Below are 72,089 nucleotides of genomic sequence, written 5' to 3' on the forward strand. Positions count from 1 at the left end.
GAACTCGGCGAGTCCGAGCGGGATCCGGGTCGAGGAGTAAGTGACCGACTCGGCGAGTCGGCCAAGGAGACTCGACGAGTCTGGTCTGTGCAAGGAAAACCCTAATTCCGGGAATTGTATCCTATATAAAGGGTGTTATGTCCCTTCCTCAGCCTCCATATCATCCTAGAGAACCTGTAAACCCTAGATTTCGTGTGAGCTTCCATCATTTGAGAGAAATAGCTTTGGAGGAAGGAAATTTTGGAAAGGAACTTGAAGATCAAGAAGGTTGCTTCAAAGGAGAGGTGTATATCCGAGATCTACTTCAGTTTGTGTTCATCTTGGAGGTATTAAGCTGCCATTTTCCCTTCTTTGCATCTAGATCTATTTTGTTATGAGATTTGGGGGTTTTATGGTTGATTGAGACCCAATTCGAGTTAGGGGCTTAGATATGTTGTTGCCACTTCAGATCTAATGTTGGGATGGTCCAATATGTCATAAAGCATCAGGAGATGAGTAGTGGGTAAAGCCCTTTTGTCCTTAAACCAAACCCTGGTATGTTTTGAGCCTAGATCTCTTTAGTTATACGTAGAGTTTGCAACTTTACGTGGGGATTGAGCTTTGGAAGTATGGATCTATGGTTTGGAGTCCCTGCATGACTCAAAAGTCCTCTGCATGTTTGGAGATATGAATAGACTCGTCGAGTCCTTTGAGTGGACTCGGCGAGTAGCATGAAGATTTGGAGAAACTCAACGAGTGGGATGAACAGCTCGTCGAGTCAAATGATGTTGGGTAGGAACTCGGCGAGTTGGGTGAACAACTCGGCGAGTCTGTTCTTGGACTCGGCGAGTCAGGTCGCGAAACCCCAAACCCTTCGAGTTGAGACTCGAATCAGTGAGTCGAATGGAGACTCGGAGAGTTGGACAGGTCAGGACTCGGTAATCGGTAGACTCGGCGAGTCATGGACTGACTCGGCGAGTCGAGTCGCAAAGAGAAGGACTCTGGACATATGAACTCGGCGAGTCAATAGGGTGACTCGGCGAGTAGGGTTGACCTGGAAGGTTGACTTTGACCCGGACTTTGACTTTGACCAGAGTTGATTTGGTTATATTTCGGGGTTCAGTTAGACTCAGTGTTGCTTTGACATTGGTAGCTCGGGGAGCGAGTGGAGCAGGAGTTCAGAGAGTTGTCGGGTAGCAGCTAGTGGGTTCATCAGCTAGTTCAGCCAGTGTAGGTGCGTTTCCCTTTGTATGAATGGGTCTACGGCCACAATGCCGGCCCATGTAGTTATGAGTAGAAGACCCGAGGGTTAGCCCTAGGCACAGTATGCTAGTATGATATTCGGGACGAGGTCCAATGATAGAGGGCGGGTGCCCAAGGAATGGTTTATGTGATAGTTAATACTTGTTGTCTGTGTGATACTTGTATGTGCCTGGTAGGGAGGTGGGTGTGGGCGAGGTCCCGTATCTCACCAATAGCAGAGTGTGGATGGTGTTCCACATCTCAGTAGCAGCAGATCAGGGGCAAGGCCCAAGTTAGGGAAGGAGTGAGGGTGGGCTGGGCCCGTACCTCACTATCAGCTGGAGTATGGACGGGGTTCCATGACTTTTCAGTAGCAGGACAAGGGCGGGGCCAAGAGATAGGCGAGGCCTTAGGGCAAGATCCATTAGTATGTGTTTAGATTATGTGATGTGATGTGATATGTTACGTGCTATTATATGTTAGTGGGCGAGGCCCTGTGACAGGCGAGGCCTAAGTGAAACAGATCTGTATCCGAGCGGGGCTCGAAGCCAGGCGGGGCCTGGAGCGGCGGGGACGTTGTAGCAGGGGAGGCCCGAGGTAGGGGGCGAGGCCCAGGATAGCGGGCGTGGCCCAGTATGTGCAGTATGTGGTTATGTATGGTATGTGGTACGGTGGGGAACTCACTAAGATTCGTGCTTACGGTTTTCAGTTTTGGTTTCAAGTACTTTCGGTAGCGGAGGGAAGAGCTCGGGGTGATTGCATGGCATACACCATAGTTTAGACAGCCTAGGAATGTTTACTCTGATAACGAGCATGTATTTTGGAAACTAATACTCTATTCATGTTTTAAAATGATGAATTTGCTTAAAGTAATGTTTTATTAAAAGAAATTTTTTAGTCTTAAATTTTGGGACGTTACAAGTTGGTATCAGAGCCTTGGTTTGAGGGATTCGGACATGCTCTCGGGTGCGTCTGAACTCAAACCGAGGAATTGGTATAGAAGTTTTCAAAATGAAAAAAAAAATAGTTTTGAAAAAGAGAGTTTTGGGAAAGAAAACAGTTTTAGAAAAGCAAAAATAATTCAGAAAGGAAAGAACTTTGAAAAGAGAAAAAGGGTGTGGTGCATGCAATCAACCGAGCTCAAGTAAGTACCCCAAAATACCCATACAAGTTTATGTTATGATTATCAGTTGATAGAACAGCATGCTAGATTAGGACTAAGGATCTAGGGATGATGCCTTATGTGCCTATTATATGTGCTTTGAGCTGCATGATAGTGCTGATTAGACAGTAGTAGGATAGCCTGTTTAGGTTATGCCTGAGTTATGAGTTTGTGTTGCATGCTAGTTCAGATTTTTGCTATGTGTGTATGATTGCTTGAGTATGTTGTGGTTAGATTTTCCTTGTCTGAATGTTGCTTGCTTTGTGCATTGTGGGATACTGAGTAATGGGAGTTAGCCATTAGGTGGATACGGCACGTCACATGTGATCAAGGTTGGATAATCTCAGAGTGCTGGATTTGGTCCTATTGCGCAGCTCTTGTTTGAGTCCAACCGTTGTAGGGACGAGTCTTTTACTTGAAGGATTATCTGAGCCTCGTCACATGTGATGGTATCCGGGTGATGGCTAATTGGCATCACAAGGAGACTCTTAGCAGCTGAGGACTGGTTTGAGTTGAGTAAGAGGTTTCCCTAGGGTCAGCCTAGGATGAGATAGTGTTAGGAGCGGTAGTAGAGGTTAAGGGACCTGGTGGAGTCAAAGCAATTCCGGAGGAAAGTACGGATAGATGTGGAAGGTAGTATGGGCCCATACTACTGAAAGCAGAGGATTCGTACTCGATTCGGGAAAGGCCGAGACAAGACCGGGAACCTGTTATGGTGTGTTTGGTCTCGCATCAGTGATGAGTATTCTGATAGTATTTGTGGTATATTTTCAACACGGTGACATTGCGAGAGAGACCAGCGGGCGGATCAGGTGCCGGAGAGGGATCAGGCTCGGGTTCAGGGGCCGAGCAGCTCGAGGAGCGAATGAGGGAGTTGATATCCGCCGAGGTTACGCGCAGTATTTTGAATCAGACTCCTGTGATCTTTGGCACGGTCAAGGAGGGTATATTGGAGATTTTGGATGAGAGGCTGGGAGCCTTCCGTACTGAGATGATGGCTTTGATGGGAGCGCGTACCTTGACATTTCGAGAGTTCTGGGCTTGCGGGGCACCAGATTATCATGGGGCTAGGGACCCCATCGCTAGCAATAGATGGTTGGCTGATGTTGCCAACGCATTCCGTACGAGCCGGTGTCCTGCGGGGGACAAGGTCAGACTCGCTTCCTGTCTTCTGAAGGACGGAGCGAGGGATTGGTGGGAGCAGATTGGCCATGCTTTGGGGGATGATGTCGCGTTGGACGCGATGACTTGGAGCGATTTCTCGGCCAGGTTCAGGGCGGAGTTTTCGCCAATTATTGAGGTGCAGCAGTTGGCACGGGAGTTTCAGAATTTGACGCAGACCACTGAGACTGTGGCGGAGATCACCGCCAAGTTCAGGGAGAGGGCTCTTCTTGTACCACAGTATTTCGCGGATGAGGAGATGAAGAAGGCCCGATACCATGAGATGTTGAGGGATGACATCAGGGAGTTCGTGAGCAGGTCCAGCTGTAAGACGCTGGAAGATATGATTTATCGGGCTAGAGAGAGGGAAATTGATTTGGAGCAGATCTGGAAGAGGAAGCCGGATGAGGTTTAGGTAGCTTCTGGTTCGGGCAAAAGGCCCAAGGGATCGGATTCGAGGTCGAGGGATTATCAGGACCACAGCCGGTGCGGAAAGTGTGGCAGGGCGCACGGGGGCGCGTGCAAGAGTGGTAGCGGTGGTGATTCTGGCTGTTTCAAGTGCGGTCGGACTGGTCATTTCAGCAGGGATTGTACTGTTACCACCTCACAGGGATCAGACCTGTTATGTTTTCACTGCAACCAGCGGGGCCACAAGAAGGCCTAGTGCCCCAGTTTGTTTTCAGCAGGACGGGTGATGGCACCTGCCCCTGCAACTTTGAGGATCACAGACGGTCGTCAGGGCCGTGCAGAGGCGCCTGTGGTAGGAGGCAGAGCTCTTCAGATGACTACCTTAGAGGCGCGATCAGCACCAGACGTTGCAGGTATGCGATTTCTGCTTTCAGTTCTTTTTTTGTGCATGATTATATTGTTATGGTTCTGCATCATTATCGGTATGAGTTTTTTTTTTGAGCGGTTGATTGTGATCGAGTTATATGCCATCTGCATATCTTGGATATTCGAATGGTAGTGAGGGGATGTGCCCTATTGGAGAAGGTTACATAGGATGCAGTAACTGTAGCATGCTTGGGAGGGACTTAGTATGTCTCGCTAGATCGGGGTCGTATAGTGTTAGAAATGGATTGGTTAGATCCCTAGCTATGGTAAGCTTGGGTTCCTCAGCAGATCGATTATGGAATGGTAGCAAGGATTTCTTTTGAGTATTGAGCAACAAGGGGTAAGCAGGATCGAAGTGGGGGAAAATCCTCCGAGTGAGCAAAGGTAGGAGCACGCAGACCCAGAATAAGTGCGCGACCTCCGAGAAGGAAAAGAAGTGGTTCAGTGCTTGATGGATCGAGGATTTCAGGGTTGGGAGTTTGAGAAACTCCCCATCAGCTAGTTCGTGTAATGGTAATGGTCAGTACGTGGTTGGGAATGCAGGTTGTGGATCGCCCGTAGGACTCGAGGGAGTCGGAATGGGGATCTTGAGAGCTAATGGCACGTGGGTGCCTTCGCATTAGCAGTCAGTGGTAGAAAGTGATGTAAGACTATGGGGTAGCCGTAGCATTCACTAGCAGTTAGTGGTAGAAAGTGAGACTACGGGGCAGCCGTAGCATTCACTAGCAGTTAGTGGTGGAAGTGTTGTAAGACTACGGGGCAGCCGTAGCATTCACTAGCAGTCAGCAATGGATGGTGATGTAAGACTATGGGTAAGCCGTAGCATTCCTTAGTAGCTTTGTTAGCGGAGTTGGGGCGAGGCCCTTATCTCCTAGTGATCAGATAGGGATCAGGAATGGGTAGTGGATGAGAATGATAGGGAGTTTGCCTGTATAGCCCTAGAGAGGTGAGACCTTGGGAAAGGCCGCTCCAGGATATAGTTGGGTGAGACCCGTGGGCGAGGCCCGTGTGAGATTAGAAGTGTAGATGAGACCTGAGAGCAGGGTTGCTCAGTAGTATGGTTGGGTGAGACCCGTGGGCGAGGCCCGAGCGAGAGTGATTAGACTAGTGGGACTAGAAGGATAGAGGCGGGTGGGACCCGTGGGCGAGGCCCGTGAGTTTTAGCAGCGTAGGTGGGACCTGGTAGGGACCTTAGTGTCAAGTTAGGGGATCGGGAATCCCAGGTTTGAAGTGCCTGAATGGCGAGATAGATTGAGCAGTTATAGGTGGTCGAAGTTTCTTCGGAAGTCGCTGGGAGCGACTAGTGGTAGTGTTGGGACTAGCTACTGGTGAAAGCCGGTAATCCAGGCATTGATAGGTTGGTAGGGACCAGGGTGGTCTCAGTTCATCCGGAAGGCAGACAAGGAATAGCAGAATTTTTGGTCAGTAGTACTGCGGGTAAGCAGTGTATGGTGGAATTCAGTTAGTTGAATCGAGGGGTGCTCGACACCAAGTTTTGGCAGAGAGGAGTGTCAGTGATTACTGACAGTGATGACCCGTTCTGGGAATAGCGGGGGTGATGGAGTTGGTGAAGGATAGGACCTTCACAGTGTCAGAGGAAATAGTTGGATATGGAGCTTTGCCTTGGGAAGGCAAGGAATTTGCGCAAGGAAAGAAGGGGTGAACCCCTATAGGTTCAGTGCAGTACTCGGTGAGTACCAGAAGGATTGTCGGTTGAGTAAGTTGTGTTTCTAAGTTGTTCAGGGTCAGGTTTGACCCGAGGTTTATCCGCGAGGTTTATGTTAGTCAGAATGACCAGGTGGAAGACCAGCGAAGGTAGGCAACTGGTGTTGGGATAATTGGTGGGTTTTGGAAGCAGATCGCAGGCGGTGGACCATGGCAAACTTCGAGGACGAAGTTTAGTTTAAGTGGGGGAGAGTTGTAACACCCAAGTTTTTAAGGCCAAGAAAGGAAAGAAAACCCTAATTTTTAGGGGCGACTCGGCGAGTCCAAGGAGGAACTCGACGAGTCCGAGCGGGATCAGAGTCGAGGAGTAAGTGACCGACTCGGCGAGTCGGCCAAGGAGACTCGACGAGTCTGGTCTGGGCAAGGAAAACCCTAATTCCGAGAATTGTATCCTATATAAATGGTGTTATGTCCCTTCCTCAGCCTCCATATCATCCTAGAGAACCTGTAAACCCTAGATTTCGTGTGAGCTTCCATCATTTGAGAGAAATAGCTTTAGAGGAAGGAAATTTTGGAAAAGAACTTGAAGATCAAGAAGGTTGCTTCAAAGGAGAGGTGTATATCCGAGATCTACTTCAGTTTGTGTTCATCTTGGAGGTATTAAGCTGCCATTTTCCCTTCTTTGCATCTAGATCTATTTTGTTATGAGATTTGGGGGTTTTATGGTTGATTGAGACCCAATTCGAGTTAGGGGCTTAGATATGTTGTTGCCACTTCAGATCTAGTGTTGGGATGGTCCAATATGTCATAAAGCATCAGGAGATGAGTAGTGGGTAAAGCCCTTTTGTCCTTAAACCAAACCCTGGTATGTTTTGAGCCTAGATCTCTTTAGTTATACGTAAAGTTTGCAACTTTACGTGGGGATTGAGCTTTGGAAGTATGGATCTATGGTTTGGAGTCCCTGCATGACTCAAAAGTCCTCTCCATGTTTGGAGATCTGAATGGACTCGGTGAGTCCTTTGAGTAGACTCGGCGAGTAGCATGAAGATTTGGAGAAACACGACGAGTGGGATGAACAGCTCGTCGAGTCAAATGATGTTGGGCAGGAACTCGGCGAGTTGGGTGAACAACTCGGCGAGTCTGTTGAAGGTTGTCCTGGACTCGGCGAGTCAGGTCGCGAAACCCCAAACCCTTCAAGTTGAGACTCGAATCAGTGAGTCGAATGGAGACTCGGAGAGTTGGACAGGTCAGGACTCGGTAATCGGTAGACTCGGCGAGTCATGGACTGACTCAGCGAGTCGAGTCGCAAAGAGAAGGAATCTAGACATATGAACTCGGCGAGTCAATAGGGTGACTCGGCGAGTAGGGTTGACCTGGAAGGTTGACTTTGACCCGGACTTTGACTTTGACCAGAGTTGACTTGGTTGTATTTCGGGGGTCAGTTAGACTCAGTGTTGCTTTAACATTGGTAGCTCGGGGAGCAAGTGGAGCAGGAGTTCAGAGAGTTTCCGGGCAGCAGGTAGTGGGTTCATCAGCTAGTTCAGCTAGTGCAGGTGAGTTTCCCTTTGTATGAATGGGTCTACGGCCACAATGTCGGCCCATGTAGTTATGTGTAGAAGACCCGGGGGTTAGCCCTAGGCACAGTATGCTAGTATGATATTCGGGACGAGGTCCGATGATAGAGGACGGGTGCCCAAGGAATGGTTTATGTGATAGTTAATACTTGTTTTCTGTTTGATACTTGTATGTGCCTGGTAGGGAGGTGGGTGTGGGCGAGGTCCCGTATCTCACCAATAGCAGAGTGTGGATGGTGTTCCACATCTCAGTAGCAGCAGATCAGGGGTGAGGCCCAAGTTAGGGAAGGAGTGAGGGTGGGCTGGGCACGTACCTCACTATCAGCAGGAGTATGGACGGGGTTCCATGACTTTTCAGTAGCAGGAAAAGGGCGGGGCCCAGAGATAGGCGATGCCTTAGGGCAAGATCCGTTAGTATGTGTTTAGATTATGTGATGTGATGTGATATGTTACGTGCTATTATATGTTAGTGGGCGAGGCCCTATGACATGCGAGGCCTAAGTGAAACAGATCTGTATCCGAGCGGGGCTCGAAGCCAGGCGGGGCCTGGAGCGGCGGGGCCGTTGTAGCGAGCGAGACCGGAGGTAGGGGCGAGGCCTAGGATAGCGGGCGTAGCCCAGTATGTGCAGTATGTGGTTATGCATGGTATGTGGTAGGGTGGGGAACTCACTAAGCTTCGTGCTTACGGTTTTCAGTTTTGGTTTCAGGTACTTCCGTTAGCGGAGGGAAGAGCTCGGGGTGATCGCATGGCACACACCATAGTTTAGACAGCTTGGGAATGTTTACTCTGATAACGAGCATGTATTTTGGAAACTAATACTCTGTTCATGTTTTAAAATGATGAATTTGCTTAAAGTAATGTTTTATTAAAAGAAATTTTTAGTCTTAAATTTTGGGACGTTACACTTCAGATCTGGACCCATAGTGGTCTATAGAGCTTATCTCAGCTTGCTTTATGTTGAGATATGGAGGTGTTGAGCTAAGGATGTTACTTTTGGGACTAAATCATCAAGTGAAGCCTCCTAGACGTCCCATAAGTGTCAAGTTTCGAACTTTACGTGTTTATCAGGCTTGGGAAAGTCAGATCTATGGATTCAAAGAACAGATCTGACCTCAGGAGGCCATTTGAGTTTGTACATGGCATGAACTCGGCGAGTAGGGTTAGGGTTTCCCGTGAATCACTCAGTGAGTGGACTTGCCGAGTTGGGGGAATAACTCGGTGAGTCAGGGGGGATTAGAGGCTGGAGTTCAAAGCGGAACTCGCCGAGTTGATCTTGAGACTTGGCGAGTTGAGTCGGGGTGGCCCCGCGATTCATGCCAAGTGTGACTCGCCGAGCAAGGGGAGGAACTCGACGTGCCAAGCGAGACTATAGAGTTAGTGGACACGTGTAGACTCGCCGAGTCGCCTAAGTGCACTCGACGAGTCGGGTCAAAGTTTGACCGTTGACTTTTGTTGACTTTTAGGTTTTGGTCAACAATGTGGCCTTTGAGTCAAAGAGGGGTAAAATGGTCTTTTACCCTTCTGAGGGTGCCGAGAGAGGGTTGTGTCTAGTCCCGAGAGATATATTTATGAGAGTATATACTTTATGTGATTAGGCGGAGGCTAGATCGTATTTCTACCGACTCAAAGATTTACCAAGACATCTGAGGTGAGTCTTCTCACTATACTATACCTGGAAGGGTACCTATGTGTGACCGGAAGGTCTGGTATGCTATGAGATATATGTATCGTATGCTATGAGTTGCCTGTTTTGTATGCACTATGTATGTGACATGGATGCTATGCTTGATATGGGTCGGAAGGCATTATGATGTGGACCGGAAGGTCAGGGAATTATGGACCGGAAGGTCGACACGGGTAGGACCAGAAGGTTTACCGGGTTGGGATGGAAGTCCCCTAAGACACATGGACCGGAAGGTCGTGTGGAGTATGGCCTGGAAAGGCGTATGTGTCTAAGTGGTATTTTGGGGAACTCACTAGGCTTCTTGCTTACAATGTTATGTGTACTGTGTTTCAGGTACTAGTGAGGACCGTGAGAAGGCGACGGCATGACTCGTACACACACACATAGGCGGACTGGATATGTTTGATCTTGGGATTTTATATGTTTTGTATTATGACCATGTTACATTGGATTTTATGGTTTTGTCTTGAATGAAATTATATTTTAAAGAAATGGAAATTTGTTTTGAAAATTTACGTTGTTACAGTCATAGATCTCTAGGTTGCATGTGCCCATAAAATAGTTTTATGACTCCGTTACGTAGATTTACATGTTTTGATAACCTAGAAAACACATCAGTTTTATCTTCAAGTTTGTAATAGCTCCATTTTATAGATACGCCTAAATGCAAGGCATAGCAATGTACTTTCATGTATTATCTTATATTACATCCAAATTTTATTTCTTATTTTTACAGAATTGTACTTAAAAAAATAGAAAATAAATAAAATAAATCTTATTGGTATACATTATGGTAATCTCTGTGCTTCATGCATTGCTAAAATTTCCGAAAGAAACTTTTGTGGGTATATATATATATATATATATATATATATATATATATATATATATATATATATATATATATGGAAAAGTTCAATAGAGAACCATAATTTTTGGTTTTTCAAGGAACCAAATTTTTTTTTCAATTTTTAGAGCTTATTCTTTATCGAAAAAAAATCTAAAAATATCTATATTCATATATTAACATTGTGAATGTGAAAAATATTTTTCGGATTCACATTGTGAATTTTCAAAGATTCACATTGTGAATTTGACGTAAAAAAATCGAATTTGATATCACTGGAAAAATGATAAAAAGTTATGAATTTATGTATTTTTAGTTTTTTTTGATAAAAAATAAGTTCTAAAAGTTGAAAAAAAGATCGGTTCCTTGTTTTTTTGGTTAATTATGGTTCTCTATTGAACCTAACCCTATATATATATATATATATATATATATATATATATATATATATATATATATATATATATATATATATATATATATATATGTTCATTTGTAAACCAACAAGTATTGTATAAATGTATACCTAATATCTGATTAGTCACTAGTTAATTTTTTTTCTTTTTAATTAATTAGATAGGGGTAGTTTTGGTATAGAGAATTTCTCTTCCTAAATGTCACACTAATTAAATTTAAATAGTCTCTCTCTCTCTCTCTCTCTCTCTCTCTCTCTCTCTCTCTCTCGTATGTCCTCTTGATCCCTAACCAACCTCCAATTCGCCATTATGGTAACTCACTCTGATGGTCAACTCTCCACAATGGACAGACCCTTGGTGCTCACCAATACCGCTGCTGACAACCACCTATTTCATCTCCATCAGTTAAGAAGAAATGGTGTCGTCAAAAATACATCATCCTTTGGCCAATGGTGTCGTCAAAAATACATCATCCTTCGGCCACTGAGAGAACTCCATCGACAAGGTTTCTGTTCGTCGAGCAACTGTATCCGCCACATGTGCACCACCATAAACAACTGATTAATCGAGGGGAACCCCCAAGTCGTCATTCACAGCATGCTCCTCCTACACTCCTATATTCATCGCACAGCACGAAGTATCAAATATTATTTTCCTAGAATGTTGATCGATTGAAGGGGAGGGGTAAATATCGATTTATTTGGTGTGATTGATGGAAGGGAAAGAATAAGAGAGACCAAGTTTGATGATTTCCTTCTGTTCCTTTGTGCACACAGACCATAAAAATGGAGTTTTAGTAAGCAATATAAATGCAATTATATACTTCAGTTTAAAAAAATGAAATTAAAAACCGTAAATAATCGTCTTTTGCGAAGAATGCACCATGAATTCTTGGATTCTCTGCATTCGAATCACATACATATATTTCAATTGCAATACAGTGGGCATTGAACTACTAATTAATGATAATATTTTAATGTCCAATCAAGAATACTCAATTTATTTCTTTTATGATATGGTCATGGTTTTCTTTTATGATATGGTCATGGTATGATTTTTGAATTACCTTTTTGACACCCAGTTTTGATACTTTAATTTTAAAACTACATTCATAACTTGTCATCTTTGAGATGAATCAGTTGAGTTTCTTACATTAACACATTGACAATTTTGATTTAAGTCCAACTAATTCTCTTATTATTCTTTTTTCAGGTCTTGAACATGTTAGTCATTCTTTTTGCTTGTAATTCTTATGGATAACATTCTCCCTGGAATTCGTTTTTTATTTAACTTCCGGTCTACAGAATCATTGGATGAACACATGCATCTTCTTTTCCATGTCCTCATACGTTCATATAATTTTGCTGAAGAAAGATCATGTGTTCATGGACATTAGAATCGTTTTTGTATAAACTTACCCAAAAATATGATAGATTCTTAAAGAATGACTAGTAAAATCAGAAATTCATGAGCGAAGAAGCACCTGTATCGATGCATCAGTTCAAATAGTGGATTGATTCTTATTATCAACACAACCAGCCACCACCAAGATGAAGAAAATTTGTATTATTTGTAGAATAACACCATATTATTTAAAGAACATGTTTTTATGTAATTCTTGCAAAAATATATGAGTTTTAAACAATGATTTTAGATTTTAGTAGGAACTTTTTTGTTATTGATGTAATTCTTATTAGGAATATGTATGTTTTTATTTATTTATTTCCACTTGATGTTCTTTTAAGAATGTATTGCCCCCAAAAAATCATATTCTTATAATAATGAAAACATATTCTGTCAAGAATGTGTATTTTTTTTTAAAAAGGTTCTCTTTTATATATATATATATATATATATATATATATATATATATATATATATATATATATATATATATATATATATATAGCTGAGTTGTGAAAAATAAAAGTAAAAATAAAGTATGAAAACTTACAAACTGATACTCAACTCATCATTTTTTAAAACCAAAAATGCTAATTTTAAGAATCCATAAATCATATATTTTGTAAGAGTTAATGTTACGCGTGTTTCTTGTGTAAATGGAGTAAGATGTTGGCATCTAAAGAGGAATCGAATCTAGAATTTGGAAGTTTATTCGCTCTTCATAAGGTATTATAAATTGGCGTTTGAGATTTTTAAATGAAGGGTGAAATTTAGTAGGGCAACACATAGAAAATGAAGATGGTATTGAATTTAATGGTTCTCCTCTAGAAGCCAATGGTCATAAATGTTATTAGACCTATCAACAAACTTGTTTGGAACGAATCATCATTTATCCATCCAGTTAATAAATTTAAAAAACATGATCTGTTCTGCTACAATAACCCTCACTTTAAGTTGATCACATTTATTAACTTGTGTTTTCATGCAATCCTTGTTATGAATCAACTTGGTGTCTACTTGATATAACTTGTTGTTATTTATTTCCTTTATATTTCCGTAATTTAACTCTTATAACTTATTATTGTTGAGCTAAATAGATCCTTTGAGATTAACTTATTATTCCGCAACATTATCTTGTACCAACGTTTTTTCAAGTTTTTCTGTCAACACATTGATAGTTCAACGAATCTCAAAAAGTCTAGGAGTTTCATAGTGATTGAAATTTGCAAAATATATTACCTACCTAAAATAGATTCGCAATTTGATTATGGCATCCCTCTTCTTATTGCGAATTAAAAATATGAACCAAAGCACTTGGTGAAAAATTTCACAAGAAATCTAGACAAGAACGCTATGAAGTCGTCAAAGCCCTAATGGCATGCAAGCTGAAGGAAGGAGAATATGTGTGTGCTCATGTGCAAAAGATGCAAAGACACGTGGAAAGGCTTGAGAAGCTCAATGTGAATTTCGAAAAAGGAGTTAGCTATTGATATGGTTCTTAATTCTTTGTCTAGTTGTTATGACCAATTTATCTTGACTTATCATTCGAACAACACTAAAATGACATTAATGCAACTCCATAATTTGTTGCAAACTTTGGAAGCGGGAATGAAGAAGTCTCGTCCCACTAATTTTGATATTGCTCCTGTCATGGCCATTCATCAAGGCAAAGGGAAGAAAAGGAAGGTTATCGCCTAACCCAAGTGAAAAGGGAAAGCCCACACTGGAGAGTTGAGTGGCGGGTCAAATGGGGAAAGCCGACTATGAAGTTTTTCCTATCAATGATCTGAAGGAGGACATTTCTTTCACTATGGCCAAAAGGGGCATTGGAAGAAAAGATGCTTGAGATACCTATAAGAGGTGAAAGAAGGAAAAGGAAAAGTATATATGGTTCTTCATCAGGTATACATACAATCGAAATCAATAACATGCAAATTTCTAATTCTTGGTTCCTTGATACAGGATGTGGTTTTCAAATTTGTTCTAATATGCATGGACTAAGGGAAAGTGAGAAAGTCGTCCATGGAAAGTTGAACTTGATCATGGGAAATAGACGTATTGTGCCTATTACAAGGATCAAGGTTTATGAGCTTATGTTTGATAGCGGTGTTAGAGTAAATTTAGTTAATTGATGTTGTCGTATGATATGAAAAGAAACATAATTTCATTTCATATTTTATTTAGACAAGTATTTTATTATACATTTGATAATGATAATGGTGAAATTTTGGTTTATAAGAATGGTTTCTTTATTTTCAAATCTTATCCTTGTAATGGCGTGTATGAAACTATTGTATGTGTGAATAATTTGGGAAATGATGTATATAATATTGATTTTTCTAATAGTTTAGACAAAGAGTGCTTGTGGCATTGTCGTCTTGGGTATATAAACAAGAAACGCATCGCACAACTCCAAAAGGATAGAGTGTTGGAATCATTTGACTTAAGGAAAGATGAGGAATGAGAATCTTGTTTATTAAGAAAGATGATTGTTAAAACCAGGAAAATGCTCTTTGTTTAATGACTAAAAGATAATTGTGGAAGTTAGAATTTAACAACTAGTATAAAGAACAATGATGAAAGACTAGAAGTGTAAGTAAATGAACATGGTAAATGAACAAAGAACAATCATTTATTAAGATTGTCTAGCAAGATTGCTTGAAAGGGGTTAGGAGAACCACAACCTAATTACCCTTTTATAGACACATGGTGGCAAACGGGTAAACAGATTCTGACAAAAGATAATGAAATGAGTAACTGATCTAGTCATTAACCAACAAATATTAACTACCATAACTAAAATACAAAACATAAGTCAACTTCTTCTAAACTTCACATCTTCTTCAGAATCGTACACCTTCCAGATCTCTCATGCCTTTGTTTATGACACCCTTCGGTCAGCAGCTATGTATTGATCTTTGGTGGATGTTTACTTCTGGGTTCAACAATGACTAATTCACCTTTTGCAGGTACTTATGAAAGAGGTGATGGATTGTTGGACTTGATTCACACTGATGTGCGTGGACCATTCATATCTACCACAAGAGATGATAATCACTACTATGTGACTTTTACTGATGATTTTTGTAGATATGGGTATGATTATTTGATTATGCATAAATCAAAAACTTCTAATATTTTAATGTCCAATAAAGAATCATCAATTTATTTCTTTTAAGATATGGTCATGGTTTTCTTTTATGATATGGTCATGGTTTGATTTTTGAATTACCTTTTTGACACCCAATTTTGATGCTTTAATTTTAAAACTATATTCATAACTTGATCATCTTTTAGATGAATCAATTGAGTTTCTTACATTAACACATTGATGATTTTGATTTAAGACCAATTAATTCTCTTATTATTCTTTTTTCAGGTCTTGAACATGTTAGTCATTCTTTTTGCTTGTAATTCTCATGGATAACATTATTACTGGAATTCGATTTTTATTTAACTTTCGGTCTACATGATCATTGGATGAACACATGCATCTTCTTTTTCGTGTCCTCATACGTTCATATAACTTTTGTTGAAGAAATATCATATGCTCATGAACATTAGAATCGTTTTTGTATAAACTTATCCAAAAATATGATAGATTCTTGAAGAATGACTAGTAAAATCAGAAATTCATCAAGGAAGAAGCACGTGCATCGATGCATCAGTTCAGATAGTAGATTGATTCTTATAACCAACGCAACCGGCCACCACAAGATGAAGAAAATTTGTATTATTTGTAGAATAACACCATATTATTGAAAGAACATGTTTTTATGTAATTCTTTCAAAAATATATGAGTTTTAAACAATGATTTTAGATTTTAGTAGGAACTTTTTTGTTTTTGATGTAATTCTTATCATAAATATGTATGTTTTTATTTATTTATTTCCGCTTGATGTTCTTTTAAGAATGTATTGCCCCAAAAAAATTCATATTCTTATAATAATGAAAACGTATTCTATCAAGAATGTGTATTTTTTTTTAAAACGGTTCTCTTATATATATATATATATATATATATATATATATATATATATATATATATATATATATATATATATATATATATATAGGGCTTGAGTTGTCAAAATTTAATTTTTTTTTTTTTAAAAAGCATGAAAACCTACAATTCATCATTTTTCAAAACCAAAAACACCAATTTTAGAAATCCATGAATCATATGTTTTGTAAGAGTTAAATGATACTTGTGTTTCTTGTGTGAATGGAGTAAGATGTTGGCATCTAAAGAGGAATTGAATCTAAAATTTGGAAGTTTATTCGCTCTTCATAAGGTATTATAAATTGGCGTTTCGGATTTTTAAATGAAGGGTGAAATTTAGTAGGGCAACACATAGAAAATGAAGATGGTATTGAATTTAATGGTTCTCCTCTAAAAGCCAATGGCCATAAATGTTATTAGACCTATCAACAAACTTGTTTGAAACGAATCATCATTTATCCATCCAGTTAACAAATTTAAAAAACATGATCTGTTCTGCTGCAATAACCAACCCTCAGGCTTCATTCTCTTTTTTCCCATAATAAAATCATGTCATAATTATGAGGAAAAAAAAACATTGGACCAAAGGATTGGCTTCTTTCGGAATGAATTTTTTAGAAGACACGACATTTGCTCCAATGATTTACATTAGTGTTCTTTGTCCTACTTCCACCAAATTGGTGTCCATAGATTTACATGTAATAAAAAGAAAATCATGGATGAATTTGCGCCACTTCCAATGACTCGACAACTTCATTTTCATAAAAAACTCATTTAATCTCGTTTAAAGTGATGTAACGAAAAATAAAAATGAAACCCACAATTTAATCTTCATTATCGTATTACGTATCCAAACCAAAAATGGTGAGAACCCAAATAAAGTGACGTTGAATTTTTTATAAAAAGACGAAATATCAATCAAAGTATAGGGGTTTGTGGCTTAAAAAAAACACAAATTGGTTAAGTGGGAAAATCACATCACGTAATTGAGTGTCATTGTGGTTGTAGTCCAACATGCAAAGATTACTAGTACTTCACTTTGTACCATAAAACAAGGGTTAGTGGATAATACTTGACATGCATTTATCAACTATTTAAGGTTGACATTTCATAGGCGATGTAGATAAGATTTGTCGACAATAACAGCTATATGTGCATTATGCACGTGTGCAAAAAAAACACAAGTGCTTGATGCTTCTACATCATGGACTTTAAATTTACCTTTTACCTTATAATAAAAAAAAAACATTTTAAATAAGGTACAAAATCTTGATATGGTCAACAACAATGGTGGGATTTGTATTTGTGGTTAGATGTGGTAAGACTTTTGTGAGTAATGATTGTATGGTGTGTGTGAAGTGGGATTAGTATTGGTGTGTGAAGGGTGTTTTGGTAAATTGTAGATTTGGTAGGATTCATGGGTGGAATTTAAATGTTGTGATGGATCATGGATGTCAGCAATGGAGGATTCGGAAGCCCCGCCATATGGTCTTGTTCCCGTTATCTAAATGTTCACAAGAAAAATAAATTTATTGTAATTCATAGAGAAAATATGATGGAAAATGATGAAAGAAATTTGAACATATGCATAGAATTAGCAAAAGTTTTAAAAATAATATAAAGAAAAATGATTGGTAGCATATAGATGAAAAGAAGGTTTCCAAATTTCTCTAACTATTGTTATTTTTTTAATTAAAGATTTTGTTTAGATTTTGAGTGAATTATAGAAAAATCTTCCATGTTGTTAACTAAAAATTACATTCTCGGTCCCCTATGGTTTTTTTAATTTTAACGCATTTCATCTCTGGCCTATGTAAAGTGACTGATTTACCCTAATCATATGAGGACAAATTAGTCATTTTACATAGTTTTAAATAGGCGAGTAGGGGTGTAAGTGAGACAAGCCAACTCGCGAGAAACTCGAGACCGACTTGGAAAATACTCGAAATCGACTCGACCTTAATCGAGTCAAGCTCGAGCTACTCGAGTACCTTATCGAGCCGAGCTCGAGTACAAAAATACTCAGCTCGTAAGGCTCACGCGCTTAGTCGAGCTTAGTGTAATTTACATTTATGTCATTTCTTTATAATTGTTCATTTATAAGATATATGTCATTTCTTTATAATTATTCATTTATGACATATATGGTTGATGTTATATTGATATTAGGTGATTAATAGTGGTTTTTTTGGTAGTTTGGACATTTACATGTGGAATGTTTAATATTTCTTACTAAATTTAGTGATTTTGATTTTTTAAAATATTAGTCGAGCCGAGCCAAGCCGAGCTCGAGACTGTCGAGTATTTCACGAGCCCGAGCTCGAGCTTAAAATTAAGGCTCAAGTCGAGTTCAAGCCGAGTTTCGAGCTCGAGTATTTTAGTTGAGCCGAGCTTCGAGATTGGTAGTATTCGGCTCGACTCGGCTCATTTACACCCCTATAGGCGAGGGATGAAATGCATGAAAAATGTAAAGCACCGGAGATGGAGAATGTTAAAAACTAAGTACATGGACACAATCCGTAAAATCCGATAAACCATAGGGATTTATGTAATTCACTCTTAGACTTAGCATTAGGTACTATTTCTTAATTTGGAATACCTTTAGAATCTTATTTTGATTATGAATTATCTCCTTAAGTAGAGTAGATATTTTGATAATTTTGAGAAGTTAATATAAGGACAAAGAGAGACATTGGCAACTGTGGTTTATAATTCCATGAGATCCATATGAAGAGAGACAGATTACAATAAGTGTCATTGGCAACCATCATCAGACTCCACAACTCAGCAATCTCCCAGATGGAGGTTCATCATCAGCAAATCCAATTATCTTCAAAGACATGAAACTCTTCTAGTAAACCCAAAGCACGTAGCCTCATCTCCCTCTCTTAAGTTAAGTCGAACATCTACTCATCAAACATCAAAAAGACCAGTTTTATGTTATCACCACTTTAGTAAGCCTAATCTTTTTTAATGACAACATACCATCGGTTATTAATTCACTAATAATGTAATATCTTATTTGGATGTGTTTTGTCTTTACTTTGAAACACTATATCTTTGCAATATGAACTATATGTAGACAACTTCTATGGTTCAGAGAGCAACACTCTTTTGTAGGGCTTATACCCAAATCTAAAGAACCGGCAAAATTTGCATCTGCAAAACCGACAAAGATAGCATATTTGTGTAAAACATTGAGCAATCTTAGAAAAGTGCCTTTCAAGTAGCATAGCAACCACTTGACTACATCTCGATGCTCTTTTTTCAAGATTTGACATGAACCTACGAGCAACTTTCATTGCATGAGCAATATCTTGCCTCGTGCATACCATAACATACATCAAACTATGTATTATTGATGCATAAGGAACTTTACTCATCTATTCATAATCTTCATTTGTCTACGATGATTGTTTCTTTAAAAGCTTCAAACCTTTCATCTTTGAATCTTCTAACGGCATGTTTGATCTTGCTACCAACATATCACCAAAAGATATGACAATATTATAATATAAGACGGATTGAATTCTTTAGGTAACAACATATCATCAACATAAAAGGAATTGAATTTCTTTATGCAACATTCTTAACATATATCATCAACATAAAGAGACACAAAAGTGACCCATTCCGCATTTCTTATACATATTGTCCCATTCCCCTACATAAAGCTTTCAAACTTCAACTGTTGTTGCACATGTGCCTGCTTTAACCCATACACGTTTTTCATCGGTTTACACCCCAACTTTTTTTATTGCTTGTGGTGGTGGCGGCAGCCAGATGTCTTCTTAGGAGTGCATGTAGGAGTGTTGTCTTGACATTTCATTGTTCCATATACAAATCTTCCGCAACCAAAATACTCAAGGCTGATTGTGGTCATTTTCACTACCGAAGAGAAGATCTTGTTATAACCGACTCCTCTTTTCATAGCATATGTTTCCACTTTACAATTGAAAACCCTTAACCACCATTTTTGCCTTACACCTCTCGTTGTCATCTTGTTATTCTTGAACACCCCACTTTTTATAATGTTTTCGTTGTCATCTTGTTATTCTTGAACACCCCACTTTTTTATAATGTTTTTTCCCGTGAGACAAGTTCTTGGTTCTCTTCAAATAAACTCATATCTTCCTTCATAGCATATGCTTCCACCATAGAGTACCTAACTAGAGGTCTTGATTCTTTTGTGGATCTAATCTAAACGATAGCCAATAAGCACATACTTATTGGCTTTTTGGCTCGAGCTTATCCTTCCCGTCATCTTTTCAAATTTATGCTCTAAGGGAGGAGGGAGTCATTCCCTCCCAACCCACTAAACTCACTCTCACATCAGTTTTTGTCTTTTTTTTTCATCTTTCTCAACCCACAACACATGGAAATCCTATCTTTCTCAACCCACTCAATTAAAAAAAATATACAAAACAACTAAGGTACAAGTCTTAAAACACATGGTACAAGAGAAATTGAGAGAGAGAAAGAAGAGAGATGATGAAGTGGGTTAGTGAAACCAATTAAACACCCCGTTGAAAAAAGAGTGGTACCGGCGGTAACTCTATTGCTAATTAAGATTTTACCTTTATTGTTTTGTATTTTTGTTTTAATTGAATTGGTTGAGTGGGTTGAAAAAAATATGGTTTTCGTGTGTTGTTGGTTGAAAAAAATAAAAAAGAAAAACTGATGTGGCAGTGGGTTGGGAGGGAATGACTCCCTCCTCCCTAACAATGGTTCATGTACTTTTGTCCGATACACATAATCCTTAATGTGCATCTTCCATTAGCCAAAGTTATGGCCCATGCCAATGTGTATCGATGTTCTTATGTCTGGGTTCTTGGGTTCTTGCTTCTTTAACTGGGTTATGTAGTTGTCAATACGTTGCGAGGGTAGTACCCTCCGATATAATAGTATTACCTTTTTCATGTTTCCTGGGATGTTGCATAAAGATTTGTACGGGTGATTTTATTGCCATAATTTATTGTTTCCCGGTTTGCATAGTGGTTTGTATTCGATAAGGAGAGACGGCCTGGTAAGTTATGGGCTTACCGTGTTGAGTCAGACTGCTTTTAATGATGCCACATTGTCTTTATTATCCCATACATCATTACCACCAAAAGAGACCGAATCTAAACCGAGAGCGACTGATATCGATAAGGTTATCGTAGTATTAACCATTATAATCCCCTGCAAGACACTAGTATGAAGAACACTATGAATGTCGTTCTTCATTTAAAGATTCTTGAGAATTTATGTTGTGGCACCATCTCCATCATAGCCTCTTCAAGCATGTTTAGCAATGCATTTAGGGTTAAATGATCTTCGATTGCAAATAATGTTTTATCACCCATAGCTAAAAGGAAGAAAAACTTTTCCAATTATGTGGTGAGGGAGGTAAACATCACATAAAAAGCAATGAAACCCTATAAATTTAACAATTTTTGAAGATAACACTCCACCACGAAGGTGCGAACATAGCAAATCTTTCTCTGATTAAATGGATACCTTTTTCAATTTGCAGACCGCAATCGATGCACTCTCAAATGAATCTCATGTATAGAATCATAGTGTATTTAAACTCTATATGATAATTAAAAAAGGGGTGTTCGGGATTTGCTTTTTGAACTTCAAAAGTGTTTTTGGGCAAAAGTGTTTATCGACTTATTGCAGTAGGAAAAGGAATTTAAAAAAATATATATTTGGATTAGCTTTTTGGGGTGGAAAAAAGCATTATACTTGTAGAATGACAAAAAAAGGACATGGAAAGAAAGGAGAGAAGAAAAGGAGAGTGAAATTATTCATTAAGGGTAGTATTGTCATTTTCAGTTTAAAAAGCCAAAAACACTTGAAAAGTCAGGATTCTCTTACTTTTGGAGACCTCCTTTTTAAAACATGCCAAAAAGCCATTTTGAATAGTACTTATGTAATACCCAAAAAAAACCATTAAGTCAAAAAGCTATTTTGAAAAGCAATCCTAAACACCCTCTTAGTGAAGCTAAAGTTCATATAGCTACAAACTTAAAGTGGTTGACCTAACATCCACAAGACCCCATAGGTTGATGAGAATGAAATAGACACATCAAAAGGGTTGTCAAATGATTGATGTTGTGGACCTTGTGGTGGATCAACGTTTTGATTATTTCCATATGCGATTTTGACGCTCCTTGCGCTTCCATTTCGTAAAAGGTCGTTTGTCATGCATTGTCCGAGCAGTCTAATGTTAAAAGTAAATTAGAAGATATTGAAACTCCATTGGATCCATCGATACTTGAAAGTCAATAACATGTTGATCCATTGTGTGTCAAGAAGAAAGGTTTCCTATTTGCTCTAGTTTCCTTTTCTAAGATAATAAAAAATTGTTTAGATTATTAACTATGATTTATTCCTTAATTAGCAAATCATTTAGGATGTTCTTTTGGTTAGGAATTATCACCTAAAGTAGAGATATCCTTTCGGAATCAAATCAAGTATCTTTCCTATATAATATCTTTTTTTAGTTTTAGAGGTTAGTTTTAATAATTTTAACAATTAAGTTAATACAATCATTTTAAATAGTATCATTCCATTCCACTCTCACAATTATTAGTCCAACTTTATAGAAAACAAATTGAAAAGTCAAAGTACTAACCTCACTAGCATTCCCAATAGAAAAACCTCTACTGCTACTCGACATTTTCATATCCACACCACGTAAGAATCTAATGTAGAACATAGAACAAGGTATATATCAACATATAAATAAAGACAAAAAATATCAAAAGATAATGTTCTCATGAGTAGTGTCATAGTATAGTATATTACCTTTGGTAACCCTGAGGTTCATACTCATAGTCCCTTAGAGGTGAAGGGTAACCCATACGAGGGGCAACATAGTCATTAGATTCATACTCCCTAATAGGAGCCCTATATCCACCACCTTCATAATCCCTTACAAGAGCTTGATGACTATAAGTCTCATAGTCCCTATGTGGAGCCAAGTGACTATAAAGTTCATAGTCCCTTGTAGGAGGTGGATAGCTACGTGGTTCATCATACACCCTTCCACTACCCTATAACACAATAACAAAAATCACAAAAATAAAAATAAAAATAAACAAAACTCGTAATAGTTTGACTAGTTTGACTAACTGTAAAAGGTTCATAGCCAGCTAAGCGACCACCATGAGGAGATGATTCCGCTTCAGGTTTTGCATCACGAAGACATCTTTCTCGATATCTTGATGCAATCTCAGCTACCGCATCTTTAACCGTACCATAAATTCCAGACACCTGAATGGAATGGAATAAGCAAGGGAATGGAATGAGTGATTACATTCCATCATACAAACACCACCATAAAGTGAAAACAACATAATACGTCACCTTTACAAGCTCTTCGTCTTTACTAGCACACTTAGGTTTTTCTTGTTTAGAGTAAACACGAATATCTGCTTTTGTTCTCCTTCTCATTTCATTAATCACATGTCCACCTTGCCCAAGAATGCAACCGACTTTACTAGATGGCAAAAGTAATCTTGTACTAACAATTCCTTTCTCGGAATAATCACTCGCTTTCTCTTGTAAAAAAAGAATTGCATCGATCGTTCTTGACCTCGGATTCCTCAAATCCTAAATCCATTTTAACAAAATCCACACCAACATTTCACAATTATATAAATTACATTTTTGGTCCCTAATGGAATCGGTTTTACAAATTTTGTTGTTATTTTGATGTTTCATAACGATTTTGGTCCATGGTTGTTAAATCTAACTACTCACTTGTTGACTATATAAGAGTAATTTACATTTTTGGTCCCTGGTCTTTAAATCTAACTACTCACTTGTTAAATTTTTCTAAAGTAATTTACATTTTGGTCCCCAAGTTTGTTCAAAAATTTCAGTTTTGGTCCCTGGTCGTTATATCTAGCTACTCATTTTTTAACCTTTTAGAGTAATTTACATTTTGGTCCCCGAGTTTGTTCAAAATTTTCAGTTTTGATCCCTGGTCATTATATCTAGCTACTTACTTTTTAACATTTTAGAGTAATTTACATTTTGGTCCCCGATTTGTTCAAAAATTTCAATTTTGGTCCCTGGTAGTTATATCTAGCTATACTCGTAAACCTTTTAGAGTAATTCACATTTTTGGTCCCTGAATTTGTTCACAATTTTCAGTTTTGGTCCTAAATAGTTTTCTCTTGCAACTTTGGTCCCTATAGTCACCAAAACTGCAAGAGGAAACTATCAAAGATACAATTTAAAAAAAAAAAAAAAAAAAAAAAACTCGGGTAGCAGTTTGTTACAAAATTTAAAAATAGGAACCAAAACAGCAAGAGAAAACTATTTAGGACCAAAACTATAACTTTTTAAAAAAAACTTAGGAACCAAAATGTAACTTGCTCTTTTTCAAATGACCATTTTACCCTTTGACCAAAACTAAAAAGAACCATATACTACAAGAGCCAAAATGGTCTCTTTACAAAAACCACTCACCTCAAACGATGACACACAAATCACACGCTCATCTGAGTCAGCTGCCACATCATCAACATGTATATCGGTTCCAGTTTCTTGTTGAATTTGTCTGACATTTGAGCCACCTTTACCAATCACCCCTCCGATTTTTGCTGTGGAACAAAGAATTTTCATTGAAAACTCAGAAGGAGTATCACCAAATCGTGACTGGTCACTGCCATAATCCCCCCGCCACCTGGCAGGCGGGGGTAGATTTGTAATTTGAGGTCCAGGTGGATGAAATCCGTGGGGCCCGGAAGGAATGAAGTTGTCCTTGCGTGGATGATGATGTAACAAGGTAGAAATTTCATAGAGAGCCCTTTTTACAATAGCTGGTTTAGCTGATATCTGTGATTATATATTGAAACAGTATGTATATATCAAATATATTTTACATGAAAAAGTAAATATAATTATTTAATTACCAAATTAATCATTTGTTTGAATTAATTGTATGGATTTCAAAGAAACTGAGTTCTAAATTTCTGTAACAGTTTTTGTGAAGTAAATATTAATTCAATAGACAGATAAAATTAAACAAATTTGACTATAAAAAAATCCATCATTTGTGAAATTGACTATCAACAAAGTGTTTTTACCAATTAACCCTTGTCTTAACTGCTAAATAAAAATTGGTAACAAGTGTAAGAAAATATTTGCAGCTTAACCACTTATACTTAATTTTTTTTCAATCAAACCATAAAAGTTTTAGACATTTTCCAATTTTAGCATAAGAACACAAATAATTACCTGAACGAATTCATCACTACTCAAAGCACAAACAGAAAGTATTAATATAGAAAAATGTCTGAAACTTATATGGTTTGAACAAAAAAGATAAAAGTATTAATGGTTAAACCACATAAAACTCCACAAGGGTATTTTGGTAATTTTAGTATAAGAACACAAATCATTACCTGAACCAATTCATCAGTACTCAAAGCACAAACAGGAAGCTGATCTGAAGGCAAAATACGTATATTTGCACGAGTTTCACTTCTCAATCTCTGAATAACATCTCCTTTTTTTCCCAAAAGACACCCCACCATATTATTTGGAACAAGAATTCGTGTAGTGACCAATTTTTCATTATTATTTATATCTTCTTCAAGAATCTTATCATGAACTTTTAACAAAGCATCTTGTGCAGCACACTGGAGATTCATATCATTATGTGTTACTGGCTTTTTTGTTGAGGGACTGTAGATTATGACTACTCTTTCTTCTGATCCAGGGATAGAATCGTCAATTGTGATTTTAGCTTGAGTTTCTTCACGTAAGGCCTTGATTATCACTCCACCTTTTCCAATTACACTACCGATTTTTCTAGAGTGGCATAGTATTCGGTAGAGTGTTTCTGAAGAATTAGAGGTTTCTGAAAATTGATCACTAAATTTGCCTCTTTTATTGATATTATTCTCAAAAATGGGGTTATGGGGTCTTTTGAATGAGCGAATGTTATCTTCCATATTGCTTAAAATCCACTGTTGAACAAAGATGAAACAGATGAAATTCAGATGTTAACATTAAATGATTAAACAAAATAAAAATCAAATACTACCATAATCACCTACAAAAGGTTACAAGCTTAGAGCTAGATGAATAAGTGACCTATTACAGAAATAGATGAATAAGAAGTTGACTTTGTTTGATCTTGCAATGAAACTGATTACTAGAGGGTACTTTAGTCTTTTCCTTGTGTCGGTTATAGTGATATAAATAAGAGGCATTGATCTTCTAGTTCCTTAATCTAGAGTATAGCAAACTCCCATTAGTTAAAGCCAACTTCTTATTCTTTTGCTTTATGCACAAAGAAATCATAGAAATAACATCAGCTCAAAATCAAACAAATACTTCTCTTTTTCTTATTCTTCCCTCAAAATGATAAGCTCCACAAAGTATCCAATTATTTTATCTCTTGTATCAAATTGCATCTAGCTTCAAGAAAAAAAAAATACAAACTGCATATTTTGTGGTTTCCATGATCTAAATCAAGAAATCCAAATGTTCTACAAACAAACTAAAAGGCGTCGATTTATGTTTCTATTAACCAGTTCAACTTCGTATCTCTTTCAACCAACTACAATTACGTGTTTTTAGTTCTCCAAATCCTTAAGATCAGCCAATACACAACCATATATCACTAAATCCTATAATACATAATGCTATATAGTATATATCACAGTGCAAACTGCTTTATCAAGCTCAAACCCCATCATTCCTTCACTAAAACCATGATATACATAAACAAAATTCGGTAATCATAAAAAATTTCCAAAACGTACATTGAAGCTACGTCAAATTTCAAGCATTTAACTTGAACAATTCCAACAAATACTAACGTAAAACAAAACTATAATACGTACCTAAGAGAGTAAGGTGAAATTTCTCCGAAAGAGGAGAATCGACCCGGAAGATTGAGCCAACTAGGGCTTTTCCTCCATATGGTTTGGGGATAAACAGGTTTGAGTTGAGGTTCGGATTCGACTTGTTGGATTTTCCGATTGTTTTTTTTTTTTTAAATGGGCCTTTGTGGTTTTTGTTTTAAATGGGTCACTTTGGGTTTGGTTTCCTACAAATTGATTAAGTGGACCATTTCGGGTTTGTTTTAAATGGGCCACTATGGGTTTACATATTCATATTTATTAAAATGAATGTAAAAGAATTCGAAAATTACAACGATGAAAGTCGTCCCTATGGTTTGGTTAAAATTGCACGTTTGGTTCTTAATTTTTTTTGCACTCGGATCGTCCATGTGGTTTGATTTTGTTGCATTTTTCGTCTCATACATACATAAAGTTAGGGACCAAACATGCAATTTTTACCAAACCATAGGGACGAAAAACGCAACAAAATCAAACCACAAGAACGATCCGAGTGCAAGAAAAAAGTTAGGGACCAAACGTGTAATTTTGACCAAACCATAGGAACGATTTCAGTAATTTATTCTTTATATAAAAGCAAAAGTAAAATAAAATAAAGAAATAAAACTGAATATACAAGAGGACATTTGCAAAGGTGAATCTACTTTAGTGTGAAAGGTGTGCACGACGGTATCACACCTAGGGCTGTTAATCGGGTTAACCTGATCGGGTTTCGGGTTAAACGGGTCGGGTTAGTCGGGTTTTTCTAGAAAAAATATTCACCCGAAACCCGACCCTAATAAGGTACAGGTTAGTCGGGTTCGGGTTAATCGGGTTTCGGATTAGTAGGGTCGGGTTAATCGGGTTAGTCGGGTTGAGGTTGAAATGTAAGATGAGTTTATGTTGTGTCATTTTAATACATAATCCACATGTATAGGGACTTAAAATGTAAAGTTGATATACAATAATAATTTTTGGAGTTTCTTTTACCATATTAGTAATGTAAACAGTGAATAAAACTCGTAAAACTGTTACAACACAACTGTATTGTATTAAGAAGAGAGGAAAGTTATGTCATTTTATACATCTCTATACATAGTAATTTTACTATCTGGTTTGTTTAAGTAATGAATATGTATTAGTTGTAAAATCTCATGGAATCTTGAATTCATGTCACTCAACGCAGTAAAAAAAGTTTTGGTAATAAATTCTTAATCGGGTTGACCCGAAACCCGAATTGTTTTGAAATAATCAACCCTAAACCCGACCCTAATAATAATTCGGGTTAGTCGGGTGAACCCGATTAAGAGTTCTGACCCCATTAAACCCGACCCTAATTACCTTATTCGGGTTCGGTTCGGGTCGGGTTAATTGGGTTCGGGTTTTTTTGACACCCCTAAACACACCTCTAATTTTTTTACTTCTTTTTATTTGATTGGTTATTTATTTACTTAATGTAAGTTTTAATCAAAGAATTCTAAATAGTCGTTAAGAATTTATTTTTATTTTTTTTTCTTTTAAGAACAGTAGGTTAGTGGTTAAGAGTTAATATCATAAAATCGTCAACATCTAAATTAGAACTTAATACCTCCAATCTAAAAAGCAAAGCATCTACTCCCGCATCGACAATTTAATTTAAATTAGTAGATGTGTTATATATTCTTTTCAAAATATGAGAATTCATCATATGATATTTATTAGTTTTTTAATTATTTGATCTTTGATGTTAAAATTAATATTACGCTTGCATTTGAATGATAATATTGACAACCCGACCCGATAATTAAAAAAAATGACTAAGTTATATTATCATCTTATTAGAGTTGGACACATGTTACTTTGAATCTTGAATTCATCACTGGACACTGCGAAGAAATTATAAAACAAGTTGTAAAAAAAATTCTTAAAAATATTATATTAAAAGCTAAATTTTATAAAAATATGTAAAAATAAAAAGGAAAATGATACAAATGTCTTACGAACTTTCTAGGATTGGTCCATTTAGTACTTAAACTATTTATGTGGCTTTATGAGGGAACAGAATCGTGGGAAACCTGTATGTTTAGTCCCCTAGACTTGGTTTAACTGGTTTGAGTGCCACATAGATAACAACCGCGACATCAGCCATGACATAGCATTGGCATGGAACTGACGAATTGTTACACCCTTCATGAATGACATCGCATTGCATATGAATCGTAGGCTCCAAGTTTTGACCTTTCATTACCCGCCTCTGTATATATACACACATTGGTGCCCTAAAATAACAAAACTCCAAACATTGTTACTCTTTCTTCGAATAAAATTTCCTACCTTAATCGCTTTCAAGATGCCGAAAGTTCCATCCCCCGCCAACAGTTGGTCGTTCAATGACCACCGTCACATAGAAAAGAACGGTTCCAATGGAGTCCAGTCACCCCAAGTTTGAACCTTACTTGTCCTCAAGTAAGACAAGACTAAAATGAACTCGGGATGAACTATCCTAAGAAAATAAAAAGAATGGATAGAACCGCGGAACCTTATCACCGTTAGTCCACATGGTCAGAATTGATTTTGCTATTATCTCATTACTTTTTCATCCGATGACAATGGGAGCATAAATCACAGCTAGGACAACTCCTCCAGGTGAGTAAGGAGGGATGGTCAGTCGCAGCCCCAATGGAACATGCAAACAATGAAAAACATCTGTAGTAAGGAGAAAGCAAATAGACGGGCTAATGTGGAGCTCTTCTTTTTTTAAGTGCACACTCTTATCACGAAAGTTGCGTGATCTCATGTTTGTCGGCCACTCTCAAGTGTGATTGGGTTTTATCGTTCGGGCACCGTTGTAGGAATCAGCTCACTTAATGTTGACCCAAACCTCCCGTAGTATTCGACTCAACAGTCTCTCTAACATCACCAATTTGCGAAAAGAAACAACTCGATCTATATACAATAAGACAAACCTAAATAAATGAATATCAAACGCCGGGTGACCAAAATGTAGGAAAATTTGTTCAAATATTGAACTGGTCACCTATCTAAGATTATTGCAGCCTTTTTTTAATGCAATACATTAACATATTGAATTTTTGCTTTTATCAAGAAAACTTTTTGACTCAAAATTTGGTTCCCAAAATTATGTAAGTGGAACTGAGGGAGTAACGATAATAATCCGAATGGTCTAAGTGTGAAAATGACCATGTGTGGAGCGTAAATATGCAAGCTCCTTTTCAAACTTGTGATTTTTCAAAAATAAAGAAAATGCTCAAATGTAGGCTAAAAGACTCTCTAAAATCCTAAGTAAATCGCAAAAAGAATATGGTGATGTAAAGAGACCGGATATGGATTCTACTCGGGGACAAGCACCAGTGCTTCATCCTAACGGTTCAAACATGATCAAGTATGATCCTCACGGCGGTATGGGCCGCAAGGCTAAGAACATCAATTGCTATAGTATATCCTACAGTTGTTAGTATTGCATGCATAATTCTTCATGAAACTACTTGGCCATGATCACTTACCCCTTTAAGCTTCCAGCATCTGATCCCAAGTATGAAGTCCAAAACTGCAGCTAGTGGTCCCGGTTCGATGGGTGAGATAGCAACAAGATCCTGGACCAATAATGATACAATAATTGTGAACATGTTCCATGGCATCCAAATGGGGGATGAGAATAAATAAATAACAAAAATGCATGAATGCTAATGCCCTAAGCTAAATGTCATGTAAAAATAAAAAGTGAAAAAGAAGAAAATAAAATCTTTTTTTTGGAATTTTATAAAATAATAATAAAATGAATGCAAATTAAGGCTAAAATGTTATGCAACCTAACTAAAATGCATGAGAAAGCAAAAAGAAAAGGAAATACCCCCAAAAAATCACCCCAAGCTTAGAAATAAGCATTGTCCTCAATGCTTGAGCGAGGCGAAAGTACCTAAATAGGGGGATCGGGAAGAGGATATGGGTATTGAGGGTAAGGATAAGGGTAAGGTGGAGAGGGATAAGGATGAATGGGAGGAGGGTTTGGATTAATGGTTTCTTGAGGGAGAAAGAATGCATAGAGAGAGAGGGAAACAATTGACGTGCTAATGAAGAAGAAGGGTTGCATTTCACTTAAATTATTTAGTCAAAAAGTCAATGGAAGTCAAAGTTGGTCAAAGTTGGTCAATGAGTCCACGCGGACAGTTTCTGGAGTACACACAGACCATTTGCAGTACACGCGGACAAGGCATCGGGTACACGCGGACCACGTGAGAAGTTTTGTAAAGATGCTAAATTGAAAGAATGACGCGGGCGACTTTGGGGACCACACGCGGTCCGTTTTTATAACCCACGCGGACGGTTCTTCGAGTACACGCGGACTGTTTGTGAACCCGCGAAAAATCCCAAACCTTCATGCTTGACAAAAAACAAACACCGGGGCCTCAAAATTCAACACTCTTTCACTGCAAAAAGGAAGAAGAAATTAGAATTGCAAAAGTATTTTAGCTAAAACATTTATTCGGAATTAGAAAGGATGAAAACATAATGCTTTCCAAAAATGCCTTTCTTTAACGTCTTTGGCGAGGCGTCCTTCCCTCTCGATTTCAGTATATCGGGGCATCCAAATGGATGGCATCTTGGACATTTGAATCAAAACCTTCATAGAACGGCTTCAATTGATATCCATTAACCTTGAAAACTTGCCCCGTGTCGAAATTTTTTTAATTTCCACACCTCCATTAGGACTCTTTTCTTGTATTTGACTTTCTTTTTATAGGAGAACTATATCGAACTTAGACCTTTGATGATAGCAATCATCCAACTACATTTTATCTTGTACTTGTTCAATATGTTGAACAACTCTTCCCTCTTTGACATGGTGGTTGAGTAGGTGACCGGTTGGGTGTCTTCTTTCTCGAGACACGTATCATTTGAAGGGTCCAACAAATTTATCGTTTCCGGATCTTGTGGTTGCTCTACTATTGGAGTTAGTTTCTCAATGGTAGTGGGTGGCTCGATCTCTCTTTTGTTAACCCCCAACACTTCCTATATAGTTTCATTGATAACTTTCTCAATTTTTTCTTCCTCTTTGACAACTTCTTCCACTTCTACTTCTTCTTCCTCTTCTTCATATAACAATCTTAGGCCATCAAAACTTTTCTCATCTTTTAAAGGAATGACACATGTGCTATGTCGTGGCTCTCTTCATATGGTAGTTTGTCTTGAGCTTCCATTATACTTAATGTTTAAGAAATTTGTGTTATTTGTTGCTCCAAGCTTTTGAGGCTAGCTTGCGTTGTTTCCTGGAAATGTTAGGTAGAAATGGAAATGCTCTTCACAATCTCCTCTAAGGACATGCTTAGCGTTTCAGGTTGTTGAGGAGGTGGAGGATATGGATGTTGGAATTGTGGAGTTGGCTGGTATTGGTCACTTCTCCAAGCTTCGTATGGGCTTTGGTATTAGTTGTATCCCCAAGATTGGTTGTTGTCCCACCATTGATCATGTTGAGGTTGATCATAACTCCATTGGTTTGACCAGTAGTAGCTTCCTTTTTCTTATACTTCTTCCCATCTTCCTTGTAAATATGGACACATTTCGGAATGATGTCCATTTTGGGCGCAAAAGTCACAAATAAGAGGCATGGGTTGCACACTTTGGTCACTTTCAATCATCGTAACTAACTGCGCTAGCTCAGAAAGTTTATCTTCAATGCAAGGAGTATTCATTTTCGAACCACACTTTTTTTTTCAATTTTTGAGTTTTAAACTAGAGTACCTACACAATGAGATCTAGGCATAGAGAAACAAGCTGATTAAATATAAACCAATCCCCGGCAACGGCGCCAAAATTTGGTGGTTGTCGAGGCCAACAAAATTAATACCCTAAATATTACACACTAAAATAGTGTATAATAGTAAAGGGATCTTATCCACGGAGATTGGTTCAATTTAAATCTCTATGTAAATCACTTGTTCAAGTACTTGTAAAACAAAAGTAAAAGTAAAAATAGGTGGTTTAATTCTTTTTTATTGTTTGAAAAAATTAAAACTAGCTAAAATGTAAATATGATAAGTAAACAAGTAAAATATTTGATTAAATTCAATGAAGTGAAATTGGTTGATTTTGGGTAAACCACATGGATGACATGGTTGACTTATCATTAGACTAAATGGAATAACACTTGTAAATTAATTTAACTTGGCTATAGCAATCCATAAGCACAAATTACCTCAAATCTTCATTGTTATTAAAATGGCTAGAGGAGCTCTTAACATATTTCCTTAATTAAAGTCACAAAATCAATGAAGCATATAATCTTGTGAAAATCAATTAGCTTTAAGTTCTAAGAGTTACCAAGTCCTAAAGATAATCAAACGCTTACATTATCATTATGGAGGAAACATTCCCATGGTCTAAATGAAATGAAAATAAACATATAAACCATTTGTTGCTTACTAATTTGAGGGCCCATTACTTAACCAAGAAATTAGTCAACAAAAATAAGCATTTATTCATCTAAGCTCATGATCAAAGATAAATAAACACAACAAGATGTTTAACTAGAAAACATCTCCATAAACTTCAAACACAAGATGATAATAAGTCTTCAAAACAACTAATCATCCATGGATTAAACCCTAAATCAACCAAATGAAAATCTAGCCAAGCATGGCCAAAGTAAAAGAAATACAATATAGTTTAGAGATACCAAACATGATTCAAAGTGTAAGATGAAATGAAATGACACCAATCTTTAAAATCTTCCCAAGCCTTCTAGAGAGCAAAGTAGAGTTGTTCTTCAAGGTGTTGATGAGTTTACCTTCCTTCTTGCTTCAAAACTCCAGTAAAAGTGATCAAAATCGGATCTAAAAGTTGCCCAAAAGTATTCCACCAACTTTCCCCAAATAGAGGCAAAAGGCTAAAATCCGGATTCTTCACAGTGCAATCCACGCGGACCATTTGTAAATCCACGCGGACTGCGTGGATTATGCTTAATGGGCTTTTTGGCCCATTTCATTAGCACGCCAACCCAATCTTCTCATTAATGTTTCAGCCCATACGTACAAACTCCAGAGAGCCCAATTATGCCTTCCAAAGTCTTCAAAGATGCTCCAATGCTCCTTTAATCTTCCATAACTTGAGTTCTCTTCACCTCGTCATCATTCTTCATCTAAAATTAAAACCAAATTGCTTCTTTGATTATGTTGACAACAAGCCCAATCACACCACTTCAAGTCCACAAGCAAACAACAAGCCTCCAAAAGTCCTGCACTCCTTCCATACCTCAAATGACAAATAGTCTTCGGTAAATCCTGCAATTAAGCTCAAAAAACTGGAAAGCACCCGATAAAGGAGAAAAATAACAAAAAGAGAAAATATGCATGAAGATTAACTAAAATGAGATGGTTTTAACTAAAAATAAACTATGAAAAGAAGTAATAAAATGAAGCTATCATCCAGGAATAAGATATGGCTGTCACTTTACTCCAAACATAGTTGGAGATCTAATTGATTTGTAAGGAAGTTTATGTTGACTAGGTTCAGTTTCACGAGAGGGTGAGAAGAGAAATTGCCGCTCTAAACCACGAGGCAAACGATGTTAGGGATGGGAAAATCGACTTGTCCAAGATGGTTGTTAATCTAAAGAACCATTTCTACTCTCTTCAAGAAGGCTATGCGAAGATGTTGGTAAAAAAGAACGACATGAAGAAGCTAAAATGTTTGTTGGGTTTTTTGTTTGTGGTTGGGATCAGGGTTGCAACCTACAAGTTCTTCCACTGATGGTAGAACTTTAGGTTAGATGATTTCATTCTTGGGTTTGTAGTTTTGGTGATCTAAAGTGTAGTTATGTTGGTGGTTATTTTGGTCGTTGTCTTGGTGGTCCTTTTGGTGGTGGATGATGTTTGCTGATAAGATCTAGTAATGTTTTAGTTTGTATATCATATTATGTATGTAAGTTAATGGTAGTGTAAGAAACAAACCTTCAAGAAAAAGGGAATGTTTATGCTTAACTATACCATTTTTGTTATAAGCTTTTTTGTGCATGATATCTGTAAACAAACAAAAAAATTATCCATAACAAAGTCCCTACATATTTGTACTTGCAAGACGGGACCACATGCCAAAGTCAATGAAATTTTTAACTAAAAAAAGAGGGACAAAAAGGTTCAGCTAACATAATGGACAAAAAAGAACATGCAACCCCATGAATGCATGATATGGTACCACCTCAAGCCCCTTTTGTCACACCCCCGACCGAGGTGGCAGAACATGTCGGGTTGTGCGAATTAGCTCATGGATCACAGGCAAATTGAATATACATCACAAGTTACAACAATAACAACACAACAGTTATATTCCACTTTAAAGTTCGAATACATGGTTCATACAAATGATAATAAGTTCATGAATTTGCCTTAAAAAATAGGATGATATAACATAAACTAGATAAAACTAGGTTGCTCGAAATCCTTGAACATTTCTTTTGCTAAAATTTGGTTCAATGATCTCCTAAGAATACCTGTAGTTTGAGAGTCAACACAAAGATTGGTGAGAGTTACATGTTTTCTGCTAACTGCGGTAATTAGGGCTGGCAATGGAGCGGGTTTTGATCCTGATCCGATCCAAACCCTTAAGAATTATATGGGTTTGGAGCGTAGTTTTTGATTCGTTTACCCGTTAATGACCCATACCCGCTAACCCTTATATTAAATGGGTCGGGTATGGATCATCACCGATCCGCTCCGTTTATAACCCGCCCCGTATAAATTTTGAATTATTGATTTATATTGTATATTTATTAAAGTTTAATTTTAATTCCAATCGAAAGTCCAAAGGGAAAATGCCAAAGTCCAAACTATTTATACATAAGAATCGAGGATTCGACTTCTAGACTTCCAGTATTCTACTAAGAATTATGATGATATTTCATTTATATTTCATCAACCAATCATCATATTGTAAACATTAACATGTTCCAAATGTTATTACACTGTAGGTAAGAGCACATCAACCTACAGTGTTATTACACTGTGCTTCAAAGAGTCAAACGCTGCTTCATACAGTTCACGATCTCAAACCAATTACCACCATCGTCATACCGCAACTCCTACCTCTACCTGCACACCACTTGCTCGATCCGTTCTCTGCACGAGTAGCTCAATCTCTTCTCTTAATTTCTACATCTCAGGCCAATTACCACCATCGTCACATCTACCTCCACCTGCGCGCCACTTGCTGGAACTGTTCTCTGCACTGGTTGCTCTATCTCTTCTCTTTATTTCTATGACCTCATAGCTGTCAGCCACACCTCACCCATCATAAGGTATTTTCTTCTTTGACATCTTTTGAGCATCTTCAAAGATTTTTTGGGTAATTTTCCTTTCCTTCTATGTTCCCATGTCAAAATTATGTGCTCATATGACAGAAAAAAAAAACATGGGAATAAATTAGGGCTAAAGTTTCCATGCTATTCTATTGAGTCTGTATCAGAATTCTATGTTCGTATGATAGAAAACCACGAGCAGAAATTAGGGCTAAAGTTCCCATGGTATTATGTTGATTCTATAAATTAGGGCTTAAGTAAAAGTAGACCAACAATAAACAAATTTAGTAAAAAAAAAATATTGTGGCCTTCAATCACCACAATCTGTTCATCTTCATAGTTCCATTCTTGCAATCGACTTTCGACTTCAAGGGTCATAAGAGAAGCAAGCAGGACAGTGGTCTGAATGGAGCTCCCAAGACATCAAGACAAAAGTAAAAATTCCTCATTTTAGCTTATTCTTCACAGATTCATTAATCTCAGTTCCCGATTATTAATCAATTTTTCCTTTAATAAACAAAAATACCAGTTTTGTTTCTTTGCTTGCTGCCATAATGCATTTTTCCTTTGGTAAACAAAAAGAAATATTAGCATCAAAGCTTTAACAATTGTTAAATTTGATTTTTATTATGTTACATGTAAATGATTTAATGCCCATGTCTACATTCTTAGCCATTAAATGATTGTTTCAGGTTCCTTATATTGTTATCTATTGCTTTAGTACTATTTCCTACCTTTGGATTTCAAAAAGGTACCCTCTAAGCCGTGTTATGTATAATGTGTTGTTTTCATCGCTTATTTAGCTTGGCCTTTTTTCTTTACTAACTGATTTGTTTTTGCTATATCTTGATGCATCTATCTTATATTGTTATGATTTTCCATTATATTAAAAGCCAACTTATTTCTTTCACCGATTCGTTTCACAACAATATGCAACGAAAAAAGAAAAAGCTTAATCATAATGATGAACATCCACTTGAAAATTATGTTTCTTCTCCACAATCAAGCCCACATGCTTTTTCTGATAGCCCATCGAGTTCTAAATCTACAAAAAATCGTGTGTCAAAAAGGCTTATGTGTACAAAACTTTCGGTATTCAAGGACTCTCATATTTCAACACCTTATGTCCAACAACCTCATAATTCTCAATCTTTTGGTTCAGGTGATAGTCACAGTAACAGAACCAATGGTATGTCTAAAAAAATTCGTCAGCCATTCTTCTTGATGGGGTTTCTCATGTGTATACATGATATGTTCGCCACCTGCTTAAGCATGAGTCAGATGTTATTAACTATGTTGTTTGTCATGTTTTCCAGGTCCATCTACTGCATATTTGGATTTGGGTGATTGTGACCAAATCTGCGAGCATTGCTATGCATGCTTCTGGTATGCTGAACGACAAAAAGGTCTTCCCGAAAATCAAAGACCTAAATATAGTCGTTGTTGCAAAGGCGGTCGAGTAATGTTGCCGCTACCAAGGCAGCCTCCATAGATAATTAAAGAACTCTTTAAAGATAAGCACTTTATGGAAAACATCCGTGCTTATAACATGATGTTCGCCATGACTTCGTTCGGGGCAAAAGTGGATGATTTAGTTAATAATGGGTTAGGGCCTTATGTATTCAAGGTAGAAGGGCAGATTTCTCATTGGATGGGATCTTTGTGTCCACCAACTGATGGTAATCCAAGGTTCTTGCAAATGTATATCTATGATACTAATAATGAAGTTTGCAACAGACTTCGTCATTTTAGTGGCTCTGAATGTGGCGATCTAAAACCATAAATTGTCAAGGCTTTGATTGACATTTTCGACAAAATCAATGATTTAGTCAAGCTATTCAGAACAACTAGAGATATATGTCTTCACGAACAACCTCAAGAGTTCATGGTCAGGTTATATAATAGTGGAAACCAAATGCGCTATAATGCTCCTACTCTGGGTGTGCTAGGCGGAATTGTTTATGACAACGGGCCTACATGTAAAAATGATTTTGACATAATAATCCGCATGAGAGATGGGCGGCCTCGAAGAATAAATAAGTTGCATCCTTTGTATATGGCGTTGCAGTTCCCGTTACTGTTTGTTTTTGGTGAGCATGGTTGGTCGATCGAGCTTAAGCAAGTAAATGATGGATGTATAGGTGATAAGCAACTGACGATGAATATGTTTTACAGCTTTCAACTACATGATCGGTTCAACATATATGCATTGTTACCTAGAGGAGGCAGGTTGTTCCAACAGTTTTTAGTTAATGCATATATATCTATTGAGCAAAATAGATTGGATTACATTGAATCAATGCAAGATGTTTTTAGGACCGAGTACCTTCAGGGCGTTCATGATGCGTTATTGAAAGGTGATTATGATGGCCATGAAGTCGGGAAAAGGACAATATTTCCCGCGTCTTTTACTGGCGGTCCTAGATATATGTACAAGCATTATTAGGATGCCCTTGCTATATGTAGAGTACATGGAAATCCTCAATATTTTATAACATACACTTGCAATGTTAAATGGCCAAAGATTTCAAGATATCTAGCACAATATCCTGGAATGAAGGCTAAGGACAGGGCTGATATTATTGCTAGAATATTCGAGATGAAGGTTAAGGATTTTATTCACTATTTGAAAAATGAAAAACCTTTCGGACAAGTTGTAGCAGGTAATGTCATTATTAACTGGCATATTGTTCATCCATTACAATATATTGTCTCAAAATATTATATCCTTAGCTTATGTTTTTTTTCTTATGCATGCAGAGCTGTATACTATAGAATTCCAAAAAAGAGGCCTGCCCCATTGCCATACTCTCCTGTGGGTGTCACCTCCATATAAAATTCATACCCCAGAACATCTTGATCAGTTTATTTCTGCTGAAATCCTTGATCCAGTCGTTGATCCTCAACTCTACAAGATTGTCACCGAGCTTATGATGCATGGACCATGCGGTCTTGCAAAGATGAAAGCACCATGCATGTTTGTTGGGGTCTGTTTAAAGAATTTTCCAAAAAATATGAAGATGTCACACGGTTTGATAAGGATGGGTATGTTCATTATAAGAGAAGAAATGATGGGTGCTTTGCAGTGAAATATGGAATCCACCTAGATAATGGATATGTTGTCCCATACAACAAAAATCTTTCTTTGGTTTTTCAGGCTCATATCAATGTTGAATATTGTGGTTGGAGTATGATGATTAAATACTTATTCAAATACATTTCCAAAGGAGCTGACCGTATTAGAGCCAAAATTACTAAATCTCTAGGTGAGCCTTCTGATAAAGTTGATAAAAAAAACGAGCAACATCAATGAGATACAAAACTTTGTAGATGCTAGATTCATTTGCCCTCATGAGGCAGCTTGGAGGATATTCAACTTTCACATCCATCATCGAAATCCTGCCGTGCAAGTGCTTTCAGTTCATTTGGAAAACATGCAAACAATTACGTTTAAGGACAAACAACCGTTACAAGATGTTGTTGATGATCCAATGATAAAGAAAACAACTCTTACACAATGGCTAAAAAACAATCAGATTGATGACAGCGGTCATCATCTTACTTATCTTGATTATCTATCAAAATATAAATGGATTGCTCGAGGGAAGGACTGGTGTCGTAGAAAGTCAAAGAAGACGCCTCCTATTGGAAGATTAATCTATATTCATCCAACATGTGGTGAGCTCTTTTATCTAAGGATGCTTCTCAGTCACCAGGTTGGATGTCAGACATTTAATGATATCAAGACAGTAGGCGATGTCATATTTCCAACCTATCGTGTTGCATGTGAACAATTGGGGCTGCTTGGTGATGACAAAGAATGGACATATGCATTCGATGACGCTTCTAGCTGGGAAACTGCTGAAGAACTCAGATCCTTGTTTGCTCACATGCTTATATTTTGTGATGTTGCAGATCCTCTTGCTCTATGGACAAAACAATGGCGGCGAATGAGTGATGATATAGTCCAAAGAGCAGCTGCAGATTCACATGTTGTGAACTTACATGTTAATGAAGTTGACTTGCAACAGTATGTCGTATATGAGTTAGAGATCTTGCTAAATTCTAATAACAGTTATTCCTCGCTTTGTGATTATGGTTTGCCTATGCCTCCACCACACTTGCTTGCAGAATTAAAAAATAAATTGCTCATGGAAGAGAGAAATTATGATAGAGTTTCTATGAGCCAAAAAAAGGAAGTTATGGTGTCTGCGCTTAATTCCAAGCAACATATTATTTATGAGACTATTATGAAAGCTTCTTTGAAAAACCATCAACTGCTTATGTTTGTTTATGGACATGGTGGTACCGGTAAAACATTCCTTTAGACCACAATCATTTCTGCGCTCAGGTCTGGCGGGAAAATTGTTTTAGCAGTTGCATCTTCTGGTATTGCATCTCTTTTGCTGCCCTCGGGAAGAACAACACATTCTTGATTCAAGATTCCATTGGACCTTACAAATAACTCCATCTGTAGCATAAGTAAAAACACACAGCTTGCCCGTTTGCTTAGTGAAACTGCACTGATTATTTGGGACGCGGCACCAATGATAGATCGAAGATGCTTTGAGGCATTAGATAAGACACTTAAAGATATACTTAATGAGCCAACGCAGTCTTTTGGTGGAAAATCAGTGCTGCTGGGTGGGGATTTCAGACAAACTTTACCTGTAAAACCTAAAGGGAGCAAGAGAGACATCATAGAGTCATCTATAGTTGAATCGTCAGTATGGAGCCATTTCAAAGTATGTAAATTATCAAAAAATATGAGGCTTCTTCAACCTAATCTAAGTACCAAAGAAAAAGAAGAAATTGCTGCTTTTTCATCATGGTTGTTGCAGATAGGAGATGGACGTGTTGGTGTAGATGATGAAGATGATCCTACTGACACCAAATGGGTAGAGATACCAGAAAAATATCTCATACCAGATCATGAAGATGCTCTTAAGGATTTAGTTCGCTTTATATATGACGAAGACATTTTTCATAATCCAATAGCAACCATGTTCTGTGACAAAGCCATTGTTTACCCTAAAAACGAAACTGCAGATGAAATTAACAACCTCATATTGTGTAATCTGCCAGGGAAACCTATTATTTATCTAAGTTTCGACTCAATTATTCCACATACAAATGATAGAGGGGATACAAAGGTTCTTTATCCGTCTGAATATTTGAACCTGCTTAACTTCAGTGGTTTCCCTACTCACCGTCTTCAACTAAAAGTTGGTATTCCAATCATGTTACTCCGCAACATGAATCAGATGGAAGGGCTCTGCAATGGAACTAGGATGATTATCACACAGCTTCTACCAAGACTTATTCAGGCAGAAGTCATCACTGGAGTTCAGATAGGCCACAAAGTTTATATACCTCGAATCACTTTGAATCATACTGATAAAGAATTACCATTCGTTTTCAAAAGAAAGCAATTCCCAGTTAGAGTTTGTTATGCCATGACGATAAACAAGAGCCAAGGCCAGTCTTTAAACAAGATAGGAATTTATCTTCCTCATCCAATTTTCAGTCACGAGCAATTGTACGTTGCACTATCTAGGGCTACATCAGCAGCTGGTCTCAAAATACTGATTAAAAGACAAGAGGACCAGCCATCTAATTGTACAAAAAATATTGTCTTCTCAAATTTTTTAGCAAAATTAGAATCTGCACAGGTTGGTAGTTAAACACTTTTGTGATTTATTGCTTAAAATGTAAAAACTTAATGAAAAAATTTACGTAATGACCGTTGTTTGGTACTTAGTATTAGAGTTACTTCACTCAAAAATAACATGTAACCGAAATTTTCATTTTTTGGGAAAAAATTTCCTTATTTGAAGTCCTTCCTATTTTAGGCTGTAGATATGGAGCTTCTTCTTCATTGACTTAAAAAAAATCACCTTCCGCAGCAATAGCACCGATGATGTTGGTAATATTGATGTTTGAAGGTAGAGGTGGAAGGAATCAAACAGTTGCAAGGTAATTATGTTACATGATTTTGTATAATATAAGTAATAGAGAAAAAATGTAACTAAAATATCTTAATGAGTTATGTTTTGAAATTATATAAGTAAAAGGAAAATAAATGGACAGATTTATAAACCCCTCTTATTGCTTTTTTGGTTTTTTTAGTGTTAATGATGTTGCACTCTTCCACAGGTTTATATAACCAAGAGAACTTTTTTTTTCTTGGCAGTTTTTGCTTTTTTGGTGTTCTACTTTTAATGTACTACAAGAACACAAGTCAGAATTATCAAAAACAGGTAACCGATTTGTGTCATTTACTTTTTTGCCTTTTGAGTCTTTTTTGGTTTTGGTCCAAAAAATGGTCGTTTTTCCTTTTTACTGTTCGATTTAATTCACCTCATTGACGTGGATCGCACCTGCACACATGGGCTCTTTGGTCTTTTCCTTCTTTATAATAAAAAAATACCTGTGTAAGGCACATGAAAGGGGTAAATAGACCAAAAAATATTATGAAACAGTTAAATAGGGACCAAAAAAGGAAAAAAAATGGTTTCTTCTATAAATCATGTTTTTTAAAGTTGTTATGATAATAGAGCAGGGGTCTATGTTTTCTTCTGTTCTGATAAAAGATTTATCAGGCTATGAAGACTTTAGGCTTGATAACTATACAAAAAATAAAAGAAATCTTAATCACATTTTTTTTCTATCTTCAATTTTAAACCTTATTACAAAAAATTAATAACTAAATGATAAAGCTTATAACTTAAATTAGATAACAGAAAATTTAAAAATATAAATTAGATGAAAAAACAACTAAATTACGTTCAAGCCTTATCCCTAAAATCAAAAATTCAATTTATTATCCCTAAAATCAAAAATTCAATTTATAAAAAAAAGGTTTTCGCATATAGCATCAGGCCCAGTACAATGCCCAAGCTTCCCTCACTGTTTCCTCTTTCCCTAATGCAACCTTCCAGGTACGATAGAACCAGTCAGCCTTACCCCTCTTTTCCTCACGCAATCTTCTAGGTACGGTTCGCTTCGATCTCATTCAGAGATTTCGTGATTTTTCCACCAGCCACTCCTTATTACCAGATAAAACACTTCATGCGATTTCACTTTTTCCACATATCGGCTTCCTGTCTTCCAGGTTAGTTCTCTTCGTTAATTAATTTTGTTGAATCTATCTTTCCAATATATTCATGCCTAATTATCATATCAATATATTAGTCTACAAGTTTTTTTTAATTTTTTTTAGGGTCTAAGTCTCTGAATTATTAATTCTAATGTGATAATGAAATATATATCCACAACTACATAAACATTGTCTTTTTATACGTATAGGTACTTATAAAGAAAACTTTTAAAAGCTTAAACCGATTTTTTAATGCTTATTTTTGGAACTGCAAGAAATTTTAAACCAACTTTTAAACATTATCCAGGTAACATGATTTTACAGTCCAAAGTTTAAAAGTATGTTGTCAATTGTTGCTTATTTTTTAAAATTTAGTTTAAAATTTCTTGCATTTTTCTGCATTTATATTTTAACTGAATTATACAAATAATCTGAAACAAAGTTACATAAATAGTTCATGTGTAGTAGTAAAGTTACAGAAAGGTTCCATCTAATAGTGAACTTTTAGTCATTAATTATTCAACATCATTTGTGTATAAAAGAGTACCTGTAATAATAAACTTACAGAAAGGATCCCTGTAATAGAAAAAATTCCAATCTTTTATGGGGAAAAAATTAATTGTTGATTTTTCATTTTAATTTGAACTTCACAGATTCTACAAAAATGGATACAAGTATGGTAGCAAACTTAAACCCTGGTGATGGAGACAAGTCAATAGAAATAAAAGTCATTTGGAAATTGTTATCATATGGGAAAAAAGTTGAATGTTGCTACATATTCCTTGATAAAAGTGTGAGTGCATTCACCATAATATTACATGAAATTGTCAATTATAATCAATTCTATGTTAGATACTTATACATATACATATAAAACCATTCATTTTTGGCAGGGAGATGCAATAGAAGCATGTGGTTTCCTGGGAGATAAAGGCTACTTTGATTCGATAATCAGGATGGATGGTTGTTACTCTGTAAGCAACTACATGTGTGACAATGCAAATACTTTCTTTGTTACTGTTCCACACAAAACCAAAATCAAGCTAGGCAGGGCAGCAAAATTTGAAGAAATACGTGATGATGGATTTCCTGTGTACTACTTCAATTTTCTTGCATATGGTCAATTAGGTGCAAGGCTTGATAACCATAAGACACTCACATGTATGTAATACTTACATATATATATATATATATATATATATATATATATATATATATATATATATATATACATATATATATATATATATATATATATATATATATATATATTAAAATCACAAAATTGTTATATTTGTGTTAAGATTATATCGGAAGAGTTGAAAATGTGTATGAAGTAGTCAGAACTCAAGGAAATGCAATTTTGAAACTCAAACTAGAAAATTTGAGGTATTTTCTATCTCATATATCTAACAAAGACCACAACATATCATATTTAATATCTGAAATATGTATGTTTAGTGGAACAATGATTGAGACAACTTTCTTGGATGAGGCGGCTAACTTATTTGATAAAGAAGCTATCGAAACATTGCCTTCTCCTGTTATTGTTGCTATTACTTCAATGAAAGTCACACACTGTCTAGGTACATTTTTCTCATTTTATTGTATTGAAGCATTTTGCTTTCAAAGTACAATGCTTAATAATGAAAGACACTTATTTAAAAAGAAATAGAGAAATAAAGTTTAAAGTATTATGCTATATTAGAAAATCAGATTAAAGTACATTCCTATTTCTTGCATTAAGCAACATTTATAGAAACTGCCCCAACCTTATTATTTTTGCTTATTTTTCTTTTATTTTGTAATTAACAACATTGTTATGTTGGTTTCTTTAATAGGAAATTTGCAACCGACCGCAACTCCAGCCTCATATATTTACATCAACCCCACTATTCCCAAGGCTATTGTAATGGATGCTGAGTAAGTTCTTTATTCATATTTATATAACTTTGTGACATATCTTATAGTTCATTTTCTCTTTTAGGTTTGTCGAACGACATAATCAAAACCCTATACTCAAGATACAATACCAAAAAGTAAAGATGTAGAAGTCGAAAAGTAAAGAAACAGGTTTCCATTGGTAGACTTGCTATCTCAAAACCCAAATCGTTATGCAGTAAGCCATCAAACCTTCTCTTATCTTAAAATATATATACAAATTTTATAGTTTTAAATTTAATATATATAATATTACAGGGAGCTCAGTTCACTTGCAAAGCATCTCTGGTTAGCATAGATGCAAGCAAGGGTTGGTTTTATAAAGCATGTCATGAATGTCGTAAAAAACTTCAAAAAAGAGGAAACACACTTGCATGCGAAGATCATGATCAAGTTGCTAAACCAAACAATTTGTAAGTACTATGTTTTTTATGTCAACTACTTGAGTATAATCATCTTAACATACATATGTCTAATAATCGTGTCAACAGGTTTTTTATCACAGCATACATCGCAGATGAGACCGCTCAAGCAAAGATAGTATTTTTTGATGCTGCAACTAGAATGTTGTTCCAAACAGATTGCAACACACTCATTGATCATCATGGATACACTGATCCGTACACATTGCCTGCACCGCTCATCATTCTCATAGGCCAGCCAAAAATAATTCAATTCCGATTCGCAAGATTCTGTAGGCCGGGTGCTAAAGACTTTGTAGCAGATGCTGTTTTTGAAGATATAGTTTCTCCAGAAAAAGAAAGTCACACAGAAACAGACATTATCAACCAACCAACTGCCTCAGCATCATAAAAAAAAACACCCACTACATCAACTGATCCTCCATCTACTGCTTCTGTTACTCCAACAAAAGCCTTTCAAGAGTGTGACAACCCGAAATTTCCATTCTGTACAAACCATATCCATCCAATAGAAGTAGAACAGTTACAGTGAAATTCCAGACTTTGGGTATAAGTTTGAGTATTTCAGAAATTGCACTTAAGGAGATATCAGGAGAGTGGATGCACTAGGGTTTTATGCAACACTGTTATTCCAAAACTCTATGATATTAGAGTTCATTCCGAGAATAAAATATTTTCTGCCAAAAATCCCAGGACTATATATAGAAATTTGAACCATATTCATTCATTAGTTACATTTCCAACTAGAGAAAAGCCGAATTCTCTCTCACGGATCTTCGGGTTTTCATCCCAAATCATGAGTACTTCCATCTAGTTGTATTATATAGCTTAAATTGTGCTTAATAACATCAAAATCGGATCAAAACCCCAAGATTTGAGAGTTTACCGCCCAAGAACACTTGGAGAGTAAACTCTTCTTTAAGGGCCAAAGTGTGCCCAATGTCCCTCCAAAACCTTGGAAATGAACCTTGAGACTACCCATAGCTTGTTTAGACATCCAAAACATTAAGAATCACGGGTTGAAAGTGAGTTCACGGCCAAGGATGTTCTTGGGTCGTGAACTCCATTTTTAGGTGCCAAAACACCCTAAAAGCCTTCCTTAAGCCAAGAGACTAGTTTAGACATGTACCCTAATGAGTTTAGGACTAGCAAACACCCTTAGAACACCAAGAGTAAGGTGTTCATGGCCCAAGAAGTTCTAGGTCCGTGAACTCCATACAATAGTGCCAAATGGTGCTATAAACTCTTCTAAAGCCTTGTATAATAGCCTAGTTTAGTTCCTAGTTAATTTAGGGACTTGAAAACACTAAAAACATCCTCCCAAGGAGATTACGGCCGTAATCTCCAAGGGATATGGTCCTAGGGCTGTAAACTCCTAAAAGGAGCTATATTATGCCCTAAACTCTTCCAAGGACCAAGCCATTAAGTAGAAATGCTTCTTAGGACCTTATAGAGCATCAAACATCAAATGGACACATAAGTATGAGCTCACGGCTGTAAACTCATGAGTTTACAACCGTAAACTCATTTAGTAGTGTCTTTAGTGTCGTGAACTCCCCTATGGAGTTTTCCTTGAGCCCTACACACAAAATATTTCCCTACAAACACTTAGATGAAATCCTAGAGGCTAATAACACTTGATAAAGGTGTTTAGCATGTCCTAGGGTGTCTTGACTTGTTTATTAGTTGTTTATAGACTAATTTGTTACATATATGTGATATTATATGTTAACTAGGATCATAGAGTGTGTTCAAGACTTCACTTGACACCTAGCCATCCTACCTCTTCAGTTCATTCGTATCACCCACAACAGGTGAGTTCATACCTCTTAATCAATGTTTTAATTGTTTTTAAATGTTTTATGAGGGGATACAAGTAGAATCATGCTAGTTATTATATCAATCACATGTGATTAATAAACAACATTCAAATGATTTGCTACTCATTAGCCGTTTTACCAAACAGTTTCCTTCAAATGTTTTTCATAAACGTTTTATATGTTTAAAACTCCTTATTAAACTATTCATTTTACTCTGTATGTTACATTTCAAACTTATTTACAATTGTGTTTTAAACAAATGTTTCTTTATACTAAACTGTTTTATCAAACCCATGCCTTCAAACCGTTTTATAGATTGACATCAAGTCGATCTTTTCTTAGATAATAATTATGTTCACAGGTTTTACAAAACTTGCTTTATGCTTTTATATTATAAATTGCATGCCTATATATGTATAGTTATATGAGGAATGTTTAAAAGACTTAGGAAGGCTATCCACCCTATTTCCTTTTCCTCGATTTGGATGTGGTCTGGTGGGATATCGGGTACCCGTCTGAAGGTCATTAAAAATATAGTTATATATATATATATATATATATATATATATATATATATATATATATATATATATATATATATATATATATATATCATGTGTACATATATAGTCATAAAGGTCCTTCCAGTTCAGCCAATGCCCTTGGGTAGCAAGGGTATACATCCATGTTCATACATACCAATTACATTACCAGTAAGCTACCATATGGGTAGTTTAGGAAGATATTAGAACCATTACTAGAACGCGATATCATACAATGAGTCAGTTCATTCATGAGTCAATACTTGCTAGATAGAGAAAGAACACACATTACAGCTAGCACACGCAGAACATTACAGTACATTACTTTACATTTACATTGATACGTTTACATAAAGATCCTGTTATAAGCATGCCTATATATGTATAGTTATATAAGCAATGTTTAAAGGACTTTGGAAGGCTATCCACCCTATTTCCTTTTCGCGCTTGAGATGTGGTCTGGTGGGATATCGGGTACCCGTCCGAAGGTCGTTTAAACATTAGTTATATATCATGTATACATATATGGACATAATAGTTCCTTTCAGTCAGTTCAGTACCTTTGGGTAGCAAAGGCATACACTCATATACTTTTACATGATTACGCTTACATAAGTACATATACATGAATACGTTAACAAAATTGTGATCCACTGTATCGAAGCATGTCTTCAATGTCATGGCCCGAGTTGTAGCCAGAGTCTCTTGGAGGGAGAGCGTGAGTTTGCGTATAGATCTATACTGGATTGACTATCCTACACCTTGCTGCTAGCTACAGCCGGACCTGCAGGTCTGCGGGTGCCAAACGTCATACCTTTTTACGACCTACATTTGTCGTTGTTACCTAGTCGATAGTATGGTATAATTAATCACATGATACCTTAATATAAATCTGGTTTAAGGTAGTTAGTACAACAGTAGTTCCTATAATACAACACTACAATACTACATTAATTTCCCTTTACATATATTTAGTGATCATTTCACTTAAACATTAAATGTACAAACTATATTTTGTTAATGATAGTTACACTTGGGAAAATTACACACTTTTACAATAAACGAACATTTAGAACAGTTAAGTCTTGGTAGAAGACTACCTTTAGAACAGTTAGGTCTTGGTAGAAGACACCCTTATATAATAGTAGGAATCATAGGGATTTATAGGGTTTTTCAAACGTTTACAGTTGTTTTACAAACATTTTATACTTACAGTTCATATAAATTTTCAATACTTACAGTTCATATACAAACAATTTCTTACATACAAATTAAGACACTAAAATACTTATGATCTCACCAGCTTTAAAGCTGATACTCGCTTTCAAAATACTTGTATCCTCAGGTCATCAATAGACAGGTACCGATGCAAGGTTTAGAGAAGATGGAGCTCGTTCAAGACTCATCTTTCATTTTGATTATACTTTAGTGTTTATCATAATTTTTCAGAACACTTGTATTAAAATTATATTATTAATGCAATGGATGATGTTGTTGCTTGTTTACTACTTTTCATTGTTGTGATACTGTACATGACGTCCTCCGCCCCAGAACGTTTCCGCCGTTCTTGGTTTTGGGGTGTGACAAAGAGCGTCTCACAACATCACCCATCACACCCGCTTCTGCTGAAACTAAACATCACCAAATGAAATCTGTCCAGAAACAACTTTTCCAAACATCATCTGAAGGTACATAAATCTTACTAATCGTTTCTTCTAGAATCTATTTTAGGAATATATATATCATTTTTTTATTATTTGGAAAATAATATTGAAGGTTTTTGCAGATTCACTTGACCAAACAGATGGTAAGTCGGTTAAGAAGCAAAAAAATGTGTTGATGTAGCAAACGTGAACAACAAAACCTGTGTTGGTTCACGAGGAAAAGACAAGTAGTTGTGCTCCATGTCATGCAGTTTAGTAAGGTATATATGTAATATCATGGATTGTCTATCAATTATTTAGTATTTCCTATATTCAATATTTATTTATGCTTTTTGAACAATGTCACAGGAAATATGATTAACTTTTGAGGCTCTGGCATATTTTCTACAAAAACTTTGGAGAGCTGGCGTGCTATGTAAAAACGTTTGGGACAGTTGTCACTGCGATATTTTGTTACATCATGGGTTGCTACTACCGTGTATTTTGTTCAAACCTTTTGAAGAACTGCTACTTTTGCCCCTTTTGAAGAACTGCTACTGTTGTCATTACTTAAAATATGTTGAATATCAATGTCCCTTCTAAATATGTCTACAACTATGTAAAGTTGTTTATTCAGCTTTTATTTATATTATAAGTGTTATATCTTTTTGCTTAACCATTTAACAAATTTAACATACCAAAATACATAATTCATACACTTTTCATCAAAAAATTTAAATAAATTTTATTAAACAGTGTGAAACTTAAACTTCATTGCTTAAAGTACCGCCGCAACGCGCGGCCATAAAACCTCGTTTCATTCATAAATCAATAAATTCATTCATCGACTGAAAGAAAATTTGTCATTGCTATTTTTTATCACTACAATTGACAGTAAAAAATAAATCAAAAGTTACTACAATAGTGATTTTTTAATTGCAATCGGAAGTCCTCGAGTACGTAATGTGTTTTCTAAATCAACATTTGTTTTATTTAAGAAATATTATTTTTGAATTAAGTAAAATGTTTTTAATAATTCAAAAAGCCTATGGGTTACGGGGCGGGATTGGATATTCGTTGATTCGGTGGATAAGGGTATGAATTTGATTATTCAAAACCCTGCGGGTTACGGAGCGGGTTTGGATCAGATTTTGAAATTTTTTAATAGGGTTTGGATCAAGGTTGATTCGCTCCAAACCCGCCCCATTGCCAGGTCTAGCGGTAATAATACTTTTAAAAAGTCTGAAAAGTATTTCCCTTGTAGTTAAAACCATGTTTGATAAAGAGATAAATTATAAGTCCATACTTGAAATGTTTGACCAAGCGAAAAATAATAAATAATTCCCTACTTAAAATGTTTGATAAAGAGATAAATCATAAGTAAATCCGTACCTAAGATGATTAATAAAATGATAAATCATAAGTAACTCCATACTTAAAATGTATGATAAAGAGATAAATTATAAGTAAATTCATACTTAAAATGTTTGATAAAGAGAGAAATCATAAGTAAATTTATACTTAAAATGTTTGATAAATAGAGAAACTGAATCTATGGTTTCTAGATAAATGATCCAGTTAATGTTTATAATGAGTCCTATAACCGAGCTATGTGACTAGATATAACCCCCTTACGCCGCTTCATTGGACGCCGTGGATAAATGACAAAAGATAATTATCACTCGCTTCGATTGATCCGTAAAGGTTGTAGCTAGCAACCGCAGGTGGGGGTGTCAACCCATATAGATCTATACATATGTATCTCGCTCTAAGGATTAACGGTTATAGAGGTATGGGTATACTAAGTGTTTAACTTAGGTAATGAATAGTGCCTCACAATAAAAGCCCCTAACTAATGTAGTCGAATAATACCTGCGCTATTCGGGGCGTAATGATCGAAAGTGAATAACCCTAACTTATACATGGATAAGTCACTAGGCGAAATGTTGTACGATGAATAAAGTTTTACTATAAAAGTCAAGTAAGTTTTGATATATCCGTAATATATATATATATATATATATATATATATATATATATATATATATATATATATTACTTGCTAAAAAAGTAGTAAGTTTCTCTAGTGTATGAATAGATTCCAAGATATATGTGTTAATACTTATACATACATACATATATATATATATATATATATATATATATATATATATATATATATATATATATATATATATATATATATATATATATATATATATATATATATAATTACATGCATGATATAGGTTTGAGAGACAATACAGATAAACATTTGTGACACATGCATTATCACATGAAATCATAATAATCTTATAAAATTTATGACATGCTATTCGTCACATAAAATCATAATATTATATGGTAAAACGATAAGTATTGTTGTCTAGTTGTAACATGTTTAAAATCATTATAACATGTGTATGTCATGATAAAGCTAGTTTGTGATATAATATTTTGATAAAATATTAATAATCATTGGGTATAAGTTTTTTTGCATGTGTATTTCATAATCTATAAATGTGTTTCATAAGTATTCACCCCCAAAATAATAAAAACACTAAAAAGGGGGCCGTAAGCACTCACCCTTGAAGCGTGAATGTAGTTTAGACTTGTTGATGTGACCGTGTCTATTTCTAGGAAGCATCTTCGAGAAAAATATGATTTACACTTTCTTGAGCCAAAACACACCACCGGGTTTGTTTAGTAATGATTTAAACCAAAAGGGGGTTGTTTGGTAATTTAACTAACCAAAAAGTGAGTGATTTGGTTAATATAGACAAATGGAGGGGATGTTGTGTTAAAATTAAATCAAGGTTTTGAGGAGGGGACTGATTTTATTAATAAATACCAAAGGAGGGCTTGTTTTGAATAAATAGAATCAATGTTTGGGGATTGGAAGTGATTTCGTAATGTTTTATCTAAGAAGGGTTGATTTTGATTAATTTAAATCGAAGTTTGAGTTCCCCTTGACTTTTGGACTCATCAAAATAGAAACAAGAATGTAAAAAGAAACGATGTTGTAGTGGTGGATCGGAGAAACATCGTCGGTGCTTAGCTTGGCCAGAGAAGGGAAAAGATCGAAGGCAGAGAAAGAAACATGAGGGTAGCGATCTCTAGTGGGCCTTCATCTTCGATTGGTTCGTCTTCTTCGTCGGATCAGGAAGGGAAAAAATTGAAGCGATCAAAAGAGGTGGCATGGTTGTTATTTGTTGGAAGTTAATCCAAAGTTGCAGCTAAGACTTGGTCATTTTATCTTTCCTGTTTTCTTGGATCTATTTGAATGTGTTTTCAGTATTTTTAGGAGTCAAAATAAGTAGTGGTTAGTTGCTACAAAGTGGTAGATAATGGTCCTAGCTTTATGGTGTTTTTTAGTATTTTATTTGCTCTTGTATTCTGTTTTTTCAAGTCAAGAAATACAGCAAAAAATTTGGCCCAAAGTATCCTTGCAGCTGATCCCTGTTGTACTTTATTCCAATTTTTCTTCTTCACAAAAATCACAGCACATGGTTTGCTTTCACGTGGTATCAGAGCTAACCAGGTTGCTCTCCAGTTTGAATCTGGTATATGACAAAATACATGCCTCGTAATACCCCTATGGATGGAAAGAAGCAAGATGGTCAAATTAATCTTCATTACCCGATGTTAGCCAAGAACAACTATACCGCATGGGCCATAAAAATGAAGGTCTTCATGCAATCCCAATGAGTTTGGGACGAGATAGAGGCCTTAGATCCAAAAGCGGCTTTGGGGGAGAGGAAGGATGAGATGGCAACGACTGCCATTTATCAAGGTATCTCGGAAGAGATGTTGTTATCATTGACGGAAAAGCAATCGGAAAAGGAGACATGGGAGACATTGAGAACTATGTACTTGGGTGCTGACCGTGTGAAGAATGCTAAGATTCATACATTGAAGGAAAAATTCAAGTGTCTAATGATGAAGGAGACAGAGTGTATTGATGATTTTGCAATGAAGTTTAACAACATTTTAAACAACATTAGAGCCTTCGGAGAAACAATAAAAGAGTCATATGTGGTTAAGAAATTCCTAAGAGCAATCCCTGTGAAGTTCTTACACATAGCTTCTACTATTGAGCAATTTGGTGATCTCGACACGATGTTGGTCGAAGAGGTTGTAGGAAGACTTAAAGCTCATGAGTAGTGTGTTCGCGGGCAAGTTAATAACGTCTCTACCCAACTACTCCTGACTCAAGAGGAATGGAAATCAAGAAGTAAGAAAATGGAAGAAGGAGAGTCGTCTTCGGGTGGTAAATCCTACCATCAACAACAAAATAGGAACTTTAACAGAGGACGAGGTAGGGGCCGATGAAGAACAAGTAGCGGAAGAGGTGGCCGACATAACGGTTCACATCAGCAAAATCGTGAACATAACAGTTCACATCAACAGAATTGTGAACAAGGATGAGGTGCTGGTGGGAGTCGTGACCGTAGCACACTTAGATGCTACAACTGTGATGATATTGGGCATTTCGCATCAGAGTGTCCTAAGCCTCGGTGTGAGAGAAAGATATAGGAAGCACTTTTGGCACATATTCATGAAGATGAACCCTCTCTTATCATTGCAACTTTCATGGAAGAGGTTTCTGATGTAGTTTTGCTACATGAAAAGTATGTGAACCCAAAGCTCCGACCACAAGAAGATAAATATGTCAAATCTAATTTGTGGTGCTTGGATAATGGCGCTAGCAATCACATGACGGGTCAAAGATAAAAGTTTAGAGATCTGGATACAAGCATCAAGGGTCGAGTGACGTTTGGTGATGATTCTGTGGTTCGTATCGAGGGCAAGCGTTCAATTATATTCCAATGTAAAAATGGCGAACAAAGGTTGTTGCGAGATGTGTATTTCATACCAAACTTATGCAATAACATCATAAGTTTGGGTCAACTTGTAGAAGGCGACAATAAGGTTTTGATGGATGGGGAAATATTTTGGGTATTTAATAGGCATTGGAAGCTTCTAATAAAGACATGTCAATCCCCGAACAAGTTATACAAAGTGACTCTAGAAGAATGTGAGCCTGTGTGTTTAATGGCCAAGATGGATGAGGCTGCATGGTTATGGCATGCTCGTCTTGGTCACATGAATTTTGGAGCTCTCGAGTCAATGGCAATAAAGAATATGGTGCATGGCCTTCCTATGATACATCACCCAACTCAACTATGCGAAGGGGCTTGGCAAAAAAACAAACAAGAAATCCTGATAATGTGTGATGCGAGCGACTTTGCTTTAGGAACCGTGCTTGGCCAAAGGGTTGATAAGCACTTTCGACCCATATATTATGCAAGCAAGACATTAAATCCCACCCAAGAAAATTACACCACAACCAAAAAGGAATTATTAGATGTGGTGTATGCTTTTGATAAATTTCGCCTTTATCTTATTTTATCAAAAACTATTGTTTTCACTGACCACTCTGCTATTAAGTACTTGTTTGCCAAGCAGGATGCAAAACCGAGATTGATCCGATGGGTACTCTTACTACAATAATTTTACATCGAGATCAAGGATAAAAAGGGAATGGAGAATGTAGCTATTGACCACCTTTCTAGGTTACAAAACCCAGAAAGGGAGGAGTTAGATAATATGGGAATTGAAGATAGCTTCCCAGAAGAATACTTGATGTTGGTCATGGATGAAGAACCATGGTACGCATACATTGCAAATTATTTGGCTAGCGGCTACCTTCGAAAAGTCCTTACTCATCAACAAAAGAAGAAGCTCTTTTCAGAAATTAAATATTATTTTGGGATGATCCATATCTTTTTAGGAGTTGTGCAGATGGAATCATCAGAAGATGCGTGTTTGGCAAGGAAAGTTGGGACATCTTGGAGCATTGTCATAATGGACCAGCAGGAGGACATCATGGGGTGCAATACACTGCTAAAAAAGTATTTGATGTGGGGTTCTATTGGTCTACTATCTTTCGAGATGTTGCTACCTACATAAGGGAATGTGATGCTTGCTAGAGAACGGGTAATATATCGGCAAGGAATGAAATGCCCCAAATAAATATTCAAGTCTGCAAAATCTTTGATGTGTGGGGTGTAGATTTCATGGGGTCATTTCCTTCATCCAAAGGCAACAAATACATACTAGTGGCGGTGGATTATGTGTCAAAATGGGCAGAAGCACAAACATTACCAACCAATGATGCAAGGGTTATGGTCAAATTTTTAAAGAAGATATTCTTAAGATTTGGAGTACATAAGGTGATAATTAGTAATAGGGGAACCCATTTTGCTAATGATCAACTAGCAAGAATGTTGCAAAAATATGGGGTACGCCATAGATTTTCAACACCCTACCATCCACAATCAAATGGGCAAGCTGAAATTACAAATAGGGAACTTAAACGAATATTAGAGAAATCGGTGGGGAATAATAGAAAAGATTGGACGGATAAATTGGATGATGCGCTTTGGGCATTTAGGACCGCATTCAAGACACCCATTGGAACCACACCCTATAGGCTATTATATGGTAAGAATTGTCATTTACTCATGGAACTTGAACACAAAGCTTATTGGGCTTTGAAGACATGTAATTTTGAGCCAAATGAGATGCGTACACATCGATTTTTGCAAATGAATGCGTTGGAAGAATCGAGGAATGAGTCTTATACTAACTCATTGATTTATAAGGACAAGACCAAAAAATGGCATGATGCAAGGTTGAAGGGTAATAAGGAGTTTGAGGAAGGGCAAAAAGTTCTATTGTATAATTCATGACTAAAGCTCTTTCCGGTAAAATTACGCACTCGGTGGACCGGGCCTTTTACGATAAAACATGTCTATCCTTATGGAGTAGTTGAGCTATGGGGCAAAGACGGGTCAAGCTTTAAATTGAATGGGCATAAGGTGAAGAGATAAGAAGAAGGAATGCCGAGAGACGAAAGACTTGAGGAACAACTAGATTTGGAGGAAGTCGTTGCAACGTAGAGTGGGAAGGAGTCCAGCTAACGACTCCTAAAAAAGAAGCGTTTTCGGGAGGCAACCCGATATCTAGAGTTTGCTTTCTTTTTAATTGTTTTAATTGTTTTATTTTGAACTTATGGTTGCTTTTATCTTTTCAATTTCAGGCTTAGGATTGCATGTGAGGGTATCGAGTCAAGGGAGAAAACAAAGTTTTGAGTCGAGTATTTATTTACAGAAGAAATGAGGGAAAGTATTGGTTTATATTATCCTCATACATAAGAAGTTTATCTGGGCAGAACATAAGTTTTTTTTCACACAACGGTCTACTCGCCGAGTGCATCTTATGGACTCGACGAGTCCATGTGGAATTTTGCGACTTTTCTGCCAGTCACGCTACAACTCGGCGAGTTAGCATATCTACTCGACGAGTCACTCGTTAATTCTATTGTCAAGTTTAGAATTTGACCACACTTGATACAGGCATTAGTTTCTTTTCTTTGGAGATCACTTTCCGAGCATTTTCGAGAGTTTTTTCATGCAAATTTGGAGTTGTACCGCACGAGACAAATGACACCCAAGGCATGGATGTGCTGTTCTCATACCAAAGTCAGCTGAAGATGGAGCTTAAAAAGAAGAAGATCAACCTCGCAACTACTATCCCAGGGGAGTTTGTTCCAATTCTCTCTTTAATTTTATGTTCTTTAATTGTTTTAGCATGCAATTGGGACATTGCATAAATTAAGTGTGGGGTAGGGGGTTAGTTACATTTAGTCAAAATTTAGAAAATTTTAGTTAATTTTGAAAATTTTGCATAAAAATTGCTAGGGCTACTTTAGAAATTTTGGTAAAAGCAATTAGGAATCATGCTAGTATTATGTTTGATGATTTTATGAAGAACCCAAATGTTTAGTTGAGCCTATATACGTTATAATGCATTTGTGGCCCCTTCATTCAAGTGAAATCATGGGACAAAAACACAACCTCGCTTAGTTTGAGGGATGCAATATGTTTAGCATCGTGTACTTGACATGTATCCAGGAAAACTAATATCTTTAACCAATAAAGGTTGAAGTTGAGCGCCATTGCTTAATCATGTAGGTATCGAGTGAAAAAAAAGAAAGTGAGATACATGAAAAGAAAAAAAGAGAGAGAATTATCGAAAAGTTGTAAGAATTTTGGAGCAGTCAAAGTATGAAGATCAAAAGATCAAAATTCTAAAGAAATTCAAAAGTTGAAGATACCAAAAATCAAAAAAAAAAAGTGGTTAATTCAAAGAAGTAAAGATCAAATTATCAAAGAAGTGAAGAATTCCGAAGAGCTCCATAGTGGTATCGAAAAAAAGGTTGTAATTTTCTAGATTATGTATGCTTGGGTTGCTTGACCAAAAACACCTTGAGGTTAAGAAGTTTTTTGCGAATGGATTCGGAGGGATGCATAAAATGAGCATTGTTCAAAAGAAGTGGGCGAGTGTTTATGAGGATTGTTAGTATTTAGAATTGAGGGGGGTCCTTAGGAAAAATTTTAGACACAAATGCATGCGTTGCGGTCTTGGCATAATGGCTGGGTTTGATTATGATTGTTTTATGTGATACTAGTATGTTTAAAATTCAGTTTTGCTTGGGGGCAAGCAAAAGTCAAGTGTGGGGTATTTTGGTATATGCATAATTCGTCATATATTTTGTGTTAAATCTTAATACTTTTTGGCTATTTTATTACAAATTATGAACAAAAGGTACTTAAATATGTTTAAAATGTATTTGTAGCCTAAAAGATGAGATCAGAAGCAAAAGGAAGCAGAAAAAGAGATAGGAAGCTTGGGAATTAAAGAAAGAAAAAAGAAAGAAAAAACCCTGAAGAACTCGGCGAGTTGAGTGCCTACTCGCCGAGTAGGCTCGAAGATTCGCGAACAAACAATAGTCCTTATCGTATATGGAGATTAAGTGGTGGACTCGCCGAGTCGGTCTATGGACTCGACGAGTAGCCCCTGTTTTCATAAACTATATAAGGGACTTTGATTCACGAATTTGGGACTTCTATCTGGAACCCTTGGGGATAAATCTGCGATCCAAGTTGCAGCTGGAAGCCCTGGAACTCATGGAACAACCCTAGCTTTCAATTTTGAGAAGATAAAAGGCAAGTTAGGTTTACTCTTTACTTAATCTTTTGTTGAACTATGTGTGAACTATTAGATTTGTTTTTTGCGCTACTTGCTGCTGTAATCATGAGCTAAGACTCATATCTTCTGTTTAGGGTAGATGAATTTATGACTATGTGTTGATTTTTATGGTTGGATTAATTGAAATTGGTGAGTTTGTTTTGTTAAGCTTGTTAAAGATCTTCATGTGTTAACAACTATTTTCTGTTAATTAACAAGTATATTAAGCTGCATAAACATCTATTAATTGCCGATCTCATATGATTTGTGTGAAAACATTGTTATATGCCTAGGAATAGCGAACGTGAAACTAGGGTTAACTAGAAAATAGGTAAATTAATGTGCGATCCTTGTGTGACGAACCATCAACAAGAGGTTAATTGAATTAGTAATTTGATTAGCCACTACAAGTCTTACTTAACCCGAATCAATAATCTAGGAAACTCATTAGTTTAACCAATTGACCACTGTTTGAATTAACTTGTTTTCTAAGGATTAGTAATACTGAACGTGGACCTAATCACACTAATCAGTAGCCAATAACGAATAATCCATTGTACTTACCATAAAATCAACCATAGGACTAAATGAATCGAACCTAAACAGAAGTCTTCTCCATTATCGAATTTAGTGATTGTTTATTTGCTTTAGTTGTTAGTTGCTTAGTTTGAGTTTTATTTCATTGTTAAGTTTCTAGTCTTGCAAAACTAGAGAAAACCCCATTTCTATTACTTGTTTTATTTAGATAATATTAGAATTTATTTTAATTGTTTATCGTTCCTTATTTTCGATACCCTACTTGCTTGAACTATATTACTAATCGATAGGTACACTGCCTTTCGTGTGTTTATTTTGTGTCTAAGTTAGTAGGATGAAAACTAGTGCATTTCACACACATCAATAATATCATCGCCATAGTATAAAATCATAAACCATGTGTCTCAAAATATCATAATATTTGTCAACATATCAGAATCTTATATCAAATATCAGAGTAAATATCCCAGGCTAAAGACTATGGTGTGTGCCATGTGATCATCCCGAGCCCTTCCCTTTGCTAGTGGAAGTACCTGAAACCAAAACGGGAAACCATAATCACGAAACTTAGTGAGCTCCCCCAAACTACCACATACCATAAAAATAACATACAACTAGGAGATACAGGCCCCGCCCACTCTCATGGAGATTCGGGCCCCACCCACACTCCACTGTCTAGGAGATTCGGGCCCTGCCCACACTCTACTACTAACATGCATACAAGTATCACACAGACAACAAGTATATCTATCAAGCAATCACATAGGTATACTCAAATAATACTATGATATTTGGGCCCCGCCCACACTTGAGTGCTAGGAGAATCAGGACCCCGCCCACACAGGCCGAACTTGGTGCCTTTGACATGTTCCTACTGAAAGGGAACTCACCTTGCAAGACTGACTGCTGAAAACTCGAGTAAGGAATCCCTGTCTGTTGCTCTGGCAACTCTCCAGCTATCAATTCCATAACAACACTTAATCAAAATCTGATAATCCTTCTTAGGGTAAAATGACCATTTTACCCCTGGTCAAAGTCAGCATCCTGGTCAAAGTCAAAGTCAAGGTCAACTCCAAGTCAAACCCAACTCGTCGAGTCATCTCCCAACTCGGCGAGTTCATGAACAACTCAGACACGTGGTCAACTAAGTCAACTCGTCGAGTCACTTAACAGACTCGTCGAGTTCTTCCTGTCATAAAGATCGAGATAGCCCGCTTCAACTCGTTGAGTCTTTTCCTGGACTCACCGAGTTCCCCTGTCTGATTGAGCCATCCCAATAGATTAAGTTCCTACCTTTCAGATCTATACTCCAAACTTCATCTACGTACTGGAAATACACTCTTAAGGGTAAAGTTTCCAACTTTACCCGTCCTTAGTCCCTCTTAATGGGTTTAACCCAAACCCTAACTTCTTTAAGGCATGAATCTTGGTCCACAAGCCATAACACCCTAAACCAAGGCAAAATACACTAGATCTAGGCTTTTAACATCTCTTGGACACATACAGTCTCAAGCTTTCCTTCCATGCATGGTCTTTTAGGGCTAAAAAGGCCATGAACTTTCTTATGAGTTTTCATGGGGCTTCCATGGTCATAAAGTTTGCACTTTTATGCCATGGAACCCTTCTTAGATCCTAGATCTGAGGTATAAGTCACTTGGGACGTCCCAATCCCAATGACCAAGGTTCTTGAACCAAAACCTTCATAAAATGGAAACAAATAGATCTAAGAGAAGAATGATCAAGTTAGAGACTTGATTACCAGAAAATGTAGCAAATGGAGTGTAGTTCCTGGATCTACTTCTTCCCCTTGAGCCTTCTATCTTCTTCTTCTTCCACAAGCTTCAAAAGGCACAAATAACACTCAAAATGTCAAGAAATAGCTCGAGATCACTCAAGGTGGATTAGGGTTTCGATATTAGGGTTTAGAGGTGATGGAGGCCAGATATGATGCTTAAATAGGGTGAAAACCCGAAAGATTAGGGTTTCATCCAGCCTATCCTACTCGTCGAGTAGCTCACTTAAAACACGCGCATATACTGTCTTCTACTCGATGAGTTAAAGCCACCAACTCGTCGAGTAGCCCTTCCAAAATGATTAAATAAATAAATTAAGTGCATACCAGGAACCAGACGTTACAAGTTACCTCTTGTTACACCCAGTTTCCAAACATGGATATGGTTAGTGATAGAAAAACTTCGTCCACTGGATATATAGAAAGGATTAATGTTTGCCTATAATCTCTTTTCCCATGATCCATAACCTTAACCTAAGGGTACAAATCGCCCTAGGTAACCTTGTTAGAGGTTTGAAGTGTCTGAATAGTATATTGACTAACTACTCGAGCTAGTTATGAGTTTCACACATCCTTTAATCTGTTACAATCGTTTAATACACAACCTAATTTAGTTCAGTTGGACTCTATACTCTAGTGTATAGATTTTGTGACCATATGTATCAACCTTTCTTTGGTTATTTAACATGATGCCATAGTGTTTGGGCAGTTCCATTTTCATCATGTTGTTCTTCCTTGCATTCTTAGCGTCTCTGAAATAGAGTGTGAGTGGCGTATTCTACTACATCCATGTTGTCTATCATGGATTTAATTTGCTGGCTTAATTTGAACAATCTGTTCAATTAGGAGAAGCCCAACGTTATCGATAGACTTGCTAATAAGAGGAATGAACTCGGGGAGTCATGGATGACTTACCAACGTTTGTTCCTTGATAGTATTAGTTCTCTCCTAAAGTAGTTGTGAACCATCCCAACTCTTGTGATGATATTTGCATCCTTTAGCAGGGAGTATCACATCAGGAATGAGGTGGGATCCTTTCCTTAGGAGTATCCATGCATAGCGTTCCACCTGAAATTGATCGGTTGAGGTAGTACATTGCTGGCGTTTGTATGATGGAATCTTCATTTGTTAGTCCTTATCCTTCTATGTTTTCTCTAATTGGTTTCTTATCTTTGATCGTTCTTTTCTCTTCTTATGATTCCTCCCATTCAGTAGGTTCTTTAGATAGTTCGTCTTCAGAAGGATCTTTTTCATCATTAGAAGATATGGGAGAGAGAAGTTTGGAGACTACCGAACGACCAGCTGGTAATTATGGGTTTCTCTGCCATGAAGGTAGCGGAGCTATTGGTTCTTTGTTCTTCTTTGCATTTAAGTAAATTTGAGTTAACAGATTTTTAATATTTTTAAAATGTATGTCTTATAATGATTCTAAGTTACTAGGTATCTACATCGAGTCTTGAGAACATCCTTCAATCTCTAAAACTCTCAACCATTGTAGTCTGTCAAACCCGTCGCTCAAGGTTGGTTGTGCACTGAACTAGCTATAAATAACATAGGTATGCGTTCCAGGTTTACTTATGTACAATACTAACCATAGTTGAGGCGTTTGACCTAAAGGGTTGAGTTGGTAGTTTTATTTGAAGAGATGTTAGAATTTTATTAAGTGTTCTAATTGCGGTTCAGCGTGTATATATAACTGTTATATATAATTTAAGGTCCGATTTATATTAATATTATTTTTTGTTTGGTACTCCAATACTACCAAGAACGGATGAGGTCCAGACAGGAAACACTGGAGGGTAGGACCATTTCAACAATTAAGCGGTTCTAAAATCCAGCAACCCAAGCGGCCCTTCAAACCAGTTACCTATCCCGTAGTAGTCGAGAAGTAGTGTAATTATTAATAATAATTTTATTAGGAGCCTATAGCTATAGTTGTATTTCCTCGTTCAAGGATACGAAATCTTTATATCCAATTTAACTCTGATATCAATCTGTCACACCCCTGACCGAGGCAACAGAACATGTCGGGATTTGCGACTTAGTTTGTGGATCGCAAGTATATTGAATATACATCACAAGTTACAACAATAACAACACAACAATTATATTCCACTTTAAAGTTCGAATACATGGTTCACACAAATGATAATAAGTTCATGAATTTGACTTAACAAATAGGATGATATAACATAAAGTAGATAAAACTAGGTTGCCTAAAATCCATGAACATTTCTTCAGCTAAAAACCGGTTTAATGACCTCCCGAGAATACATGTAGTTTGAGAGTCAACACAAAGGTTGGTGGGAGTTATAGGTTTTCTGTTAACTGCAGTAATAATACTTTTAAAAAGTCTGAAAAGTATTTCCCTTTTAGTTAAAACCATGTTTGATAAAGATTAAAGAGATAAACTATAAGTAAGTCCATACTTGAAATGTCTGACCAAGAGAAAAATCATCAGTAATTCCATAATTAAAATGTTTGATAAAGAGATAAATCATAAGTAAATCCATACTTAAGATGTTTAATAAAGAGATAAATCATAAGTAACTCCATACTTAAAATGTTTAATAAAGAAATAAACCATAAGTAAATCCATATTTAAAATGTTTGATAAAGAGAGAAATCATAAGTAAATATATACTTAAAATGTTTGATAAAGAGAGAAACTGAATTCGTGGTTTCTAGATAAATGATCCGGTTAATGCTTATAATGATTCCTATAGTCGAGCTATGTGACTAGATATAACCCCCTACAATGCTTCATTAGACGTCGTGGATAAATGACAAAAAATAATTATCATCTGCTTCGATTGATCCGTAAAGGTTGTAGCTAGCAACCGCAGGTGGGGGTGTCAACCCATATAAATCTATACATATGTATCTCACTCTGAGGATTAACGGTTATAGAGGTATGGGTATACTAAGTGTTTAACTTAGGTATTGAATAATGTCTCACTATAAAATCCACAATAACTTCGCCCTATCTGGGGCGTAATGATCGATAGTGAATAACCCTAACTTATACATGGATAAGTAACTAGGCAAAATGTTGTACGATGAATAGAGTTTTACTATAAAAGTCGAGTAAGTTTTGATATATCCGTAAAAGTATATATATTACTTGATAAAAAAAGTAGTAAGTTTCTCTAGTGTATGAATAGACTCCAAGATATATGTGTTAATATTTATACAAACATATTTAATATATGTATAAATACATGCATGATGTAGGTTTAAGATGCAATGTGGATAAACATTTGTGACACGTGCATTATCATATGAAATCATAATAATCTTATATAATTTACGACATGTTAGTTTGTCACATAAAATCATAATATCATATGGTAAAACAATAAGAACTCTTGTCTAGTTGTAACATGTTTTAAATCATTATAACATGTGTATGTCATGATAAAGCTGGTTTATGATATACTATTTTGATAAAATATCAATAATCACTAGATATAAATATTTTTTCGCATACATATTTCATAATTGGTAAACGTGTTTCATAAGTACTCTCCCCCAAAATAATAAAAACACTAAAAATGGGGTTCGTAAGCACTTACCCTTGAAGCGTGAATGTAGTTTACACTTGTTGATGTGACCGTGTTCATTTTTGGGAAGCCGCTTCGAGAACACCATGATTTACACTTTCTTAAGCCAAAACACACCACCGGGTTTGTTTAGTAACGATTTAAACCAAAAGGGGGTTGTTTTGTAATTTAACTAACCAAAAAGTAACTGATTTGGTTAAAACAACCACCGAGATTGTGGTAGACGATGGCAGGAGGTGGCAGCCACCACCTCATGGTGGTGGTGGTGGTTTTTCTTCGATTTTCTGGCTAAGAAATGTTCATACGCAGAGCCGGATCAAGGGTAGGGCGACCCGGGCCGTTGCCCAGGGCAGCAATACAACACAGGGCATCAGATTATGTTTCACTCTTGTAGGTATATCTCAAATGGCAGCAGTTTTGGATCGGCAAACAAAAAAACGCACGCCTTATGAAGAAGTCGAAGAGACGAAGAACTACATGGAGGCTGAGAGAATGAGGTATTTGAGTAATTCTGGTTATAGGGGCATCGTTTTTCTCGAATTTTCCCTAGTTTTCTTATTACCAAAGAGTTGAAGACGAAGGACACGAATGAACGTAAGTAGAAATCAGAATGATGTCACTTAGGCAACCCGAATGCCTATCGATTAAAATAGGCATAAAAAGGATCGATATTCTCTTAAAAGGTGAAGCCATGCCTGAAAGGGGGAAGCTATACAACTCTTTTTCAATCACCATATGACTTGTTCACCACCCCCATACTGTTTTTTCTCTCAATCTTATACTTTAATTGCTGTCAACTTGATTTTAGAATTGTTCGTTCAGTGAAACCCTATATTACTATTTTTATCAGTTTGATCAATGCACTTCTTAATCTCAAAATTTCATTATACTAACATTAGGTCTTTGATATTTGGACTTTTGAGTGATCATTTTCCATTAGTAGGTAGCAATGTATAAAAGTTATAGTGGAATTGAAAAAAGTATTGATATTATTATATTCTTTATGTGTTAATGGCATTGAAATATTGTTGCATATGTGTTAATGGTATAAAAGTATTAGAGGCATTTAAGTTTTCCTTAATTTTCTTGTAGTTATAAAAAAATGTTGTTTTGTTGTATATGAACATCATAAACAGTTAGGGCTCTCTCCTGGTATTTATTTGTAGAATGTTTGTTTTTTAACTAGAGTTGTTTGTTGCATATGATCAAATTTCGTTATAAAGCGTTGTTATATTGATATTTCTCACTTTATGATGGGTTTGAACTCAGAAAGGTAATTGGCATGAGTTTATTGTTGAGTCAACAATTTGGATGAGCAACCAAGAAGAAACTGATAACTTATTGAAGATTGGTTGTTAACTAGTTTTGATCAGCAAACAAGAAGGAAATGGGAACTGCTTTCAGGTTTTTTTCTTCTATGGTCAAGCTTTGTTTAATCCCTGCAGGGAATGGGAATTCCATCACTGATCCATATCTTTTTTGTTTCATTTGTCTAAACAGTAAATAGTTAGTTGCAGACGAGGAGATGAAGTACAACATCCGGTTAAAAACTTGTAGAAGGAGTCGGTTGAGTGAAAAAGCTTGAGAGAGATAAAAAAAAACTCAAACAAATCTAGAGTTTATAATGGTATTTTAGTATTTTATAAATAAAGAAGTAATGGAATTCAATTCCCTTACTTGGTGGATGGAAAATTAATTTCACTTGATGGTAAGTTTTTTTTAGGAATTTTAAAGCTAATTCAAATTCCTAAATTATTTTGAACTGAACATGATTTTTAGTGGAATACAATTCCAATTCCTATGAATTCCAAAAAACTCCACTTGAGTGTTTTGATTTACAAATTTATATGGCATATTAACTTGTTTAACTTGTACTGTAAAAGCATTGGCCAATGAGCATTATAATTTTTCTTCGCCCGGGGCATACAAAGCCTTTGGATCGGCACTGTTCATACGACATCACACTATTAAAACACGCACATTCACACAATATTACACACACAGCCACCTCACACAGTGACTGGTGGCGACAGAACATGGTAGCAAGGCGACAACCACCATGGTTGGCTGCCATAGTGGTTCTTCTCGCTTTCTGGCCAACAAGACGCACACAACAGGTAGCTATACAATGGAACATACACATACATCCAAAAAACACACACACATGAGCGCCCACAGCAGCCTCCTTCGGGGTGGTGTACGACGATAAGAGCAACAAAAGGAGGAGTCGTTTGAGTGACGGTGGCGACGACTAGCATAGGGTCTCAGTGAAAGTGGAGGGAGAAAGAGGGTGTTTGCGGCGGGGAGGCGGTGGTTGCGTCTGTCATAGAGAAGAGCAGCAATGGCCACAATATTTCGATCCTTGGACTACCCACGATGTTGGCTCATAGATCTCGTCTTCTTCGGCAACGGAAACAACAACAATGATGGTGCTTGCTGTTTCATGGTCTCACCGGCAGCAAAGGTCCATCGGTGGTCTTGGTTGATCGGAATAGCGAGAGAATGGGGTGGTGGAGGCTAGAGAACACGATGTGGCGGTTGGCTCTTTAAGAAAATAGGGATAGGGTTTTAGGAAAAAAATAGAAGGCAAGGAGGGGTGACGGGTTTTAGCCCCGTCCCCTTCATAAAACTTATGTCCATTTTACACTTCTGTCCCGCCTTCTTAATTTTTTTTCAAGTTAGATCCATAATTTACCAAACAACCCCTGCTCTAATAAATTATTATGGATTTAGGGCTAAAACAAAATAAAAATATAAAATACATCTCGGGGCTTTAGGATTTATTATTTATTTATTTTAAACGAGCTGTTACAATTCTCCCCCACTTAAATTAGATTTTGTCTTCGAAATCATCTCTCGCTTCTACTTTATGATGCACTCCCCCACAACAAACAAATTGTATGAAAATCCATGGAATTAATCGGTTTTAGAGCTTCTCGGCCAAACGCCGACATACAACCCCGCACAAAAGGGCACCACCATAATGAAAACTAAAGGATCACATACTGAATGAGGCCACACTCCTGCTCGGCTCTGACAACCCAACTAATCTATCCAATATCAACACTCGGGCCCACCCCTGATTAAACAACAACAGACAAGTAAGCTCTCAAACTGAGCTCCTAACACCCTAGGGTCTAAGCACAATCATGCCCTACAGATGCTACCACAACTAATACTAATACGAATCGAAGAGTAAATCCAACAACTGATGATGATCTTGTTGCGAAACCAGAAGATCTAACAGTTGCGTAGAAGTCTGTAACTTAGAGAAATTTGACTGAGAACCGAATACGGGCACAAAGTCTGCCTATTGCGAGGTTCCACTCTCCCCCTTGAAATATGCTTCAAAACTGAGAACTTCATAGTACTTCGATACCTAGACTAACTCGGACCCCACCACTTAATTCCAACCACTAATATCCTGTTACAAAGAAGGATCTGAATCCATATAACATTTATACATTCTGATACACATATAATCGAGGACAAAGATGATTAATTTAATCCATCTGATCATCCAAAAATTACAACTTAACTTTGAATAATAAACAAAAATTACAGATGAAAACCAATACCACCAAAATTGCTAAATAGAAAAACTGCCAACTCAACTTTCGGTCCTCGGGACCCTGATTGTTCCATGACGACCGTCGGGTAACTACTAAGCTAAGGGTGTAAGATCCAACACCCCACTGAGAAAAGGGCAACGAGCTCTGATGTGGCCTTCATGACCGCAATGAAATCAAACTCGTGCACTTCACCTACAGTCTCTTCCAAAATGATTCTCCTAGCCACACCTATGACAAACAAAAGATATGTGCCTCGCCCCAGCTGCTCCCAAACTCTGGCCAACGGACTTGAACCGCTTTGTTGCAGGTTGATACTGATATAGGGCTTGAAACCACTCCCTTGTCTGGGTCACTATCTCAATTTCTCGCCTCCTTGCAGCATCCTGAAGCTCAGCGAGAGAACTGCATCGTTGGATGGACACAGAGTGTCGAATATCCGTCTTGAGCATGCCCAACGAGTCATCTGAGCCTACTCCGAAGCAGCGAACTCAGGAATGAACAAATCCCTCTCAGTGAATGTCTTGGTGATCACCATCACTGACTTGGTAGTCTGTCTCAGATCAAGGTACTCCTGGTCCAGTCTATCCTGCTCTACCAATGGGACATATCTCGAACGAAACCTCTTATAGAACCGCTCCCATGATACTGTAGTTGGCTTCTCTAGGGTGTATGAACTAGTAACCAACCTCCAACAATCCTTTGCTCTAGACCAAAGAAGGTTCAGAGCGCATTTGACATTCTGGTTAGCTGGGCAAGAGCAAGTAAAGAAACATCCCTTAACATATGAAAACCACCACATGGAGATGATCCGATCCTGATCCCCGTCAAACACTCGGGGCTTTGTATTGTTGAAGTCCTGGTACTGGAAAGCTCTCCTAATGCTAAACCCAACAACAACAACGGTTGCGGTGGCTGCGGCAGCAACAGTATCAGAAAGTGCAGTGTATCAATTATCAAAGTACTCCACCATAACGGCCTTAATAGACCCAAAGATCTCCAGTAACTGTGCCCGAAAGAGGGAAACAACCTCCTCCTGAATGATCTCCCTAACCCAGTCCACAGTCAATGGTGGCCTATCTTGGCCACCCGCTTCTGATCTTGATCTGGATCCTACCTTAAATCGTCTCGTAACCTCCATACTAAAAATAAACTAGGGAGATATCATATAACACACATATAACACCATGGGGACCAATTCCCAACAAAACCTCAGGGGCCGTGACTTCCTTGCTATGCGTACGGGTCCTCTGCTTCCAGTAGTACGGGCCCATAATACCTTCCACACCGACTTATATCTCTCTTAGAGGATCATCACAACAACCCTAACCATACTCACTAGAATACACATACACTTTATCCTTACTTCCTAGAAGAAGGTTATACATTACAAACTGCCCGACTGACCCCACACAACTCATCCATGAAACTTCCACCAACCCTGCAACACTCGTGTATGCTAATCATAAATAACGTTGGAACCTGTAGACAGTCGAATACCTGACTCTGCCCTAAGCCCTTCATCAAGAAAGAACAGAAAATAAGGCTAAACCAAACATTCTCGGTTTATAGAATCTTATTTATGTATAATTTTGATGCATACACTAAGAAACTACAGTAACGATGTTAATTCCATATAGGGAAAAACCTAGGCTATCAGGTATCATATAATCAGGCAATTCTATCATTCAATTCCTGAAGATCCCTAGCCTATCACTAGCATGCTTTTCTAACAAATGATATATCAGCAAGATCAAAACTCAGCAAATATATGAAGTATGGGTATTTTGGGAACCACTCTCCTATTCGAGCTCTGGATGACTGTACACATCGCATCTTCCTGAAAAATCAAAGTTAACTCAAGGTCCACATTCCCGATCCCATGCCAAAAATCAAATAGGAACATGACAAGAGACTGAGCCCATGTCCTTAACACAAATCTTTTATTATAATTTCGTTTTTCAAGAATATTTTGCAAAAACTCTCAGATCCTACTTTGAGACTGGATTCACACAAGTGTTCCTCCAATTTTGCTCAAACTAGGGCTATAATACCAACTTGTAACGTCCCATTTTATCAACCAAAACTTTTCATTTTATTTAGGTAAAACTTTCCAATTTATAATTTCATTATTAAGAAAACCATTTATTCCAAATTACATTTATATAAAATCAGAGTTTTATAGAAAATGTGGAATCCTCATTGCTACTGATGCGTGTGTATAGTCCCGTCTTCGTCTTCCCACAGACACCGAAGATACCTGAAACAATAAACAAGTAGATAAGCATAAAGCTTAGAGTGTTTCCCCCAAAATAGCACCACACAAACGAATAACATATACAATCAAACATGACGGGTCCAATCAACCATCAGGTGGGAATACCCAGTGTTTATTGGCCTACCGCCTCCAACCTACTGTCATAACTCGCAAATTTAGGGTTGAAATGGCGATTCATATACAAAGCAATTTCCTCCATGTAACCATGCAACATCAAATTAGTGAAATTCAAACTACAATGTTATTTAAATACATATGAGCTTACATTTAGAATCAAGCTGAGGTAGCCTCATGCAAGACCAAAACTTGATCCAATAGTTAAACCCAATCAATTTTGGGCCTTGACCCAAGAATTCTCGGCCCAAAAACTCTAGGCCGAAAACCCATTTTCTTTGGGCCTTACTGGACCGAAAACTCTCCTATTGGGCCTAATTAAGTCCAAAAGCTCATACACACTCCAAACCGAAAACCCAATTGAGAATATAAGGTGTTCTCGGCCACCCTAAAACCGAAAACCCTTTGAGAAGCCTCTAAGGCCGAAAACCTCCTAGGATTTTGGTTGGGAGCCAAGACAAAAAAAAAGAGAAAAGGAAATACCAAAAAGGGTGACACCTCACTTATATCCCACAAACCTCAATGTAATTAACCATCATGTATCCATGCAACGATATTAATGACCACCATACTTCTAGGTTAAATACTACCAAATAACAAAAAGTCAACCAATTCCCCCCATTTAAGGTGTGTTCGGCCGCAAACACCCTCACACACACTCAAAAGTTTCCCACTCACTTAACTCTCAAGAATTCCACCCATCTCTCTCTCTCTCTCAATCTCTCTCTCTCTCTCTCTCATTTCTTGTGTGCCATCTTCAAGGGTTTTTCTCCAAAAACTCATCATAACTTGGTAAGTATTCTTGCACCACTTCAAGCTAAAAATCCATGTTTACACAACACTTTCGTGTGTAGCTTCTTAGAAACATCAACCTTTTTGAGAATCTCTCTAAGACTCAAGCTTGGCTCGAAAACTAATTTCTTCTCCTTCCTACAACTCACCAAATTAACAAGGTGAGCTTCATACCCCCCATCTTTTTGTGTCTTCATACTTTTTTTTGGGGGGGGGGGGGGGGAGGGGGGAATACAAGTCAAGTCTCGTTTATCCTTTTGATAATTGCATGCATCATAGTTATGGGTTGAAAATGGAACAAGTTCTTAGGTTCTTAACATGTGTTAAAATTGTGAGAATGTTGATAACATCTTTGTGATATAGAAGCTTCGTGGTCATGATTGTACACTCAAAAATGGTGAAAATATTAGTTGTATGCCCAAACTTGTTTAACTCTTGGACATATGCATTTTCAACTTTTATACTTTACACAAATATTTGAATATAATAAATCTTAAGGTTATTATATGTGTTTTTGTAAAACATGTGGCTTATTAGAGTCAAGGCAAAATAGAATATTTTGTGTTACAAAACTTTCAAACCGGTTATGGTGTGTTAAACAAACTACAAAGCTTGATATTTTGCTAAAAATAATTTTATTAGTAAAATAGTTGTAACTATGTTGTCACTATTTTGATGGCTTAAAACCTAAGACATTATGCTATTTTCACAACATATGTTACAATTAGACATGTTCACTAATGATTATTTATAAAAAGTATTATAAATA

At 36.8% G+C, this 72,089-nt stretch overlaps 5 protein-coding genes across 9 annotated transcripts; 4 read left to right on the forward strand and 1 right to left on the reverse strand.

Annotated features, from left to right (window-relative positions):
• Window positions 1-14,583: 14,583 nt before the first annotated feature.
• Window positions 14,584-26,962, reverse strand: LOC145093093 (KH domain-containing protein At4g18375-like). Of its 5 annotated transcripts, none has more exons than XM_079031139.1 (8): window positions 26,827-26,962; window positions 25,378-25,944; window positions 24,440-24,808; window positions 23,330-23,575; window positions 23,096-23,236; window positions 22,769-23,016; window positions 22,596-22,665; window positions 14,584-15,004 (listed from the first exon to the last, which is right to left on the reverse strand). In XM_079031139.1, exons 2-8 carry the CDS (start codon window positions 25,927-25,929, stop codon window positions 14,999-15,001), a joined length of 1,632 nt encoding a protein of 543 aa, XP_078887265.1. In that variant the 5' UTR covers window positions 25,930-25,944; window positions 26,827-26,962; the 3' UTR covers window positions 14,584-14,998. The 5 variants fall into 5 exon arrangements, with proteins under 5 accessions (XP_078887265.1, XP_078887261.1, XP_078887264.1 ...); XM_079031135.1 differs by lacking the exon at window positions 14,584-15,004 and adding an exon at window positions 17,032-17,477; XM_079031138.1 differs by lacking the exon at window positions 14,584-15,004 and adding an exon at window positions 18,648-18,879.
• A 9,763-nt stretch (window positions 26,963-36,725) lies between these two features.
• On the forward strand, window positions 36,726-42,282 carry LOC145093094 (uncharacterized). The gene is made up of 3 exons (XM_079031140.1): window positions 36,726-38,775; window positions 38,873-41,784; window positions 41,965-42,282. The coding sequence occupies exons 2-3, from the start codon at window positions 40,660-40,662 to the stop codon at window positions 41,992-41,994; spliced, it is 1,155 nt and encodes a 384-aa protein (XP_078887266.1). The 5' UTR covers window positions 36,726-38,775; window positions 38,873-40,659; the 3' UTR covers window positions 41,995-42,282.
• On the forward strand, window positions 38,667-40,440 carry LOC145095657 (uncharacterized). The gene is made up of 4 exons (XM_079033498.1): window positions 38,667-38,775; window positions 38,873-39,099; window positions 39,270-39,378; window positions 39,443-40,440. The coding sequence occupies exons 1-4, from the start codon at window positions 38,667-38,669 to the stop codon at window positions 40,438-40,440; spliced, it is 1,443 nt and encodes a 480-aa protein (XP_078889624.1).
• A 762-nt stretch (window positions 42,283-43,044) lies between the features above and the next one.
• LOC145094641 (uncharacterized) lies at window positions 43,045-46,361 on the forward strand. The gene is made up of 7 exons (XM_079032756.1): window positions 43,045-43,226; window positions 43,865-44,004; window positions 44,105-44,372; window positions 44,516-44,797; window positions 45,053-45,330; window positions 45,411-45,565; window positions 45,644-46,361. The coding sequence occupies exons 1-5, from the start codon at window positions 43,184-43,186 to the stop codon at window positions 45,136-45,138; spliced, it is 819 nt and encodes a 272-aa protein (XP_078888882.1). The 5' UTR covers window positions 43,045-43,183; the 3' UTR covers window positions 45,139-45,330; window positions 45,411-45,565; window positions 45,644-46,361.
• A 6,986-nt stretch (window positions 46,362-53,347) lies between these two features.
• Window positions 53,348-53,743, forward strand: LOC145095658 (uncharacterized). Its single transcript, XM_079033499.1, has one exon. The coding sequence runs from the start codon at window positions 53,348-53,350 to the stop codon at window positions 53,741-53,743; it is 396 nt and encodes a 131-aa protein (XP_078889625.1).
• Window positions 53,744-72,089: the final 18,346 nt, after the last annotated feature.

Source organism: Lactuca serriola, chromosome 3 (assembly GCF_051521515.1).
Source record: "Lactuca serriola cultivar US96UC23 chromosome 3, Lser_US96UC23_V15, whole genome shotgun sequence".
Lineage (NCBI taxonomy): Eukaryota > Viridiplantae > Streptophyta > Magnoliopsida > Asterales > Asteraceae > Lactuca > Lactuca serriola.

Bases quoted from the DNA above. Each gene is read 5' to 3' on its own strand.
- LOC145093093 (XM_079031135.1), bottom strand. From the start codon at position 25,929: ATGGAAGATAACATTCGCTCATTCAAAAGACCCCATAACCCCATTTTT. The intron at 23,017-23,095 runs GTTAGTCAAACT...ATTGTGTTATAG, and splicing joins CTGGCTATGAACCTTTTACA to GGTAGTGGAAGGGTGTATGA. The intron at 17,478-22,595 runs GTTAGTACTTTG...GTGAACATTTAG, and splicing joins CTATTGGGAATGCTAGTGAG to ATAACGGGAACAAGACCATA.
- LOC145095657 (XM_079033498.1), top strand. From the start codon at position 38,667: ATGAAGGCTAAGGACAGGGCTGATATTATTGCTAGAATATTCGAGATG. The intron at 39,100-39,269 runs GTCTGTTTAAAG...TTGGTTTTTCAG, and splicing joins CACCATGCATGTTTGTTGGG to GCTCATATCAATGTTGAATA. The intron at 39,379-39,442 runs GTGAGCCTTCTG...AAAACTTTGTAG, and splicing joins CAAAATTACTAAATCTCTAG to ATGCTAGATTCATTTGCCCT.
- LOC145093094 (XM_079031140.1), top strand. From the start codon at position 40,660: ATGATAGATCGAAGATGCTTTGAGGCATTAGATAAGACACTTAAAGAT. The intron at 41,785-41,964 runs GTTGGTAGTTAA...TTCCTATTTTAG, and splicing joins CAAAATTAGAATCTGCACAG to GCTGTAGATATGGAGCTTCT.
- LOC145094641 (XM_079032756.1), top strand. From the start codon at position 43,184: ATGCGATTTCACTTTTTCCACATATCGGCTTCCTGTCTTCCAG. The intron at 43,227-43,864 runs GTTAGTTCTCTT...TGAACTTCACAG, and splicing joins ATCGGCTTCCTGTCTTCCAG to ATTCTACAAAAATGGATACA. The intron at 44,798-45,052 runs GTACATTTTTCT...TTTCTTTAATAG, and splicing joins GAAAGTCACACACTGTCTAG to GAAATTTGCAACCGACCGCA.
- LOC145095658 (XM_079033499.1), top strand. From the start codon at position 53,348: ATGGCAACGACTGCCATTTATCAAGGTATCTCGGAAGAGATGTTGTTA.